Raw genomic sequence first — 72,089 nt, 5'->3', positions numbered from 1 at the left:
AAACACTTCCACTTTTTCACAAAAAAGTGGACTCGGCTTTTTGCACTGACCCATTCAGATTCAACACCCCAATTTTGCAATTATTTATGACTTTTCTCTATATAGATTGTAGACAAGATACATGAGGGGCTTCTACCTATTAAAAAGGGTGACACTAGGACCTCATTCTACTAGTATTTAATGCTTATGTACATGATCTTGTACAAAAATGTAGATTTCTTTGTAGAAGAAATGGAGTTGAGAAGGGTGGTGGATGGAGAAAAAATGGTAGTACAAGTTTGGAGAATGGATATATCATGGGACAGAAAGGGTGCAAGCTATGTAAGATTTGACAATTGCTTCCCATCGAGGCTTAGGGCTCGATTGATAGTAAATCCACCAAGGATTCAAGTAGAATTTTATGATTTTTTTAGGCCAATGGAAAGAAAGCTAGAATTGAAACTTGAGCATAATTGGGGGGATGCCATTCCTTATTCTGTTAGCACAGTTATACAAGTGTATGGTTTTCATGGACAACCACATGTGTTGCCTTTGAATGTTCTACTTAGAGTAGGATTTGTAGAAGTTATGTGGCAATTGGGCTGCATACATGAAGATGAGCTGACAAAGAGAGCTAAATGCACATTTTTCCCTGATTACACTATAGTCCCATATTTTGTAATTCTTAAATGACGATGGGTCCATTTTAAAAAACTTCATTCTCCTTATTTCTTGAGAGTTGTCGTAAAGAGGCATAGTGACCCAGAGGGGTTTTATGCAATATTTAGAAAAAGAATCAAAGGAACCCAACTACCTCATTATTTTGATTTTCCAGAAGACTTGATCAAGAATAAATTTGGTTTGGATAAATAAGAGGTCGAAAAATAAAGATGGATGGCTTATAATAATTTGCTTCATAAAGTCCATAGATTGGATCCAAAGTATGATCCGTTGAGAGAATTCAAGCCATTTTATAGGAAAATTGATTATTTGATAGAAAATTTTGATGGAGTCATGTATGACCTAATGGATGAGGTGGAGAAATTGGAGATAACAAACAACCAAGAAATAAGGGAAGAACCTCAAACATTAGCAACCCAATCAAAGCCACTGTCAAAACCTACACAACAAAGGCCCCGAGTACAAAGATTAACATCACCAGAAGAAGGGGAATCAGAGGAGGAGAGACCAATTCACATGTCGTAAGAGGGAGGGTTATTTGTAGAAGAGTAAGAGATGAAGGTCATAGTGAAGATGAAGAAGAGATAAAGAGGAAGGGGAAGGGGATAATGAAATAAGAAAAACCTCTTGAACCTTAGCATGGCCCTCTTAAGGGGGTTGTGATTATAGATGTTGAATCCCCACCTAAAAGAAACCTTTCACCTCCTCCTTCACCTCCTCCATCTAAGATGCAGGAGATTGACAAGCTTGAAGAATAGTCCGCACAAGAATAAGAGGAGGAGAATTTGATCATTCTTACTAATGAATAATTTTAGGTTGGAATCCCATCTCCACCAAGGTCATTATATTGGGACCTTTCTCCACTAGACATACAAGGAAGGACACATGCGAAAAATTCCTTGAAGATGAGACATTTTTTCAAAGTCATGAATTTTTACAGTTGGTCTGGACAACTAAAGCTGAAGAATATTAAAATAGATGTGTTGAAAAAAGGGGCCAAAAACCTAACATAATTGATAAGGAAGTTGAAGAAGAAATTAAAAGTGATATGATGAAATAATTTAAGGCTATCAATCCTATACAAGGAAGAAGAATTGTTTACCAAGTAGGGGTATTGATTCTTCTAGAATGGGATATTGCAGATGTTGTAGGTTTTGATACAATAAGTAAATATAAGAAACCTTTGTATAATTCAGAGGAAGAAGTTAGTTTGGCCTTGCAAAGGTCTACATACAACCAAGAATATGCCACTTTGGAAATTTGGTTGTTAACTAATGGGGCTGGAAAGCCTCACATAGCAAACATAAATCCCAATTTGAGGGGAGGCTTGATTACAAAAAGAGCTTTAGAGAATTTGGTGGTGGAAGCAACTAACCCAATAGTGAATGTGGCAAGGTTGACATAGGAAACATCTAAGAGGGTAAAGGAAGGTAGAGAGGAATACCAAAGAAAATATGAACATGTATTTGTAGAGTATAACAAATTTCAATAGAAGAATATTTAATTGGAAACTATAGTTCAACTATTGCAGCAAAAGCAATTAGGAACCCCTCTTGATTTTCCCTCAACATCTAAAACACCTCCAACCACCCCCATTGAGTCAGCTACTAAGTCTTTGGTTGGAATTGGACTTTTTGTTTTTGCATTAGAACCAATTATTAAGGAGACTACATATTTAGTTGACTCGACCAAGGCTCAGATGCTTGAGAAACTAAAGGAATTGGAGCACCAAATAAAAGACACATAGGAAAGAGATGTCTTAGAAAAGAAGGAGATAGTGAGTACAATTTTGAGCAATTTAAATGATAATATTAATAGTGAATTACACAGTATTCAATCATTATTTTCTTTATTGTTTGAATCCATAAAAAATTTTGACAGGGAGTAAGAGGTAGTTGCGCTATTATTTGGTAAGTGGGCGCATAGAGATAATTAACTAAAAATGATGTTCATGGCTTGCAAGTTTCATGCTAATAGACCTCAAGCACTTCAACCAACTTGTTTTTTGGTAAAGTCATTACAAGAATTTCAGACACTGATAGAGAATATAGAGAAGAAAATTAGAGAATTGATGAAGAGTTTCAATGAACTGCTAGACACTTTGTTGCCTGGGATTATGGAAGAGAGTGGAGATGTTAAATAATTGCAGTCATGGAAAGAGCAAGCGGAGAAGGTAATTAATTATAAAGTAGAATTAATATGTGATAACCTTGATACAGATATGCTTGAGGATAGTATGGATAAGATCATCAATATAGGCACAATTTTTGAAACTTTTGTGAGGGAAGCCAACCAAGTAGTCATTAAATATACTCCATATAGGACGAAGGAAGATGAGGTTATGAATTTTTAATGGCCATCAAAAGAGGAGTATAATAATTGGATGAGAATATACTTAAATGAAGAATGAGGAAGAAATAGACAATTAGCTACTTACTATCAGGAATAATAACTTGGTTCCCAATTTTGGCATCTTGCAACAGTTATTACCTCAGGAAGTGAATCCAAAGTGTCATAAGCCAACACCAGTATCATATTCAACAGTTTCTAAGAAGGCCAAGCATAAAGAATGTTTTAAGAAACAGTTAGAATATTTTGCCGCTAAGGAATATTGTTGTAACAAGAATCACAAGAAATCCAATTAGCTTGTGACGTGTTTTATAAGGCGTAAAGCTTGTTCTCTCCCTTGTTTTATAAAAGGGAATTTAGGCCTTATTCGAGGGTCTTTTTCTAGCTTCTAGAATTTTTGGTTCCAGAGGAGTCCTAGTAGAGATTCATAAGTGAAGTTCAAAGCATTTTGTTAAGTTTGATATAGAGAAAATAGATAGATATTTCAATGTAAAATTCTATGAAGTTGCTAAATCCTTGGATTGTATACTAGTTTTGGAAGAGCTAGTAATTGAATTTAAAAGGACAAAATTTAGATCTATTTCTCTCCAATGTACAATTTTATCATATTTTGAATGAAATAAATAAAGGCTTTCTTTTCATTCATCCATCCACTATTCTGGTGTGTGTAATTTTTATTTCATACTTAATTTAATCTAATAGATCAATTAAAATGCTTGAATAGAATTATAGATTGATAGGAATTTTGTAGAGATTTTGATAAAAAGTTTTTGGTTTGGTTAGAAATGAGATTTATTGTAAAGCAACAATATCTTAGATCTATATACTAGAATAAAATTCTGTCATATGTAAATATGCACTCTGTGAATCATATCTCCCAATGCGATAAGGCACTAATTTGGGCTAAAAACTACTCTTGTTATCAGTATTTTGTTTGAGTCATCTTTTGCTTGATTTTCATTTTATATGTGTTTATTGTCATCTCATGCTCCATATTGGTTGAGGATCAATGCGAATTTAGCCATTCCTGCAACATTCTCCCTTTGTGTTGAGCATTATTATATGAGACTATCTACGTTTTTATAGTGTTATTTGTAATGTTAGTGTAGAAGTTGTAAATTCGCTAAGGGATCACCCTCCTAGGTTTTGCAAAGCCCAAAGTGCAGAATGATTTGTCAAGATCCTTGTTAGTTGGTCCAAATCATGGAAATTATTGAGTATTGGAGTTGTCTTATCCATAGATAATTGAAAGAGAAATTTGGTTGCTACTTCAGATAGCGTAAATCATGTTTGGGAACCAACAAAATGGATACTTCGTCATGAGGGACATGACCTTATCAAGAGCACTGGGAAGCTTATGCTTCATTTGGTTAGGTAGATAAAATGCCTGGGTCATATGTCTGTAATGCGATTTGCAGGAGGATGTTATCTAGGACAATAGAGATAACACATTCGGAGACTAAGAATCAGATATTTCAAATAAATTTTATGTAAATATTATAAGTTGTATAATTTATCTCATTGTAAAAGACCTAAATGGTCACATGTAAAAGCTATGTAAAAGACCTATAAGGTCTATGATGTAAATTGATAGGAAGTCACCATGCAATGTAGCTAACAAAACAAAGAAGAGAAAAGCTACTAACATACTAACCCGCTAACATGCATGATTTACTTTCCTTGGATTAGTTTTATTTTCCGTATGCATGCATGTTCATGTTTAATTTTTAGTTAGTTGATTTGATTATGCATTTGCATGTTAATCTAGTTTATAATGACTCATGCACATGATTTACTTCTACACATGCATTCACTGAATTCAATATTGTAATTAATTATCATTTATGCATGTTATTTAATCTTCATGCGCACTTTACTTCTGCTACTTTTACTCTATGCATATTTAGTTATCGCATGCAAGACATGAGATGCATGGATGTTAGTTAAATTATCTATTTCTTGCATGTCAATTATCATAAACTTCGCATGTGAATTAATGGATAATTTAATTTTAATTGTAACTGTGACTTAAAAGATAGTTAGAATAGGGTTAGGACAAGTGGGTCCTTACAAGGGGTCCAACAAATTATAATATAATTGCATTACAATTGGACTCTAATTTCCATAAATTATATAATTATCATTTGAATGAAAGTTAACTAAAGTACGTAAGAAAAAGTAATAATAGCATGGTCCAAACGTTGACCGTGATTGTTGATCCTTTAGACCCCAATAGTGGTTACCATGCCACCCAATCACATGAAACCAAAAAGTTTCACTCCCCTATGCTAAGAGATATCACAAGGTGTAATTGCACACACACAAAACACATGGGTAGAGGGTAGGAATTTGCGTAATACACAAAGAATACACTAAACCCAAGTTGTAATAAAAGATAATTGCCACAACAAGGGATTAAGATAAGGCACCATTATAACATCCAATTGAATTCTAAGAGAGAATAGATCTAGAACCATTGCAATAGCCTAAAGTACCCCCCAAAATGAGTCCTACAATACCTCTCACAAGGGATGAGGTAAGCTACCAAACCAAAAAAGCTAGGTAAATCCATAACCACTTAAGAGGTCAGAAAACTATTTTATTTTCATTAGTTCACATACAAAGGACCAACTCATGGATGCATCACATTTTGAAAACTTGAAGAAAGAACAAAAAATATTGCACAATCAAAATTGACAATATTTTTTACAATATCATTCCAATGGATTTGATTCAACATTTCACGAAGTGTGTCATCATTCTTGTATTGTAAACTATCATATTTAATTAAAACATTCAAGTTTTTTAATTTTTGAAAACACCAAAAACTAGAAAATTACCCAAATCCACAATTAAAATAGCTTCAACTTTCACCATTAAAAATAAATAAATCAAAGATAGAAAAACTAAGAATATTGTTTGGTCCTAATAGTTCCCAAAATCTATTATACACTCTCAAAATCAATTTCATTCATTTCTAAAAAAATTATGCATTATAATTACATTTTGAGAAAAATCTAGAAGGTTTTACAAATTTTAAAATATAGAATGAGTATTTGAGAAACAAAAAACATTGGGAGGTTATAACATTCCTATTATTTTATTCCAACCTCCCAATAAGATTTTTAGTTAAAGGAGGGTGGGGAAAGATAAGGAGTGGGTTGGGAGGAAGGTTTAACCCAAGAGGACAAAGGTCTTGAGGCATATGGTGATGGTCGTTTCTATGGTTGGATAATATGGTTGGATAATAAAGATTGTAAAGAAATATTTATTCATAATGAAAAAAATGATCATAGATATAAATAAATGAAGATGTATAAACCATTTAGGTAGGGTCCATTTTCTTAACATCCATAAAATGAGGATGATTATATCCACACATATTGACACTCTTATCCTATGTCCATGAGAATTTTTCATAACACGAAATAGTATTTTACACATATTTTACAAACCAAAAAGTGGATTCTTTATAGTCTCACCTTTAATAAGGATGTTTTCAAAAGAATATGATCAACGATGCTAAACAATATTTAAACCCTAGTTTAAGTGTGATGTTTTCAAAAGAATATGATCAACGATGCTAAACAATATTTAAACCCTAGTTTAAGTGTGAATTACACTTTCTCATGCTTTTATGGATTTACATATTCTTGAAACAATTGTGCAAGTTCTTCGATAGTGTGATGATGATTCAAATATTCATAAAAGTATTAGAATTATTTAGAGAGCTCGTTGAATTATTGAAAGTAATAATGAATTTATAAATATGTGGGTGAAAATAGAAATAGACAAGATTGATCTAATCAATTCAAAGGAAGATAAAAACTTGATTTGGAGTTAATTATATGAACTAATTAGTTAACTAATTTGATTTATGAGTGCAATGTGAAATTAACTCATTATTTATATGTGAAATGTGGGTGAGAATAAATAAAAATGTGTATCTAGTTTAACTTGATATATGTTCATGGAATATTTATGATCCTTATTTGCACTATATGAGATTAACATAATTTATGAATCTAACTACCTTCAAATACTATAATGTTAAGCTATTTATTATATTCAATTACATTTAACATTTAAACTTTAGGAGTGAAATTTTCAATATTAATTACTATGAAACTTATCTAATATTGAAAACTTCATTGCATTTTCATTCATTTGTAAACATAAAATGTATTTATTTACTTTTTAAATAGTACATGAATCTATTTCATTAAGAAAAAAAACAGAAAAAAAGATTTTCTACTTACATGTGTTTATATCATGTCTTCTCCTCTTCTCTTTTATTTTAATTTCTTCCATGTATCATTCAAATCATTTTTATCATTTTCTTAGTATTTCTTTTTTCCAATCTAATTTACTTTGATTGTGTGCCCATTTTATAATTCAAAATTTATCCATTTTAATTTAATTAGATTTTATATGCTTAACACTTCAAAAAATCTTAGAAATTCCCAATCAATAATTATGTAAATTTGACCATTCAAAAAAATATCAATGTAATATAATTGTATTTTGATGATGCTTCTTTGGAAAAAATAAAAAAATCTCAATCAATATCAAAATAGACACTGCATCATATTTTCAAAATGCCAAATTTACTTGAAAGTTGTCGTTTTTCGATTTTTGTTCCCATTCCAAATTACAGTGTGTAAAAGTGAGCATGTTTAACAATCCAAAAGAAGAGTTAGCATGGCATTCAATGAAATATCCTCTTAAAGCAGATTAATGTTTTCAGAATCTCTGCCAATATCAAAATCGATACTCCATCAGATTTTCTATGGCTTTCCTATATTCTATGACTCTATAAATGTGAACGCGTTTGACAAGCCAAAAGTTTTACTTGACATTAAAAGAAGACTGAGTATGGCATTCGATAGATTTTGAGAGTCTTGGGCAGTGTCAATGTTTACTTGACTATCTCTTTCATTATTGAAATAGGCGTTTCCAGTGGAATATTCTCTCATATTTTATATATATTAAATTAAAATTTAAAATATATATGCTAGTTATTGCCATCTATTCCATAAAGACTATTTCTATATATTTTATTGTGAAATATATATTTGAAATATATATTGAAAATAGGTTTTCTACTTGTGTCTATTTATATCATGTCTTCTCTTCTTCCCTCTTATTATGTCCATAGGTATCTACAATGACATCAAAATGTTTGTAGATAAAAAAATATTTTTGAAACATTTTGACATGCAAATGACAAGTAAATGTATGAAATATGCCATGTTTCAGTTTTTGTGGAGGGGTTATTTTATAACTTAGAACTCTCGTCACTTGTCTCTAGCTAGATTCACAGTTTTTTGCATGCAGAATGGATTTGTATTCTTAGGTTTTAGTATTTTAGAAGAACATTTATTTTAGAAATGATTCTCTTCTATTATATGAGGTCTTTGGACATATTTTACATTTATTTTTTAAATATAGATATACTAGTATACCTACCTTGAAAAAAATCTATGTAAAATATGCCAAGAGATATCTATTTAATCTAATTGTTTTATATTATCAAAAGAATTTGAAAATCATTTTAAGATTGGGAACCTCTTTATAATAAAGGCAGACCAAATAGAACTAACAATCAATACAACTACACATAAAAAACATACATTTCATAATAAATAGGGTGTCATGGCAAAGAAAGTATGCTAATAGTAGGACTTTTAATATTGAAGAGTTTGAGTGGTTATTTTATAGTAGTTTTGGTTTGTTGTCCTTAGTACTTGTGTTTAGTTTGTTTCTAGCTGTCCTATTGGCTATTCAAGTCTTTAGGTTTCTGTTGTAATTATTTTGGTAGCAATTTTGCAACTACTGTAATGGTTAATTTTTATTCTTTAGGAACTATAAAATCTGTAAAATTTTCTTTTCAGCTTTATTTTAATATAAAAAAAAATCTACATTAAACCATTTACAATTGAAAATTAAAAATAATATTATACATTACATAAACAAAGGTGAGGGATTAAAGAGGAGGGAAGATTTAATAAATGAATATTATGTTTGGTAATAAATAACAATCTCTCAAACAATATTGCACTCCACAGATAAATATTGATATTAAAATCGTAGCCTAAAAGCATTGGTTTGGCAAGATAAAAATATATAGTTGCTAGGGAAATGAAAATGTGCATGGTACTAAAAAATTAAATTAGACACAAGATTCCAACTTTTTTTTGTTGTTGTTCATTTTCGGATAGTACCGAACTATTCAATATAGATGTATTCTACAAAAAGTTATTTATTTATTTATTTATTTATTGATAAAAGTGGATAGAACCATTGAACTATATTAAATTTTAAAAGTTTTTTTTTACAGTGTTTGGTTCAAAAATCACTGAAGGGAAAGAACCAGTAAGAAAACCCTTTAGTATTGCTTGAGTAGCACAAGCCTATTCTACCCAATACCAAATGCCCATTGGCATAGTACATCAAAAAACTCATCCCAATTACATAAGCCACATTAGATATAAAGGAAGCCGCCAACAGAAGCATATAGAAGGAAGATTAAAGTATGATCATCCAAGGATGCATATCCATTGCTACCAAAAAACACCAGTCTGAACCACCCCTGTCTATGAAACACAATTGTCCAAACCACTAGTTAGAATGATACCACATAGAAGAAATGAAACCATAATCAAAGACCCTGTCAAAATAAACATTGTGATCAAGCATAGCAGAACCCACACCAAATAAGGAGGTTGATGAAGACTACAACTATGCCCTTCTTTACTTCAAATATTCCAAAATCAAGGAAGGGATCTCATCCACACTTACCTCCTGCATATTAGCTTCACTGTCAATGGATAAGTTAGCCAAGAAATTCACAATCTTATTCACTTCCCTATAACAGTGGGAAATCAAAAAGGAATTAAAAAAATCTAATTTTTGCAGAATATGATCAAGTATATATTGTAATTGCCAACAATTCAACTTCTTTTTCTTGACACTTTGAATAATAACCATAGAATCACCCTCAATTATCAAGTCCTCAATTCCCAAAGATATAGCCATATCCAAACCAAAGGACAAAGCAAAGAATTCTACACAATTGTTAGACTTGAAACCAATCGCATGACAATGAGCCTGAACAAATCTTACCTTATGATCATAAATTACCATACCTGCCCCTGCTAGGCCAGGGTTCCCATGAGAAGCACTATCAAAATTCAATTTAAAGTGCCCTTGTGGAGGAGGTTTCTAGCAAGCAAAATTTCTCTTATTTATAGCATTAGTCTTATTTAAAATAGATCCATGAGAAGGTAAGACTGATAACATTCTCCAAACTCGAGTTACCCTACCATCCCAATGAGAAAAAGAGGTAAGGGTTTCCAGATTATTATAGATAAAAGAAAAAGCAACTTTAGAGATGGAAGATTCAATCCTCAATAAAACCTCAGCCAAGGAAGAACTTGTTTGTTTAAAAATCCTATTAGTACGCTCTAACTAGATATTCCAAATCACAATAGATGGAGAAATAATCCAAAGACATGCATAGAAAGATGAAGCAAATAGGAGAGGCCAGGATCTAAAGTGGGAAAGGAGATCCTTACCAATAACAAAGGATAGATTAAGCTTTTCAAACAACCACTGCTAATAAGCATAGGCAAAATCACAGTGAAGAAACAAGTGTTTAGAGGATTCTAAATTTTTATTACAAAAGACACAAGAAAATACTACCGTAATACCCAACCTGTCCAACCTCATTCTTGTAAGGACCCTATTCTACACTACTAACCAAGCAAAAGCACCAGCCTTTGGGAGGCAAACCATATGCCAAAACAACTTGTATGGCCAAGTAGATAAATCTTTAGCAACCATGAGAATTATAGACATCCTTAACTATGTACTTACCAGAGATATTCCTTGTCCAGATAAGCTCATCCTCAACATCAGAAAGAATTATTACTCTCTCCCGCAACATCTTTTCATATTCTAATTTCACATTTTGATCAATATCTAAAAACTCAATTGATTTCCATTTTGCCACCTTAAGATTCCCACTATACTCAATTTCAAAATAATCAGCCACAAAGACACCCCAAAGGGAAGAAAGAGTGGAAGTTAAAGGAGACCAATCCCTTGAGTTCACCAAAGGGGGATGTCCATTCCAAACTTCCTCCCAAAACCTGACCTTTCTACCATGATGAGCAATCCATGAGAGATGAGGCAAAATCACTGATCTATACTTACATAGAAAATTCCAAATAGTTGAACCAGATGATAAATTAGAAACTTGAAAAACATACTCTCTTGGTCCGTTATTTAAATATTTAGCAAACATAATTTGTGCCTAGAAGGAGAATGGTCTCTCATACAATTTCCAAACCAACTTAGCACCTAAGGCTAAATTCTGACTTTCCAGAATCCTAATGCCTGTGCCCCCAAGGTTTTCAGGCAAACAAACTTTATCCCATGCTACGAGAGGGAGTTTCTTCTTACGTTCTTCATTATTACTCCAAAGGAAGGACCTAAGAGTATCTTGCAAACTAACAAGAACCGCTTTCGGAGACTGCAAAATGGACATGAGATAAATAGGAACAACGTTTAGGATAGACTTAATAAGAACAATTTTACCAACCAAAGATAACCATCTATGATTCAAGGATAGGATCCTTCTAGAGATAACTGAAATGATCTTATCCAAAAACTCAACTCTATCCTTCTTAATGAAGAAAGGTATACCAAGATAAGAACAAGGAAGATTTCCAGATGCAAATCCCCAAAAAATCTTCAATCTATCCTTAACCAATTGTGAAGCATGAAGGAAAAAAATCTTTGACTTATCAACATTGACTCTCTGACCAGAAAATGATGCATAATTCTGTATTATCCCCTTTATCACTCTTGCCTCACCCAAAGAGGCCTGACCAAATAACAAGGTATCATCTGCAAACAAGCAATGCGAAATTCTTTGTGGAACATTATGAATCCTAATTCCCTTCTAAAGCCCTCCCAAGTTAGTGGTTCTTATAGCCCAACTAAATGTTTCATCTAGAAGAATGAACAAGAAAGGAGACAGGGGATCCCCTGCCTCAAACCCCTAGAATAGGAGAAAAAACCACAATGGGAGCCATTAATTAGAACCAAGAACCATGTAGAAGAAACACAAGCACAAATCCATCTGACCCATGCCTTGGAAAAGCCCAATTTAAGTAGAACAACACACAACACCCCCCATTCTACTCTATCATATGCTTTCATCATATCTAATTTGAGGATCATGGCCAGGATTCTCTAAGTAGAAATAGAATGTAGAACCTCATGCACCACTATAGCTCCTTTTGTTGTCTCCCTTCCTGGAACAAAACCGCCTTGTTCTAAAGAAATGATCCTAGGCAGAAGTTTAGCCAATCTTAAAGAAATAGCCTTTGTAAAAATCTTGTACAAAGTATTACATAAAGAAATAGGGTGAAAATCAGCAAATGTCTTGGTAACCTCTTTTTTAGGAATAATTGCAATCATTGTAGTATTAATCTCTTTCGAAAAGGACCTATTCCTTCTAGCTTCCTCAAGGGCCAATAAAACATCATTTCCCACAAAATCCCAACATTTCCGAAAAAATAAAGGAGTAAATCCATCCGGTCCCGGAGCCTTATCAGGGTTCACTGGAAAAACAACATTCTTAACTTCATCTAAAGAAAAATGAGACATCAACATTTTATTATCTTCCGAAGATACCAGAGAAGGAATATTAGAAGAAATGTTATAATGAAGATCTCCATGCTTTGAAGATAATAGTGACTTAAAAAACCTAACTGCCTCTAAAGCAATATCCTCCTGTTCTGTTAAAAGTCTATCATTTGGACACTCAATACAGGATATCCTATTTCTAATTCTCTTAATTTTTGTTGAAGAGTGAAAGAATTTTATATTTCTATCACCATCTGAAAGCCAGATCTCCCTTGATTTCTATCCCCAATAGATTTCTTCTCTAGACAAAACTCCTTCAAGCTCTGCTTTTAGCAATTTCAATTCATCAAAAACAAGAGGCACCATACCATGTTGAATCACATGTGAATTAAGACATTTAATCATATCTTCAATCCTCTTCTTTTCCTAAAAGATGTTCTTAAAATGCAATACATTCCATTCTCTAATATTAGATTTCAAAAATCTCAACTTCTTAGCAATTTGAAACATTTGGGATCTAGAGCAATAAGGAGCAAAAATCCACCAATTTTCGAGGAAAGGAAAAAAGGAAGAATCTCTAAACCACATAGGTTCAAATTTAAAAGGTGACTTAAAAGGAGCTTTATCTTCTAGAATTGATACAGAAATTGGAAAATGATCTGACCACGAAACTGGAAGAATAGAGGAAAAAAATTTGAACTCTGAATCAATCCAACCATCTGATAACAAAAACCGGTCTAACCTTTCCACAATCTGAGAAAAATCTCTTCACATATTTGTCCATGTGAAAATCCCATTCTGAAACTGACAATCAAAAAGATGCATGTCCTTAATGAACATCCCAAAGTCTTCCATAAATTTTTTATTAGGAAGAATACCTTCTTTCTTTTCTCCCAAGTCAGTGATAGCATTAAAATCCCCACCAAAGATTATAAAGGGACCATGCCTTAAAGGGGAGGAAATTGTCTTAAGTTCTCCCCATAATTTAGTCTTCCTTTGAATACCAGAAGGAGCATAAATATTAAAAAGACAAAACTTAACCTTTGAAAGCTTTCTTTTAACTAAGGCCAACATTCAGTTTACAGTAGAAGCAACTAGCTCAACCTCAATGTTATAGTTATTCCAAAGCAATGTCAAACCCCCTGACACACCACAAGTTGGAGAGGAGAGGAATTCCCACTTTCTCCAAGAAGAAAAAACCAAATCAATAGACTCATTTGACAAATTTGTCTCTTGCAACATGAAAATATCACACTTAACTAAGTCCATCTGGGACTTAATTAAGCGCCTCTTGTTAGGGGCATTTAATCCCCTAACATTCCAAGATATAATTCTCATTTCTCTTGAGGGGAGACCGAGGCTCCCCTTTTACCTTTAGATGGAGAGGACTTTCCTTCTCCAAAACTACTTGAGAAGACTTTCCTTCTCCAAAACTACTTTGAAGATTATGCTTCACAGCCCCCGACCTAGTCATAGGAGGACTGATAATATACCTCTTACTCCTCTTTCCCTTAGGAGTACCACTTCCTTTTATAGCATCACCAAGAGAAACCGAATGCTTCCCTTTCCCAACACCAGGAGAAAGAGACAAAGTCTGCTGAATCCCAACATCAATTTCTAATTGAGTCTTTCGATTCTTTGGAGGCCTACCCCTACCAAGAGAAACCATAGATGAAGCCCTAATTAGAGTAGTTTGAACAATTGGTAAACTCATACTTGACTTAGGAGAAGTCATGACTAAATTATCTATGATGCCCACTTCTGATGAGGCCAAAATCTCAAAAGGTTTAGCAGATGCAGAAATAGGAAGGGTCAATTTAATCCCCCCCAAGTCATTCTCAATGGAACAGATAACCCTATTCATAATTGTTACTACATCATTTATTCCTCATGACAAGAGCGAGTCATCCTATAAAAATTCCATTCAGAGTCCTTGTCTTTCTTGTAACACCTCGGTTCAAGCCCTTAGTACATTTGTAAATAATCTTTTAATCAAAAATGTCAAGTTTTAGTAATTGGTTGAACTCTGTGAACACGTTGAACCATCTTGAACCGAGTTCAATAGGTTCATTTAGGTTCCTAGGTGTTCAGGGAAGTTTTCATACTAACATTTTGTTTAAGTGTCTTGCAGTGGCTCTTTAAAGGTTTCTTGTTCGGTAATGTGTTACATCATCTCTCTCTGGGCATTGAACTCATTGAACCAAGTTCAAGAGGTTCAAACGTGTTCAAAATGTTCAACATAGCACAAATGGTCAGCAACTTGGCATAATTAATATTCTTAGCAAAGATTTTCCCTGAGCGCAGCATACACCTTGAACTACTTGAACTCTAATGAATTATGCTTAGGATGTTCATATGTGTACGAAGTTGGTGGGTCCCAGAAGTTAAATGATTTGATGGTGCATTCATTGCCAAATATGAGGAAGGTGAACCATGTCTTAAGTGACATCAATCCTTGGCTTTTCGAAGTAAGTAATCATTTTGGGAACTGGTGGTTACTTCAAAAACGTCACCATGCATTTAATGCATGCATGCTATGTCCAATCCACAAACTTAACACACTCAGACTGACAATTGGAATTATTTCATTCAATGGTTATGTATCATTGCCCTCACTATAAGGTATGAAGGATTATTAGTGCTCTGCATCTTGTTCCTCGCTGCTGCAATTTTGTTTTTCCTGGATAAGAGTCTTGTTTGCTGCTAGTCGTCGTCTGGTTGTTCAACTGTGAAGGTGAGTCCTTTTCCTATTCTCTCTAGTATTTTTTACTTGCATTATCGCTTGAATTATGAAGTCCACACTGCATTTGTTCGGGAATGTTTTTAGCCTTGCATGTACTCAACCCATAGTTAGCGATACCAACCTTAAAGCTGAAAATCTTGAGGTTTTAAAAGAGAGGGTGTTCAAGGGAATTGACAAATCTTTTGATGTGGAGATTTAGAGTAGTAGTCTCATAGAAGCGATAGCTTTTCTCCTAGCCATTCCCTACCCAAAATTGATTCGAGAATGTATTGCTAGATATGACCCAGCCTCTGAGACCATTAGGAGAGACAATGGTGAAACCCTTCTTGCCATAAATCGTGAAGTCATTTCCTCCATCTTCAAGATACCTAATTACAGTTCTCCAATTTTTCCCCTGCTTAGTCAATCACTGAGTTCAATGCGGACAGGACCAGACACCGAAATAATGTAGCAAAATTCTAGTTGAAGGTTCCAAAAAGAGGTGGTTCCAGATTACCCAAGAATCCTAATAAGAATCACATGTTGCCTCACATTCATGATGTTATGCTTTTGTTGCATCGGGACAGAGGGTCTACTGAAGCTTACAGCTTCAACGACTAGATTTATTGCTATGTGGAGCTGGTTTTAGAAGGGAAGCAGTATCTTGATTGGGTTGAATTGATTGCTGATTCAATGAGGGAAAAACTAAGTATGGCTAAACAGTTCAAAAAAAACTTCTTTATGTCTTTGTATCTCTTATATTGTTTGGCATGCGTTAAGGAGTTAGTTGGAATACCAAAACAACTCACTGAGGAGGATGTTCCTATTTATGAGTTCTATCCCATGCTGCAAAAGGATAAGGCCTTGCAGGATTTCAGAAGGGTGCACAATGCTTTTCTGGCAACTTGTGCCATGAATTGAAGAATATGAAAGCCAAAAGAATCTCTGAGGATGCACAAACATTGACAAAGAGGTTTGGCAATTTCTATATCCAGTTTCCATGCTTCTATTACATAAGGATAGGTGGCTTTGAAGAGGAGCCATTCAAGCTCCCTCATTTTTGTTCAGATTGCTTTGTTCTGGCAGAGATATGTAGGCAAGTGACCTCTATAATAAAAAAAGGCACAACCCGAGGATAAATGGGAGGGTCATTTTCCCATCCAATTGGGCATGTTGTCCTACAGTTTGATGTCTGACGCTTTGAGTATTGGAGCAGATCTTAGGAATTTTAATTTTTCCCTGTATCCTGAAAGGAAAGGTTTTGATAATAAGGGTTTTTCCAAAAGTATTGGTCTAATGCCATACCTCCCAATGCCACAATTAGAAGACTTCTGGGAAGATTGTAGCAATGAGCTCGAGGTTTTTAAAAAGGGAAATATGAGGATGGTGTTAGAACAAGTCATTTCATTACAGGTAAAGCTCGACATTAAGGGGTTCAAAGAGGACTATCTAGAGCTATTCGAACCAGGATACTTAGCTCGTGTAGAATCTGAAATGCCTCCAATCGACTGGGATGAGGAGGAGAAAGATTATATATAGTTAAGGACCAAAGGAGTTTTGGAGAGGACCGCAGTGTGGGTTGCTAGGAAGAAAGCAGCAAAATTAGGCGTTAAGTCTAATCCTGTGAGAAGTAATGAGGTCCCTCTACATTCACCGAAGCATCTTTCTAACAATACTTCTTTTCCTGTTCATGCAAGTAAAGATAAAAAGCCACCCCAGCTTAGACATAGGTCTAATTCAGCTTTGGATTTCTATACTCCTTGACATACCCAGTCCCGAAGTGCTGCTCAAAGAAAGATGGATCAAGCAAAGGATATAGGGTTGAAAGATACGATTCTTGATGCCCAAATATTTGAAGTTGAAGACTTGGATAGCAATGTTGCTAATACCCTAGATTCTCATACGGTGACTATGGCTATGACACAACCTTCCAAAGTGATCAAAGGAACAACCAATTCCAATGCAACTCCTAAGTGGTTGACCACTTTCGTCAACAAAAAGCAGAATTTTTTTCCTGTGACTATTCCAATTCAGGAAATGGTCATTAAGTACACAGAGAAGGGCCCCAAGCCGAAAAGGTTCAAAACCGCCGCGCGCCTAAACAATGATGAAGGAACTAGAAAATGGGTCGCTGAAATCACCTCATACAAACCCAAGGATGAAAACAAGGAAGCTAGCCTCGATGATTTTGAGATCATGAAGGTGGAGCTGGGAAATATGAGTAGGGACTCAGATAATCATTTCTTCTAGATATCAGCAAATAAAATGCTCACCAGATCAGAGAAGGATGGGTAGGAAAAGAGAGAGCTAAAGTGACACATAAATATTCTTGCCCAGTTCATCGACAACATTGATTGCTTTGGGGCACTCCCTATATCTCATGCTACAGAGAACTTTGACCCAACTTCACCAAAAAATAAAAAGTTAATGAGCCAAGTTCAACAGGCCAAGAGTATTGCAGAAGTCGTGGAGAAATGGATTGAGGGAATAATCAAGGATGGGGAGAAGTATATCACCGACTCCCAGAAGTTATGTGACGAGATACAAAGTCTTATCGTAGAAGTTCAAAATCAGCTTGTGCCATGGGAGAAAGAAGAACACAAATGGCAGAATATCTTGCCTTTGTTTGCCAAAATAGAAGAATATGGGGTTACCAGGTTTCTGACGGAACACTCAATCAAACTGGTAGCGGATGAATGTTAGCTCTTTGTGCTGAAGAAAACTATAATGTGGTGGGTGCTTACCTTCATGTCTATGATCTCTGATGCTAAGACCTCTGTTTATGAGCTCCAGGATCTCCAGTGCAGTATAATTAATGACAACAAGATGGTTATCCCTAACCATGATTGGTAATTAGGAATTTGTGGGTTGAACACACAGGATGCAATCAGGGCTTTCCAGATAAACATGGAGAAAATCAAAGCCAAAGGTAATTTCACTCCGGAAGATATAACAAGGGTGGCTAGGATTGAGTCCATGACCTTCATTGGAAATGATTAGTTACTGAAACATGCCGAAAAGATGGTGAAGCACTGGTGGAATAAGGAAGCGGTGAAGGCAAAGATCAATGCGATGAAGGTTCCGAACCAATCTATTATCTAGGAGCTCACAACCGCCCATGATACCCATGAAAGCAGAGAGGATGATGGTGATAAGAAAGTGACATAATGCACTGATCCAGGCCCAGTTTCCTTTATTTATGTAATTTCTCATGTTTATGCAAAGACTTCGAGACATCTGTCCCAAAATACATCTTGTTGGTTTCATAACTATTTTGGGGGAGGTTGAGTTTTCAGGGAGACCTCCCCTGTTCTAAAAACTATAAATTAAAGGAAAGTAGAGAGAATAGGGGTTAGATTTGGTGACGAATTTTAGTCAGCTTTTGTTTTCCCTTTGTTTTGGAAAGTTTTTGTTTTGTAGAAGGAAGAATCAGAATTTTAAATTTTGAATGGAAAAGGATTTATAGATGTATTATCGTGCCTTTGTTGCATAAGGATATATATATACAAAGATCATACTATTTTTGGGAGAAGGAAAATCTATGGGTTTTGAATCTGTGTAGACACATATCTTTGCATATGCTTATCTAATCAAATAACAGTAATGACCTTTCTATTGCAGAAAATTATTATTTTTCTGGTACTTCTTCCTTTGAGTGTTTCTTTTTAGGAAAAGATTTATGTTTGAGAATAGATTCAGTTTCTCTTATCTATTCATTTCTGATTGGAATTGTGGAAATGGTGCTCTGAACTTTGATTCAGTTACTTCTAGCTCTTGTATTGAAAAGATTGGAAAGATAGTTTTTTTCAAAAATACGTGTGAAATATTGGCCTCTCATCCAAGAATGAAGTAGGTAGCCTTACATGCTTTCAGGTTAAAAACTACTACTCAAATAAAATTAATTAGATTATTCCTTGAATAACTAAAATAGGGAGTTGTACCTATGGAAAATTCAAAGGGAAGTGGTTTATATAACACTTACCCAACTGTTTATTTGAACACTTGTGTTTAAAAGAAGGCGATAGAGTTTAAAATTGATCATTTTAAGAAAGGACAAATCTGTTCACTAACAGTAATGTCCTCATCCATCTAATGCTCATGATCTTTAAAAAGATCATTTACTTGGTGAACCAAATTTTCATCTGGCATAATAACAGGAATGTCCCCCAACTGAATATTATTTCCTAAGGTGGTGTTATTATCCACATCCACATCAACATGCTACGAAGAATTAGACACCAATTCTTTGACTTATTGAGCAAAGATAGCATCATCAGGAAACCCTAGAGAAGAAACCCCAACATTAGAATCTAAAACAACCCCATCATTCTTTGCAAAAATTTGATCAATACCCTGACAACTTTCTAAGTATTCTTTTGACTTCACAGGACAGACAGGATTCCCACCACAATCATTTAGTGACTTATCCAAGGAGTTCGAGGTAGTGAGATTTAGAAGCAGATCATCCACATTGTTGTCCCTCGAAACTACAATATTCTGGTGAGCTAATATCTTATCCTTACTTGTAAAAAACCTTACAAACTCTGGATCATGAGATCTCACTTCCCAAGATCCCTTATAGCCTGGTTAACCTCAAAAGTAGCGGGAGGTTCCCTAGTGGAACCATTAACTAATAGTTTATCCAGAAATGGATTATCGTTACTACCCAAGCAATGTTCTGCCTTATCCAGAACAGAGGATTTCAAAAAATCCATAAGCAAAGGAGCATCCAATTGCAAGGAAGATTTACCAAAGTCTTTCTCCAACTTATTAATTGGCTGATTCAAATACCCTCATGAGATTTAATGATACAAGTTCGAGGGCAAACATTATTAGGGTTAGTCAAGACGCAAATTTTTACCAAAACCTCCCCCTCCGAAAAATCAAATCTTGATGATAAGAAAGAACCACAAGTATTACCAATTTGTTCCAAAACCTCTAGGTCCATAAATTCAAACGGTAATTTGGGCAAGCCAAACTAGAAAGGAACTAATTTAAAGCTTGACTAAGCAAGGACATAAAATGGTTTGCAAGCCGAAACAAACACTAAATTTTTACCAAACCAGGAATGTGAAGATTTTAATACTTCATCCCTAACAGAAGAAGAGTTGAAAACAATAATAAATGTATTTGCAGAGAGTAATTGAAAATAATGCATATCAGACCACTTTTTCTGCAATTTATGATGAAATTTAGATAAACTAGTTGCATCCCGCCATATTTCCCCAGAAATAGCATGTGTATGCAAACAATGAGCTTTCAAATTCACAATAGAATCAAGTAAATCAATGCATGGAATAGGAGCCCATACTTGTGAAGACCCACCTCCTAAATCAGAGCCGGTTTGATTTTCACCTACCTTATCATATTTTCCTGATGTCGAAGATTCCCTTACCTTATCCCCCCTTTGATGTGATGAAGATAACTCAAGCAGGTCACTATTAGATTGTTTGTCCATCATCTTTTCACCAGTGTTCAATCGAGAAGCCCTAATTGCCTCATTTATAGATGAAAACTTCACAACTTTCGCATAGGATGGTTTTCCTCCAAGCTCTATAGATCATTTATCCGGAAGCCCCTTTATATGATTTGGGATAAACTTTTTCTGCGGGCCCTGACCAAAATGCCTACGATCCAAAAATCATTGATGCCCTTCACCAGATTTGTCCATACTCCGTCAATTTCCACTACTTGGACCTCTGAAAAAACCCCGAAATACTTGGAGACCAGCTTGAAATTTCGTAAGTCTGCCCTCAACCAATTCTACGCTGTCATATCTACCCATTTGCCCTTTGTGAAGACTAGCTGTGGGACATGTGGCTGATCTTGCCAGCCCACATTAGCCCACGCACCAATAACCCTAGATTCGTCCATGCAGAGCACTTTTAAAATTTGAAAGATCTAAGTTCTCCAATTGTAAATGCATGTGATGAACGATCTTCTTCGAATTGTGCCCTTCTTGCTCTTGAAACTTCTCAAAATCTTCTTTTAGTAGATAAGAAGTAGTCACAGCATATTGGCACAACTAACACTTTGTGCTACATCAAAAATATTCTGACAGTTAATCTCCTACTTAATGTTCAATAAAGTCTGCTATAGCCACCTTTATATCGACAGAGGATTTGTCGTCCATCTCCTTTTACAGAGCCCACATGCATTAGCATGCAAATCCCAATGGCCGGGTTGGTAATTTCTTGTGTGATATAATCCACAAACTTGGTAGAGACTGAAGCAACATTGAAAATATTTGTAGCCTCAAGCTGCACACCTATAGCATGTGCTTCCCCTTGCTTACATGCAAACCCCAAGCCATTCTATACCACTAATCTCAGAAGTAGGGTACCTAAAATCCTCGCCTCGCATAACATCCCACCACATGTGTAATCTAGCAAAATTCTGTATCTCAATATTTATTGTCATTCTACAAAAAATTATTAGTGAGTTCATATGTGTGTACTTTTTTGGTTCAAGTGTTTAAAATTTGATTTCATTTTTCATCCTTATTCTACATGTTGAATTGTGCGGATACCTTAAATTGAGTTAATTATTTTATTGAAACATTTTCCAATTCATATTCAACTTTAAGGCAATGTACCCTCCCAACATGTATAAACAAAATTTAAAATATAAGAAAACAAACAATGTGCGCTCTATCAATAGAACATGAAAATGTAGATCTATTTTGCATTTGCTCCAGTAAAATAGTTATGCTTTCTCTATTTCAAAGACCAACAATTTCTGGAACTAACCCAAATTTTTTCCTTCGAACTTAGCACAATTTTCTGTCAAAAAGTATGAAAAGACCTAGCAATTATAGGTGACATTAATATCACCTAACATAAGTTCTAGAGGGGTATGTGAGAGTTTAAAGATAATTTTGAATTTTCCCCTCAACTTGTAGTCAATTTCATTAACTCAGCCTCCAAAACTATTACAGGCTCAAGTGACCTACACATTATGATAGAATTTAAATGAACTAATATGTGGCTAAATTTTGGGTATATCTTGATGAAATTTTTTTTTTGAGTGCGAATTCAATTTGGTAATTTGTAAATGAACATAAGAAGAGGAATTTGTGAAGAATAAAAATAAGATTTTTCCAAAACTATTAATATATTATTGCATGACACAAAACCAATAATAAATGGCATGCTAAATTCCCATTGCATTGACAAAGTGTTTTCTATAATCAATACCGAGTCTCTTCTTCTCTTCTTGAGGTGCACGTGCTGGTTGCAGTACTTAATCTGCTCACACATAATGGTCTTCATTGTGAGTGCCAAATTACTATTGCTACCTGACATTCAAGTTTAGCATTGAAAGTCTCTAAATTCCTTGCCATCAAGCTGTATCCAACTATAGACTTTCTCCATTTTATCCATTATTTTACCCAACTAAGTCTTGCTAGTGATAGGCCTGTGCTAATTGTAATATATAATTAATAGATGTACCACAATATAGTCTCTAATTTAATTTAGAGACTTTCAATGATAAACTCGCATGTCAGGTAGCAACAATAATCATTGGTTTTTTTTACATGAAGAAGAGATTTCTAACCGCATCGTAGTCTAGCCTTTCTAGGCGGGAGTATTACAAAATGACACCACTGTAGATTACGATGGGCACTATATGGCAGTCGACTACCTCAATGAAAACCTACACCCAACTCGTCTCAAAAAATGGAGTAATCTGATATCGTCTCCTTGAAGCTCAAGAAAACAGTGTAATGCCACCTATAATAAGAACCAGCCATTAAAAATGCCTATCTATTTAAGATGGTAATTCTCTAATGAAGAAAAAACAGAGGACAAGAATCGTAATCTTTAGTGCTTGAATGAGACCTCCAGCTAATTGAATGCAACGATGATGAATATGCTGCAACGTAATCAGTTTCATACTTGAAGATTCTGCACAACGATGTCCTTCTCTCAACAATGCCAAAGAAAAAATTTGAAGAGGAAAAAAATTGAAGAGATGGATAGATTGTGCAAACGATGCTTATGCTGCAAAAGAATGGGAGAAAAATAGAGAAATGAAGAGTGCTACAAGATGTGGAGAAATGCAAAGTGCTTCAAGATGTAGAGAAAAGTTGTAAGCTGGACTCCTAGGGATGATGGAATGGTGCATTTAACTCCCTACTACTTTATGGACAACAATGATTTCATTGTAGATCGTCTTTCGGTGAAACTAGTTTTAAATTCTTCTATGTATCATTGTTATATTTCTCTTAGCATTGTGTATTCCTAACCTTATTTACTTTGATTATATGTGTGTTTGACACTTAAAAAATCCTAGAGATTCTCAATCAATATGTGTGCATTTGAAAATTTTAAAAAATCTATGTTATTTAATTGCTTTGTGTGCCTGCTTGACACTCCAAATATTTTTAAAATCCCAATCAACGTCAAAATTGACACTCTATAATATTTTTCTAAACTAGTTAATTTACTTCATTTTAAATTTCAAACCATTATTGTCTACCATTTCCCTAATTTTTAATATATTTCAGTTACATCATATGTGTGCTTCACACATAAAATTTAGAGAATATCAGTCAATTTCAAAGTTGACACTCCATTGTATTTTCTAAACCATCGAATTCACTTGGTTTCAAGTTTCAAACCATCATTTTCTTTGGCTTTTCTAATGTTGAACATAATTTAATTGCATAATGTTTGTGTTTGACACTTCAAAAACATTTAAAATCTCATTCAATATCAAAATTGACACTCCACCATATTTTGTTCAATATTAATTAACTTTATTCTAAATTTCAAACCATCATTTCATTTTCTATCACTTTATTATTTTTTTTTCGCATTCTCAAATTATGTTGTGTAAAAATGAATGTGTTGGACAATCCAAAAAACATTTGAGTAGACATTAAGACAAGACTCAAAATGTCATTCAATGAAATTTGTATGTCTTTTAGGGGAGAGGGGCCAATAGTTACACATGGTCCAATAGTTGTACACAGACTTGTGCTTATAATATTTAGTCTTACCACATATTTATACTATATATTGTAAATAAAAAATCTATATACAAATTAAAAAAATTACTAAATGTTGGTCAAAATAGACCAATACTTGAACACAAGAGAACCTATAAATGTAATATAAAAAGGCACAAATATATTCATTAAGGTTAATGAGACCATGATTGCATAGGCGACTGGTCTGCCAATGGATAGAATCAATTCTACAGGGGGTCGGAAGCTGTCAAAAGTAGCTATGAAGAAAATCACCAAGGATGAGGTGGAGAAAGGGAAACTGGTCAAGGGAAGCCACACCTACTACTCCCCTAAGGTAATCAAGAAGCTCTAGCGATGGATTTTGTTTTCTGTCATAGAATTCATAACTTTAGATGGTAGATATACCAGAGTTTATAGTTACCATTTCAAAGGTCTTCTTAATCATTTCCAGTACAAAGAGAATTTTTTTTTCCCCTACTATGTGTTCTATGCTCTATGGATGCTATCTCTAATCCCAAGACTAACCCTTCATTACATGAGGGTCTCATGGTGGCCTTATACAACCATATCAAGAACACCACTATTCTACAGGCTATATCTAAGGTATCCGAGTCAGATGATGAAGATTATGAAGGGTATGACATAGAGGTAGATGTCGAGGAGGACCCCATACCCCCAAGTTGAGAAAGCATAAAAATAAAACCAACCAAGAGGAACAGGGTAAAGCATTGATCACTCATAAACAGGAGGGGGAAGATGTTGATAGCTAGTACAGAGAAGAAGAGGAGACTGAAGAAGACATGGAGACAGATAGTGAGGAGGTTCAAATTATCTCAAGCCAGAAGAAAAAAGGGAAGATGTTGAGAGGTGAGGAGCTAGAGAGAAAGAACCACTCGCCCTTTTCTACCAGCTCCAGGGATCGCAATAAGGGCTTGGTTGGGGAGAATACCCCCAAGAAGGAAATTAAAACACCTGAGTCGAAGGAGGTGGATCTAGAGGTGAACTTGGACCATGTGGGAGATGAGGCTTAGGATGGCTCCCCTCTAGACTTTGACCTCTATATCAAAAATAGAATGGACTGCTTCAATAAGGTCTTCTCTTGGGTACATAAGGAAGTAAAAAAACATAAAAGATAAACTAGTCCAAGAAGCCAGAAAACTTTAAGCTATGGAATCTATTGGCACTAACAAATTCATCTCTCTACCTGACTGCTTAAGTGAGTTGACTAATTCTATCAGCAATGTGGAGGAAAATATAAATTCCCAATGCAATAGCTTTATAACCCTGGAAGATAGGGAAGGGGCATCTGAAAAGAAGATGGAAGGGATTGAGAAGACCCTCAAAAAGATTGGGGAGAAAAGTTACAAGATTTTAAAGGCCACTTCTAAGAGTATCAAGGTCCTAATTAGAAAGCTCAAGCAGGTCCGAGTGGATAAGGCCCCCATGGACACTACTGAGGAGAAGGACGAAACCCCTAAAAACAAGGAAGCTAGTCTCGAAAAAAGAACAAGAGAAAGTACCAGGAAGAAGAAAAACCAAAGCAGGGACATTGAAGATCTCAAGGGGACTACTGTGACAATGGAGCAATTAGAGCTAGAAGCTGTCGAACTACTAAAGAACTTCACCTAGGCCTATCTATTTTTCTCTTTTGTCTGGTATTTAGCTTCTTTGTGTCGAGTCTTTTCTACCGCTGGCTTTTTGTTTTCAACCAACTGTCCTTTTCTGTGGTTGTTGTCTTTTGTTTTTCTAGTGGACTCTGATGACTATTTTTTGAATCTCTGATGTAAAGTGTTTTAGGGGCCCTTCAAAACCTATTTTCTCCTAATAAAAAATAAGTAAAATAAATAATTTTTTTGTTTCGAATAAAATGTCGTAGCTATCGACTATAAGTGTGTCATTTATAAAATAAGATGGTCACTTAAACAAGTACTATTATCATAGTGAAAAAATATTATTCTTATGTGTACAATTATTGGGGTAGCAATGCATATGCTTGGAGTATTTCATATCAATAATTTGTCTTATCACAAATATAAAACGTGAACACAATAAATACCTTATTTTTTCCATGAAATGTAAGGGACTGTCCAAAGGTTTTAGTGTTCAACAATTGGTCCCTTTGTGTTCAATATAAGTTGTATTATATAAAATAATGTGTTGTTTTTATAACAAATATTATTTTGTGTTCAACTATTGGTCCTTTGGTGTTGGATATAAAAGTTAGAGATAATGCACATTTATGATTACTAATAGGTATTTGGTCCATTTAAGCTGCATATAAGTTATATTTAATGCGATGTTATACTAATTACAAATGATATTTTTTATTCAACTACTAGGGATTTTTAATTTAATTTTTGGTTGAGTCTTTGAAAAGTCATTTGTTGGACACCTCACACAAGATGTCATATTTTGACAAGTTGCCTGATGACTCCTACCTTTAAAACTTAGTTGTAGATAGCTAAGTATCTATTTCACATTTCTTAAAAAAAAATAAAGGTCTTACGATATTCCATGTGACAACTACTTGTTGACGAAGTTAGCCCTCATGGCTACTGATCTTATGATATTCCATGTGATGCCTATATATTGAAAAAGTTAGCCCAAACCAAAAAATATTCAATGCACATTGTTCAAAATTCACAACTGTAGAGATGATCGGTTTCCAATGCACTCTGAGATGTATTGATTGAATATGTAGCTTGCAGGTATACAAATTCACTCTACTCAAGTCAATATATCTACTTGCTCAATACGAGTCTTGCCAATTTATAGAAAAGAAAAATGAAAAGTCTATCAAGGATAGACTTCAAAGAAAGAAAAGCCATCATATATTATAAACAGTTTATTTCTGATCTTTATTGTGTGAAATCAAAAAACTTTTTAGGTTACAATACATAAAAATTTACTTCTTTTTAAATTGTTATATAAATTTATAAGTAAATTAATATGTTTTGTAATAGATAAGAATAATTATAGGATTTTTATGATAAAAAAAATTATTTACAATTATGAATTATTATTAATATAAATATCTTAATTATTTATTTAAAAATATTAAAAAATATTTATTTTTATTTATTTAAGAATTATTTTATTTTTATTTCAATATAAGATTTATTTATATATAGAATCTATATAAGATAAATAAGAATACAATTCAATATAAATATTTAATTATATCACCATAATTTTTTAACTATCTAATAAATGTAGCATATATTATGGGTTCATATGAATCTATAAAATGCTATAATTAATTTATTAAGTAAATATATTTGATTTAAAATAGATTCCAATATAAATATATCTTATATTTTAATTTTAAAATATAAAATTGTGTTGACTATATTTTTTTTACTTTACAATTTTATTATTATTTAACGATGCCTATTTAATTTCAATACACATTAGGTGGAGGACACAAAACACTAGTTATCCTATACGATAATTGTTTTCATGTGAAATTTAAAGAAATTCTTAAAAATATATATGATTTGATCTTCTCTAGAGACAAGTAAAAGAAGAAACTTGGACTACACTCATAGAAGTCATACATGCTCTCCCAAATAAGGTGATCATTATTGGGGGAGATTTAAATGTCATCCTTTGTGGAAAAGAGAGTGAGAAGTGTAATTAAAAAGAAGGGGAAATCATAAATTGAGTATTTTTGATATTGCATATAAGGGAAAAAGACTATTACAAAATGATCCAATTTTTTTACATGACATATAGAGCTTTTCTACATGGATTGTAGGTCCAGTAACAAACTACATAGGTCTAGAAGATTATTATGGACTACATACAAGAACGCACAGAGTTATGCATTTCTGACTAGAAAGCATATTTTCAATACAAATTTTACAAAATGCTCATAATCGAAGACCTGAAATGCTAGGTCCAGATTACAATAGTGTATGTTCTTGATCTACTTCCATCCATGTAGTCCACCCTAGGGGACCCTCCATCCACACAACTTATTTGCCTTTGAGTAATTGTGAGAGCATTTGAATCTGGTCTTTAATTGGGTCTCTGACTTTGACAACCTCTAGTCCAAGGCTCTCCATTGCTAGGTCAACATCTTGTTTTCCTCTTGTTGCCTGCCTGCATTTATAGCCACTCTCCGTCTCATGAAGGTACATCTTTGCATTTCCATCCTTAATGAACCTCAGGAATTTAGGATTCTCAATAGTCATTGTCACAAAAACCTGCAAAAACATGTGGTGAAGGGTGAGTCCATGAAAAGACTCAGTAAGGGCCCTACCTATACCTTGAAATTTCTCTTCATTTCTCATTTTCCATAAATACCATAAAATTTTACTGGAAAGAATATGCCAAAATAAATTAGTGTCTTTTTTCAGACCCTTAATATACCTAATTAGAACATCAAGCATAGTAAATTGGTTAGGAATAGAAATACCAAATAAAAACCATATTTCTCTAGCAATACTACATTCAAAGAAAATGTGTCTACAGATTTAGGAACCCTGCATACATTACAAATATCACTATTATTATGATATTTTCTGAAAGGTAGCCTGTTGATAATCATAAGCCATTTAAAACATTTTTTCTTGGGTGTAACAGGACTACTACATAATCCTAAAAACACCTTTTACCACTATTTCACTAAAAATTTTGCAAACCAAAGCTTGTTAATATATAGTATAATGGATTCATCATAAGTCCGAGTATTATAAATCTTGATAGATTTGATATTAGACACATGGATAGTGTTATTCCACATAAAATCCTTACAATTATCATTACTATTCTTGCAATTTTGGGGCAATTGAAGGTTTGCACATGCTTTTTTCACCATGTTATAGCTTTGCTTCTGGCAATCTTGCAAATCAAATCTACTTCTAAGGGTTTCCTAGCTAAGAAACCCGTCATCCTCAATAATATCTCTAAAGTAGAAAATGCCTTTAATGGCCCAAGCTTTAGCAGAGCACCCTTGCGTAAGGGCAAGAGGTCTAGAAGAGTGAAGGAGGTTCCACCAAATGGATCTACCCCCATGGACGAAATCATTGTTGTTGACCCTATTATTGCTGATGAAAGGCCTAATAATTTCCCAGGCCTTCCAAATAGACTTAAAGACACTTGATCCCTGCATTAATACTGCAAAGTCTCCAACCACTAGGTCACAAAAGGGTAGGGATTTCCAAGATTTGGCCTTTTTTGGGATAGCTCTCAGGATGTTATTTCTTACCACAATTTTCCAAGGTTCATTGCCATCAAATGCCTAGAAGATCCATTTTGCCACAACAGAAGTCCCTTGGATTCTCAAATCTTTTAACCCTAGTCCTCCCAGACTCTTTTCTTTGTGACACCACTCCCATTTAACATAGTGAACCTTTTTATTCCCTTTCCCATTGGACCAAAGGAAGTTTCTAATGGTTTTTTGAATTTCTAGGATTTGATAGTTGGAGAACATCCACACCGAGGAGTAATATATGTTGTAGGAAGATAAATATTTTTGACACACCTACACTCTTTTGGCGAGCGAGAGATATCTGTTATTCCACTTATTGAGCTTCTTGTCAATATTGCTTCTAACCCATAACCACATCTCCTTGAGAGATGGTGAGATGACAAAGGGAATTCCAAAATATCTGACAATCCTATTTGCCTCCCCCCATTGGACCCCAAACTGGTGCAACCACTCTGGTGGCTGATCCTCCCAACCAAGCATGGTATATTTGACCTAAGAAATTTTAGCTCTTGAAATATCCCCCAAATTTTTTATTTTGCACTCCAAAGCCTCCATATTTGGTTTGTTGAGTTCAATAAAGAGTGTCATGTCATCAACAAATTGAGCATTAATTAGCTCACCTCCATTAGGAAGTTTGACACCTTTTACTTTAGGGGAGATGGTAAAGTATCTTAGGATATAGTATAGGGCATCTAAGGGAATAAAAAAGAGGGTAGGGGCTAGAGGGAAGCCTTGTATAATAGACTTGCTAAGAGTGATAATCTGTGAGAGGGAACCATTAATTTTCACTTAGGCCAATGCATCTTTGAGGAGAATCTTCACCCATTTGTAGAATTCCCCTAGAAAACCAAATGCTACTAACATCATCAGAATGAATCCTCATTCCACCCTATCATATGCCTTCTCAAAGTCTAGAAGGAACATGGCTGCATTATGACCTGATGTCTTTACCCACTCCATGGCCTCCTAGCTAGTGATTAAATTTTTAATGATGCATCTTCCCTTGATGAACCATGTTTGCATGGGACAAATGAACTTAGGTAGTAAAGTATCTAACCTAATAGCAAGAGTTTTAGCTAGTATTGTATAGGAAACATTGAGGAGCATTATTGGTCTCCAGTTTTTAATAAGACACTTGTCTCCTTCTTTGGGTAGAAACTTAATAGTCCCTTTTTTAATACTTTCACCTAGGGAACTAGTCTCAAAGGGCTCTGAATAAAGTTCATGAAGGTCTTGACAAATACATTCCTCATTAGCTTTATATAATTCAACAGATAGACCATCTGGGCTTGGGGTTTTGTCATTGCTCAAGTTTCTAATAGCAAGTTTCAGCTCTTACACTGACATGGAACCCCTCAATGCTTGAGAATTCTTTGTGGTAATCCTAGTGGGAATAATCACTCTACACTTCTCTCTAGCTTCCCAAGAATTAATGGAGTCTTCTGAGGAGAACAGGCCTCTCTAACACTAATAAAAAGCCTCCTTAATATCATCTAGTGCCACAACTTCTTTGTTATCTATCCAAATCCTATCAATTTTCTCTCTAAACTGCTTTTGTTTCAACATATTGAAGAAGAATTTAGATCCTTTTTCACTAAATTGCATCCATTGGGCTCGATCACTGATCATGGCCCCTATAATCTTAGATTGTTTATGCTTCCTTAGAGTGTCCCTTGCTTGGGCTACATTTTTTGATAGTTCTATCTTGTTAGGACTATCTTGGATCTCTGCCTCACATTGGTATAGTTCATCAGACAGTGCTTTCTCCTTCCACCTATAGTCTTTAGCTTTCTTTTGCCCTATAGTTTGAAGAAGTGTCTGCCAACTTTTTACATTTTGGCTCCATCTACTTATGTTAGAACTCAACTCTTTATTTCCTTTGTTGAACAATCTAACAATTTTTAGTGCAATCAACACATTCGAGTCCTTTAGTAAATTGGTGTTTAGGAAGAATTTCTCTCCTTCATTTCCTTGCCACTCTAATGAGTCTCTGAATCTAATCTGAGAGATGATTGAGTGATGGTCCGAAAGTGAGGTCGGCCAAACTATCACAATGTTACCATTCTTATCTGGTTCAAATGAGAATTGTTCTTTGTCAACATAGAACCTATCCAGCCTATAGTAGATTCTATGTTTTCCTCTCTGGTAGTTACACCATGTGAACAAAACTCTTGTGGCCTCCTTCTTATTTCTTAATAGGGGGTCAAAAAAATTTTTGACTCTTCATTCTCTCCCAATGTAGTTTTTCCAATCCTTTCCACTCCATAGGAGCACCACCACATTTATCCTCATGAACTTAAATCATATTAAAGTCTCCCTCAATTATCCATGGTATATCAGGGAGGGATGCAATCCTATCCCACAAAGCAGTCCTTCCCCTATAGTCATTGGGAGCATAGATTGAGCATATGCTGATGATGGTTTTGTTAATGTCTAAAGTGACCCAAACCTCTCTATTACATGGTGAGCATCCTTGGTCCACTACATGATCCTTCCACTTGGGATTGATGAGCCCAACACCTCCTCAACCTTTATCATGATTTGAACAAACCTTAATATAGTCTTTCTATATAAACTCTAAGTTGACTTCCAACGTATACTTGACTGCTTTGAGTTCTTGAAACGTAACAATATCTGCATCCTTATGCTAATTGACAAATTTCCTGACTATATGCTTCTTGTTTGGTGACTCCAGACCCCTAATATTCCATGAGATGAACTTCATCATGACAAAATGCAAAATATTTTCTCTTTAGGGGCCTTAAACCTGTTAAAGCACCTAGGGAGCTCTTTCTTATCATCATTAATCCTTCTACTAGTTAAGCCCTTGCTTTTAGATCCCAGTGGTCTACCTCTTCTTCTTCTGGGTAGAGCCTTAGGATTCTCACTATCTGTTATCCATTCTCCTTATTCCCCTACCAAGTCATCATTCTGAGAGTCCTACTCAAGATCCACTGCCTTCTTGATGACACCCTGACTGGGGGCCTCACTGCTCTCAGAATAGGGTTCGAGTGCCTTCAAGCTACCGAAGGAGTCTAGGATTTCTACCTCACTTGCTAGGTTTTTGGCATCAAAAGCTTTAGGGTAAGTAACAATGACCACAATCACATAGTTGTCCTTGAATTCTACAAATTTCTTAGGAGGAAGTGCAACGAGCATGTTAGGGGTGAATTCTGCAAGGGAGGGAGGGTCCTTTTGAGTGTCCGAGACATAGGATGGGGAAAGATCAAAGGAGACATCCATGTCTATTGAGTTCTTGTGAGAAGCTTCCAAACTCATAACCCCAACAATACTCCCTCCCTTACCCAACTCACCACTCACACCATCTCTGAATTCAAAACTTTGAGTAATAGGTTTATCCGAACTAGACACTAAAATGGAGAATCTCAATTCTAGGGAATCTCTTGCACATCATCATCTATAGACAATATCAAGTTGTTCTCCATAGAGAGTTTATTCTTATTAGATTTCATTAGGGTTATTCACTCTGATCTTCTCCAGAGCCAACTATTGGGCGTTTTTCCTCCTTTTCATAGGGTTTTTACCCACAACTTGCAAACCATCCTACAGTTCTTCACTCATCTATTTTAGGGCATCTGATATAGAAAAATACGTTGTGGAGTCAATACTGGAGATACCAGAGTTAGCATTTTTACCAGACTTTGTGGCTTTATTATTTTCTCAATTTATTATACTATTGATTTTTTTGCGAATACAATTGAGATTTTTTATGCTTGGGATATGATTCTCGTGCACATGAGGTAAGTTTCTTGGTTCACTGCAAGGTTTCTTCATGCCCTTGAATTGATTAATGATGGGGCAATTCCTACGAATATGACCCTCTTTTCTACAAAGGAAAGAAGCATTAATTCCTTTGAGGACTTCAATCAAGAAAGAAACAATTTCAGTTCCTAAGTTAATGTTAACCGAATTGGGGAGATCATGGCTAGGGTTGATTGAAATTATAACCGTAGTGTCCAGATGAGGAATAAGAGAGGCCTAATTATCCACCTGGATAGTCTTGCCTATCGGTTCAACTATTTGCAGTATAAATCTCCATAACAATGCAGGCACTTTTTGAATCAAAATCCATCTAGGGCATGAAAGTACCAAGATTTCCTCATTGACCACTTCAGGCGACCAACCTAGGGCATGAAATGTGCATTTTCCCACAATCCAATATTTTTTATTAAGAACCTCTTTTTGCATTTTATGATATTTAAAGAAGACTACAAATAAACCTTTTTGAATAAGTCTACAAAAGTAAACAAGATATCCTAATTTAGTATTCCAAACATTTTCGAACCAATCATCAAGAAATTTACAGCAGGGCATTTATCGACATCAACAGCCACAAAGAAAATCGTAGTATCTTTTAACCTATCTTTTTCCATGTTAATTTTAATGCACATCAACTCATTGGGGGAAATGGAGATGGATTATAGTGCACAGTTAGGGCCCTTACCTTCTCCACTGGGGCTACCATTATCACTATACACAAACCTAGCACCCTTTCGAATGGAGAATGGTGATTGATGAACCACATCCTTGAAGGTTTTCTTCTTTACTTCATCTACTATCGGTTTGTCATTAGGTTTTTTGGTGCCTCGAAATGAGCTTTCCATCGAGGCACATTAACTACCCCCACAGAGAGGAATGAGGCTGATGACGGAGAAGGATGAGGAGTAATAACACCTGCACAAAGAATGAGGAAAGGAGAGAAGAAAAGAGGCCAAACAAAAACTTACCTACATGGAGGAGGACAAATGCACTCCCCCACGTCAATGGCTATGACTCCTGCAACTTCGTGGCACCCCTGACAGCGAACCCTACTTGCAGGACGAGTTGCAGAGCAACAATCCCTTCCAACTAACCTTTCTCATCCATAAATTGAGTTTGAAAAATTTGTGGAAGAAAATGGTCTCATAGATTTTTCAAACGGAAATGGAACATTGTGACATGCCATATTTTTACTTTCTTTCATAATACAATAAACTGGATTATATTATTATTAATTTTATCATTATTTGAATATGGATAAATATGCTAGAATTATTATTATTTATGTAAAATGTAAATGAAAAGATTTGGATTAAATTGTGATATTATTATGAATGTGATGTTGGAATCTGAGTTATGTTTTCATTGATGTTGAACTTGGTGTTTCAGATGGAGTCTATTCTTGATATTACCTTGTACTATTGTGGATTTCTTTGTTTGGTGTTGTTCTTGAGTTTGTGGTGTTATTGTTGAGTTTGATGCATATTTTTATATCTAGTGTTTCTATTGAATTTGTGTTGGTAGATATTATCTGTATAGTTACGGTTGTGGCAAGTTTATATTCATAAAAGAGTACTTAATTCATCAAAGGTGGAATGCTTTGCATTACTCCAAATGATCAATTTATTTTTTTCTGATTCACAAACTATAGAAGTTCATTGTTGCTAGTTTTTGACAATGAGGGTGTCTAACAGACTGCTCTAGAAAATATTTAGTGGCCTCCTAATTTATAGAATATTGTACTATGGTTTGGTGGATGTAGTACCCTTTCCCTAATCAGATTCTAATCTCGGTTTGACCTTAGTTAGTTTACCATGTTATAAAGTTATAGTCATATGTTTTAATTATTATGCATACCTATTAATGCAGTTTTCGCATCAATTCTTATGTAAGTTTATTTTTTCTCTCGATTCATTTTATTAATCTCTGGATAACACTTTCATTCAATATATATGTATGCATGTGTGACTCATGCTTGCAGGAGATTGCAGGTACAATACCACATAGGTACGAGGTTCATCCCCACCTGGATACGCAGGTTCATTGTTCCTCATTGGTCCTTAGAGATTGGATTAGGTGGTCGTAAGACCCTCATTTTACCCTTGTCATGCTCAAGTGAGCGTTGCCAGTCATTCGTTAGTTTCCCCTTTGGTTGGGTATGGGGGTCATGTATCTGGTTGGCTTTCTTGGGTTGCATGTTTTGCATGTGGTAAAATTGAGTATTTATTCCTTAGATTTAATTTGATTTAATGTGTTGTTTTACACATTAGTATTTATGGGACTAAATTAAATAGGTCCCCTTTGTGAGATTAATCATTAATTAGAATTTCTCAATTCATGTTTGTAGCTAGTTCGATTAAATGGTTAATTTTAAATGATGAATTTATTTAGTTTATTACGCATTTTGAAAGGAAAGATTAAATTTATTCATAATATAAATAATTTAACCTCTTTGGCATTTTGAAAATAGAAAGGTTAATTTCAATTATTTGAGAAAATCAATTTTATTAGAAAAGCAAGTTTAGTATATTTGATTTGTTGAAAAGAATGATTTTTGGATTTTATTTAAATAAAATATTTAAAATTTTTTTTAAAAAATTTTGGTCAACAATATTCCATTTAACCTAGGTTATGGAAAAATATTGGTTGAGGATTATTTTGGAGAGTATTTTGAAAAATATTTTTGGGATAGAGAAATTTTTGGACATTTTTGTGGAAGGATGAATTCCTGGAGCTTGCAGGTTGGGCTCTTCAGCAAATGTCTTCTAGGATTGCATATGGAGGTAGGATTTTTATTTGGATCCTTTATTACCAAAGAAATTTACTGTTTTGTTTTGAAAGAAATGTGTTTGTAGTTGAAAAATCTTTCAAATTGATTTCTAGATTGAATTTGGGTTTGGGTTTTAAATTTATGCATATTAGTTTGTGTTTTGCTAATTTGGTTGAATCATGTGTGAGAAATGATTCTTTTTGCCTAATATGATATTTGGTTGAGGAAATTTGTTTATCTAGAGCTGGTTATTCAACAAATTTTGAATATTTGTTAACCATTTAGATTCTAAAAAAAATATTTTAGTCTTTGTATGAGACTGCGAATTACATAAATCTAGGGTTTTCATTTATTTTTTAACAGTTTGTATTAAAAAAAATAAAAAAATTTCAAATCAAAATATATTATTGTGCTGATTCTAGGGTTGGAGGGTGGAGGTGCCGAGGCTCAACCCGCGCCCCCCTCCCCTTTGTGGGCTTGCAGCCTTGGAGGTCTACAACCACACTAGTAGCCGCAAAGACTTGCGACCCCACTATGGCCATAGAGTCCTACAACCTGCACCCCCCTCCCCTCCATGGGATCGCAGCCTCGGAGGTCTACGACCACACTGGTGGCCATAGAGACTTGCGACCCCACTGTGGCCACAGAGTCCTATGGCCGCGTGGTGGTTGCAGGGACCCCGCGTCCACCATGGTGCTCTCAACCTCCGCGGCCAGGGCATAACCCCCCACCCTTGTGGATGAGAGGTTGGCCCCGCAGGTTGCCCTTTGCTTGGTTTTTTTTTATTTTTTTAATATTAAAAAAAATTATAATTTTATAAATTGTATTATTTAAAATTTTTTAATATTGTTTTATTAAAAAGAATTGAATAGTTTTTTTTTAATTATTAATTATTCATTAATATATATTTTATTAATTGAGAATTAATATATATATTAATTAATATTTAATTTGTAAATTTTATTATTAATTATTAGTAAGTATATATTTTATTAATTGTAGATTAATATATATGTATGAATTAATATTTAATTTGTTTTTTCTTTATATACACAAGGAAGTATTCATTTATTTAGGAAATGATCATCATTTTTAATTATCTTTTTAATGTATATTTTCATTTTTGGAAAGTACATAATGGTGTCGCAAGAGAAGAGATTAGATTATTGTTTCGAGAAAGTATGAGAAAGATGTTTTATTTTGATAAATAAATATTGTACTTTTAGTTGATTAATAAATATTTTATTTTATATCATTGTGTATACTGCATACATTATAATTATTATCATGTGATTTTGGTTTGGAAACTCACGATGAAGTTTTTAAATTACTATATGATGCAATCGAACTTTAGTGCATTAGTAAACCATGAACTACATGTACCTAGACAAGGTAGACAAAACTATAATCTAATTAGATCTATTAGAAAACTTCATCGATTTAAATGTTTAACCTATATGGAAAAAGATTGTCTTTTCCAATCAATACCTATGCATGTTTAAGTTTTTGTATTCACATTTACTTAAATAAGGGCAAGTCCTTGATTGTGATTGTTTGGTATTGTCGCATGTTGATTTGGGTACCTGCTTATGTCCTTGATCTCGAGTTCTGACTGTTTCATGTGATGGTTTTGTATCCAGTCATGTCTTTTATGCATGTGTTGAATGTTGGTCCGTGGTTGACCATAGTTGGTCAGGTCTCTAGATAGAGTATCATCAGTCAGTGTGCCTCGTATGAAGTCTTGTTTGACCAAGTGGGTACTCCTACTGTATTGGACTCCATATGCTTGACCTTGTGTATTCCTTGGTTTAGGAGTTTGTTTGATTATGGTCTAGTGTTATGGGAAAGTGGCTTTCAATTGGGGGTCACCCCCAAAGTGGTTGCTAGGTAACCCATCGAAAGTGTGTCTAAATAAGTGATAACCTAATATCATATTAGAGAGTTTAGTTATTGAAAACACTAAGTAAGAAAATGTACCTCACACATGGGATGAGGGCTAGTACAGACTCAACATGTAGTGAGAAAGCCTGAAATGGCAAACAATCAACCTTGTCTTCATGAAAGGAAGTATTGGGTCCACATGAGGCTTAGATGGGCTGGAGGTTCGGAATAGGTTGCCAGGGTAACCCAGTGGATGGGGCCAGAACCTATGAAGACCTTCCATGGTAACCATACCATGTTATGCCATGGTAACCATACTAGGTCTTGATAGGAGCACTGTTGTGGAGTCGTCCTGTTGTCTATGCCGTTGTGAGAACTTGATATCCATGTTAGACCATGGGTTGTGAAGATTTAGTTGTGTGGATGCTCTAGTTGATCTTTTATATTTTCTTCTTATTATGTTCAGTTGGATCCTTTCCTATTCAGGGATCATTCATGTATCGATTGGACTGATGTGGTCATATGTATTATTGGTTTTTAGTATGCCTTGATTGCAGGATGTAATGATGTGAACCTTATTTATTCTTCACCCTATTATTATTTTATTAGAGGGGTCTTGCAGTTGAGCAGACCCAGAGATGCAACCCACTAGGCATGAACTCCGATATCATTTAGGTGTTATGTGGTGTTTATGTTCTTATGTTTCCTTTTAATTTAGCATGTATGGATGGAAATATGGTTAAAATGTATAATATGGATTAGATGAAGTTAATCTTAAATGCATGTTTGTGGTCATCTTATTAAATGTAGTAATTTGTATCATGAAGAGTGTAGATTTAAATAATGGAACGTATTCAGTTGTTGATAATGCAATTGAAGTATGCGCGGAAAGTATTTGCTAGTTTATTATGAAATTAAATTATGTAAGGAAAATTATAGATGCATGTCATATGTTTTGAATGTAAGTTTGAACGTAATGTATGCTTTAATTTTAATGGATGAACTCACCATGTTATCTATAAATTTTAACTTACCGAATGAATTTACCCTTTTTTCAAAGTATTATCTTGTCATTAAGTCAATCAGTTAAATTGGATTAATTAGAGTGAGTTGAGTTAAATGTTGAATTAAGTAATCACGTTGGGAAACTCTTTAGGTGTTATTTAAGTCTTCTGCTATGTAATCTGAACTTTGATAACTCATTGTATCATTGTGTTGTGTTTGATTTAAAAAAATAAAATTATTTGCACTCTATTCTTGTGTTTTATCTTAATCACTTTGGGGTTTCCTTGTGGGGCATTATATTTAGTATTAGAGCCCATGTTGCAAACACTGGGATCTCTAGTGCCATGTGTTCCCTTAGTTGGTGTGAGGTGTATCAACCTTATGTTGTATGCTTGTTCCTCCTTTTTTATGTGTGTGATTGAGGCATAGGATCTTGGAAATCTTAAGGAATCATGTTTTGTTCTTTTGCGTATTCTTTTGAACAAACCTAAATTGTGTGTAACATGTGTGTTCACACCTTGCTTTCACCTTCTTAATGTTGGTGCTTTTGATTGATTATTTGTGCATTGTTTGCTTATTGATATCTTGGTCTATGATTACTCTTACTCTAAAAAAGAGTCGTATGTACCTTCCTTATTGATTGTTGTACTCTATTGACTAATCCATTGGATTGGTCAGTGCTTGTCTTCAATCTGAAATTATGAAATGTGCTTGTTTTAAGATTATGACCTAGCCTAGTATTGTCCACTTGAAGGACTTGTATGGTAGATATTTATTGCTTATTATGTAGTAAATTGAATGATTATCACCCTTTCTCCTCTTTCTCTCTAGAAATTAAAATGTTTGTGATATGTGTAATTATCTCTTATTGGAGTTCTCCATGTGTATTATAGGAGTAACATAATTAAATCTTATCTTAAGTAATGCACAATAATGTGCAAATAGTTGTAATGAGAAGCTACCTTGTATGTAAAAGCTGTATAAAAACGAACATGTTATAGTGGCTAAGAGTGTGTTAATGTGTTCCATGAAAGATTGTTTTTTGTGTTTCATAGTACCAACTCAATTGAGAACCTATTTGATCAATGTTGCATTGAAATTGCTTTTGGATATATATAATTTTCTTAGCATGAATAGAAAGTTCAAATGAAAAGCTTATTTGATGTGAATGCATTATTATGTATTATTTAGTTGATAGTTCTTCATTTACCTCCTTATCGTACTTTGATTTTCAATGAAAGGTTGAAAAATATTATATGTTTCATAATGAACTAAGAGTAGTGAGTGTTCACAAGAGGTCTTGCATTATCAAAAAGATTGTCTGGCTTGATCTCTGTTGTTTGGAAAATTAGAACATTATGTTGCAAGCTTAATATTTAGAGATGTCATGTAGACCAATTGGCATTCTTCTAAATGGTAGTGAAATGAAAACCGTTCAATTAAGATGATAGGCTTATAGTGTGAATTTTAGCATGTTGTGTGATCTTGTTAATCTTGTGCTTACATAAGAAATGGGATTGGCTATCAAACTCTCTTTCCCTTCTCTTTACCTAGATTATAAGATTTTTAGAAATGCTACTAAAGGATGCATTGATTTAAATAGAATGTATATAGAGCATGTGAAATTTTATTTTTGCATTTTGGGTTCATATTGAAAGTTGAAAGTCTTATACTTTGGCAAGAAATTTGCATAGTTAGTAATGTGGTTATGAATGCTTAGTGCAATTTGTGAAAGATATAGGAATGTCGTTACTTCCTTATGTAGTTTTGAATTGTGAAGAGTTTAAGTACTTGTATCTAGAATAATTTTATTCAGTTATTCATGTGGGAAGCATAATTAAAACCTTCCGTGAGTAGATGATAGTGTACTAAAAATTACTCCCCATAAATGTCGATAAACTAGTACTGGTGCTTTCTAGTGTATTGTAAGAAACCTGTTCTTGATATATGTGCCCATGGGATGGTGAAGTAATCAACCATGGAGGGTATGTTTACTTATGAGTATGTGAAAGCATATTGTTTATGTGATGTTGCTTAATTGTTACCATACTGAGTACCAAACCTTGGGTTGTTGGTAATTCAGTATGTTAAGGGGTAGTATTAGAAGTCACCATTCCTTGAATAGTATGGATCGATGTACGAGTAATATCGGCACGAAGCGACTTTAACTTCTCTATTTTGAGGAAAAATATAGTTATCTAATGAAATTGTATTAAGGGTGTACTCAATACTTTCCCTTTTGATGAACCAATTTATAAAGTTAATGTGTGCTAGCCTATTCCTCTCTTTTATTTGAGCATTTTGATGGTAGTTTTTGAGCATAGTGATGATTTATTTTGGAGGGTCTTTTTGCCTTGTCTTCATGGAAGGTAGGTTTTATCCACGTGAGCTACCAGTTAGTAGGTGTTGGTAGACATGTTGGTGGACCTTAGCCATGTATATCGCTGGCTTACAACGAGTATCCTGAGAGATACATCACTATGCGGGACGTGACATGTGCATGCCTTTTTCTGTGAGGTACACTACCATGCGGGATATGTCCATTGCATGTCTTGTCCGCTTGGAGTATTACCATGTCACATGATGTAGTGATGCAGGGTGATTTTGAGGTGCACGCTGTCATGTTGTTTGGATATGTGACTAGGCCGCACCACATGATGAGCTACATAAATAGCTAGACGGTTGTTCCTTCCTTCCTCGTTGGTGGCTAGAAGCTAGTCACATAGTGATGTTATGTGCAATTATGATATTCTTATTTATTTCTTTGTGGACCAGGAACTTATTCTATTTTGACTTTGAAGGTTTAGCCACGATCTTGCAATCTTTTCCTTACTTGATTTGGTGTTGCAAATTCTGGATTATTTTCTTGCCTTACTATTGGAATTGATGATTTAATATATTTATTCATCTGGACTTTGGTGGCTAAACTAGTTTATCCTTATTGTTTTTGTATTTTGTTCTTGTGTTGAAAGGTGAATTCCTCTCCAAGGACGTATGAGACAGTCTTGGTGGAGTGTATACGAGGAAGTAGATGTAGGGAGCCTTGAGGATGGGGGTATGTGAGGCTGTGATGCAGCTAGGATCCACTACCTACCTAGTTGTGGTGACTATCTCTTGGAGGCTAACCACCTTACTCAACAAGGGATGTTCATAAATGTCTTGTATGGGAGGTAGCACCGCTATGGTGTGCCCTAGCACCATCAAGCCCTTGAGTGAGATGTTGGATATTTATGATCATATTATTTGTTCTAGGATGAGACATAGAGGTGTTGACTATGCATGTTATCTTCGATCAAGAATTAGACATGCTCACATGTGGCCTTTTGAGTTGTGCATTCTAGTTTTGTGGATGGTTATTATGTGTAATCATGGAGTATATTGTGTTATCTTGCCACTATGTTATGGGACAGTCATTGGAAAGGTTTTTCTATGCCTGGAAAGTGTTAACAATTGTGTACTATATGTTGCTCTTATTTTTGAAAGTTAACTTGGTTGTAGAATTTGATATTTGAAGCTAGTTCTATGTGATAAAATTTTATGAAGAGGATGGATTGGTAAAATAAATTAATCATGATGACTTGTTTTCTTGTCATATTTGGTAGATGAGCATGCTAATTTTTGTTTACCTTTTTAATGCTTTAACTTGGTGAGATAAAAGGAAGGAAATTCTTGTTTCTCTATTATGATTATTGATAATACTTAGAATGTTATAAGAAATGTATGGATTTAGATGTAACTTACTGATGTATAATGGCATTCGTAGAGGATTTAGCAATAATGTTTCATTTATTTGTGAAAAGATTTATATGTGAAATTTGATATTTGTTAAATGAGTTTCAAGGCTAATGCGTGTTGCATGCTTTCCATCTATCCTTATGCCTTCCAAGAGTAAGTCGTAACCTTGGGGGGGAGAATGTAGTACCCCTGCCCTAATCAGATTCTAATATCGGTTTGACCTTGGTTATTTTACCATGTTATAATGTTATAGTCAGTTGTTTTGATTATTGTGTGTACCTATTAATGTGGTTTTCACATCAATTCTTATGTAAGTTTATTTGTTGTCTTGATTCATCTTATTAATCTTCATCTAACACTTTCATTCAATATATATGTATGCATGTGTGGCTCATGGTTGCAAGAGATTGCAGGTACACTACCACATAGGTACGAGGTTCATCACCACCTAGATACGTAGGCTCAAGTGTTCCTCATTGGTCCTTAGAAATTGGATTAGGTGGTCATAAGACCCTCATTTTATCCTGGGTGTGCTCAAGTGAGCATCGTTAGTCGTCTGTCAGTTTCCCCTTTGGTTGGGTATGTCGGTCATGTATCTGCTTGGCTTTCTTGGGTTGCGCATTTTGCGTGTGGTAAAATTGAGTATTTAATCCTTAGTATTTAATTTGATTTAATGTGTTCTTTTGCATTAGTATTTAAGGGACTAAATTAAATAGGTCCCCTTTGTGAGATTAATCATTAATTAGAATTGTTGAATTCATGTTTGTAGCTAGTTTGATTAAATGGTTAATTTTAAATGATGAATTTATTTAGTTTATTATGCATTTTGAAAGGAAATATTAAATTTATTTGAAATAGAAATAATTTAACCTCTTTGGCATTTTGGAAATAGAAACGTTAATTTTAATTATTTGAGAAAATCAATTTTATTAGAAAAGCAAGTTAAGTATATTTGATTTGTTGAAAAGAATGATTTTTGGATTTTATTTAAAAGAAAATATTTTAAATTTAGAAAAATGAATTTTGGTCAGCAGTCTTCCATTTAACCTAGGTTTTTGAAAAATATTGGGGGAGGATTATTTTGGAAAGTATTTTGAAAAATATTTTTGGGATGGAGAAATTTTGGACATTTTTGTGGAAGGAAGAATTCCTGGAGCATGTAGGTTGGGCTCCTCAGCAAATGTCTTCTAGGATTGCATATGGAGGTAGGATTTTTATTTGGTTCCTTTGTTACAAAAGAAATTTACTGTTTGGTTTTGAAAGAAATGTGTTTGTTGTTGAAAAATTTTTCAAATTAATTTCTAGATTGAATTTAGGTTTCAGTTATAAATCTATGCATATCAGTTTGTGTTTTGCAAATTTGGTTGAATGATGTGTGAGAAATGATTCTTTTTGCCTAATATGATATTTGGTTGAGGAAATTTGTTTATCTAGGTCTTGTTATTGAACAAATTTTGAATATTTGTTAACCATTTACATTCTAGAAAAAAAAATTAGACTCTATATGAAACAGTGAATTAAAGAAATCTGGAGTTTTCATTTTTTTTTAACAGTTTGTATAAAATATAAAAAATAAAAATTTAAATTGAAATATATTATTGGGTGGATTTTAGGATTGGAGGGTGGAGGAGCCAAGGCTCAACCCATGCCCCTCTCTCCTCCGCAAGCTCTTAGCCTCAAAGGTCTGTGACCATACTGGTGGCTGTAGAGCTCTGCGACCACAATGTGGCTATAGAGACCTACGACCCCATTGTGGTTGTAGAGTCCTGCGACATCATGGTGGCCACAGGGACCCCGCGTCCACTATGTGAACGTCGCAAGCCTAGGTCCAGCACGGTGGCCACAACCTCTACAGCTAGGGCATAACCACCACCCCCGTGGATGGGAGGTGGGCCCTGTGGGTTGCACTTTGCTTTGTTTTTTTTCAATATTTAAAAAAAAAATTCATCGCATTTTATAAATTGTGTTATTTAGAAAGTTTTACTATCGTTTTAGCTAAAAGTTTTAAATAGTTTTTATTTTTAATTATTAATTATTAACTAATATATATTTTATTAATTGAGAATTAATATATATATTAATTAATATTTAATTTGTAAATTTTATTATTAATTATTAATTAGTATATATTTTATTAATGGTGGATTAATATATATGTATTAATTAATATTTAATTTGTTTTTTTCTTTATATACGCAAGGAAGTATCAGTTTATTTGGGAAATGACCATCGTTTTTAATTTCCTTTTTAATTTATATTTCTATTTTTGGAAAGTATGTAATGGTGTCGCAAGAGAAGAGATTAGATTATTGTTTCGAGCAAGTATGAGAAAGATATTTTATTTTGATAAATGAATATCATATTTTTAGCTGATTAATAAATATTTAATTTTATATCGTTGTGTATACTACATACATTATAATTATTATCATGTGATTATGGTTTGGAAATTCATGATGAAGTATTTAAATTATTATATGATGAAATCAAACTTTAGTGAGTTAGTAAATCATGAATGACATGTACCTAGACAAGGTAGAGAAAATTGCAAGCTAATTAGATCTATTAGAAAACTGGATCGATTTATATTTTTAATCAATATAGAAAAAATTATCTTTTTTGATCTATGCCTATGCATGTTTAATTTTTTGTATTCACATTTACTTAAAAAAAGGCAAGTCCTTGATTGCGATTGTTGGGTACCTTCTTATGTCCCTGATCTCGAGTTTTGACTGTTTTCATGTGATGGTATTGTATCCGGTCATGTCCTTTATGCAAGTGTTGAAAGTTGGTTCGTGGTTGACCATAGATGGTCAGGTCTCTAGTTAGAGTATCATTAGTCAGTGCACCTCATATGAAGTCTTGTTTGACCAAGTGGGTATTTCTACCATATTGGACTCTGTATGCTTGACCTTGTGTATTCTTTTGTTTAGGAATTTGTTTAATTATGCTCTAGTGTCATATGGGCAAGTGGCTTTTGATTGGGACCATGCCCAAAGTGGTTGCTAGGTAACCCATCGAAAGTGTGTCTAAATAAGTGATAAACTAATATCATATTAGAGAGTTTAGTTATTGAAAACATTAAGTGTCATGAATATGAAGTGCGTACCTGTTATACCTACAGCTTCAAGACAAAAACACTCAATAGATCATTACAAGCATGGTTAATGAATTTAAAGCAAAGAAAGATAACCATAGCTAAGCGATCTATCACCTCCTAGTAAATGCGAGTATGCATTTTGCTCTCAGATATGATTAGGCAAATTCCATTGACTTGACTACATCTAGATGGAGGATTTAAATGATATAGATGCATTTGAGCTAGCAATGATAATGATTAAGCTACATGATTCTATGATTATGCTAGAAAACATGCTAAAATGATGTAATTAAGCTATGATAACAATGCTTAGATGATAAACGAAGATTGCATATGCCTATAATAACAATGCTTGAAAGGCAAATGAGATGGGATGAATTGGAATCATTTGTGCTCCAAAATGGGGTCTATTTATAGGATTTCCAAGGCTAGGAGTGAGGTGGCAGGAATCAACAATCAAGATTAAGTTTGAAGATATCAATGGTTAAATTGGAGAAGGTTGGCAAAGAGGTTGGATTAAAGGGAACATCGGTCATCTCTATGGTGACAAGTGTCAAGAGGCTTCTAGAAGAGGTTGGATGAAAGGGAACACTTAGGGACAAGTGTCACAAAGATTTTCTCATGAGAGGGTAAAGTATTCAAGAAAAGGGGACATGTGGTTAAATGGAATGGGTTAGGATAATTTGAATTTAAAAATTCAAATAATAGAAAAAGGCTAATTAATTTCAACAAGTCATAATTTATTTGTTTTAATTAATTAGGAGATTATAAGAAATGATTTTGATGGGGAAGAATTAATTAATCAAAGGGGATTATTGAAATGAACCTATTAAATAAATCCTTAGATTTATTAATAAGTAGATGAAAAGGGAGGATTTTAATCAAATTGTTGATAAATTTAATTAAATTGGGGAGGGAGATTAATTAAATAATTGCTTATTCAATTGATTATCTTCATACCATTTTTAGGTGTATACATTTTGCCCTTCTTTGAAGCGAGGAGTGATGACGCATTGATTCAAAGAGTAATCCTATTTTGATGATGATATTGGTTCGATAGGATACCCCAGCTCTTGATTGCTAAATTCTAGTATGATGAGTCCCCCTCGGGAGATCAATTGAGATAATTGATCTTTGGAGTGTTTTGTAAATTTTTACAAAATTGATATCCTAATAGATTTGATTTGATTTCTACAACTGTGTTTGATGAAAATGCGAGTTATTTGATTATCTTGATTGATTAGATTGATAAGATCAAGATTCAGTCTGGTTTCAGGAATGACACCTCCTATATAAGACAAAGATGATCAAAGCGTCTGGTTTTAGGAAAAATATATCCTGTATAAGACATGATCAGAACATTTGGTTTTAGGAAAGATACATCCTGTATAAGACATGATATCATAGATCAGAATGTCTGGTTTCACAAAGGATACATCTTGTGTAAGACATGATAGAGTTGATTGAGTTTGATTGATTGATTGAATTGATAAGTTTGATTAGATAAAGAAATGGCAATTTGTTGATATCAAGTTGCAGAAAGATTTGGATATGCTAATGTTGATTCTGTTGAGAGAGATAGCAAAATATTTTTGTTGGGTCAACAATATCTAAAGAGATGTGAGTCATTCGTCTTATTGCGTATACACTTGTGATGATACTTTGATGATTCCTATGATATATTTAACCTTGGCTGAAAGGAGCATGCGAGATCCCATGCAAGAATTAAATGCAAGCTAAATGCAAATGAAATGCAAAGCTATGACCAGACCAGTCATTGGATTATTGCATTTTGTCATCATTGAGCTTTCGAAATGTGGGAAGTGAGTGCAAACATCGATGGTATAATTAAACCATGATAACCTGAGCACTTCTTTCCTGAATTTTTATATAGAAAGTTAGCACAAGCATTGAGGTATAATTGAACCGAGATGACTAGAGTGTTGCTTGCATAAAATAGGTAGACTTAATCATTTTAATATGTAAATCGAAAATATCTTCAATGATACTCCGATGATCATGTCCCAAGACAAATTTGCACATGTTAATGATTAATTTTTTTATAGTAGACAAGAAAAATATCATGTTCCTTCCTTGTTCCTCTAGTCAAAGACATCCTGGAGTTACTCAGAAATCATGATAGCAAAAATCAATATAGAAAATTTAAACAATCATGTTAAAATCATTATCCAAAAAGATATCATCCACTGAAAAGTGTGTGATGTGCTTAGATTGACTTTGTGATAGCTTGATAATTGATAGTTTGATCTTGTGTTCAACATTGGATGTATCTCAGTTTTCACTTGATAAGAGTTGTCTAATTGTTGTTCTCCCTATTTGGTTAAGCTAAAAAAAAATCAAGAGTTTTTCCCCCAGCTAGGTGTAGAATTTTTCCCCAAGCCTAGAAACAAAGTTGTTATGATATATCCAATGATCCAAACTATGAGAAGAAGCCACCTGGGATGTCTCTGTATGTACAAAGGCTTCATTATGGTTAGCGCTGATAAAAAATGAATGAATGCAAGTGAAAATATGCATGAACTAATAGATGAAAGAGCTAGTAGATAGATAGTGCCTATTTGCTAGGTTTTCACCATCTGTTGTTATTGCACTTTTTCTCTTTTTTTATTTATTTATTTCACTGCTTTTTGATTTTTCTATTTTTTCACGATTTTTAACTTTTTTGATTTTTCAGACATAAAATTTTTTCAGATGCATGCTATTGATAGGTTCCTAAAGCTAATCTTTGTCCTATGTCCTAGCCCAAATACTATTGTGATCACAAATGGACCTAACCAGTTTGGTTCAAAGTTTCCTTTCTTTTCTCAATTTGCCTAGTTACATGGATTTTCCTTTAGCACTAGTTCTCCAACTTGCAAGACTCATGGTTTAACCTTATGATTATAACTCTGGCACATTCTTTGTTGATATACCTTTAAATGATCAAAGGTATTTTTTCTTCATTCATGGATCAAGTTCTAACTCTTACAGTCTAGATACTCATTGTTCTTCATCTGGGATGAGACCTTTAAGTGATACACGTAGAGAGAGTATCTCTACTTCAATTGGCAATATGGCTTCGGATCCATATATAAGAGAGAAAGGTGTGGCACCTGTTGGTGTACCAATACTGGTACAGTAGGCCCATAGAGCAGGGTTCAGTTGAATATGTCAATCTCTCCCAGCATCGTTCACTGTCTATTTGAGAATTTTTAGAATAGTTTTGTTAGATGCTTATGCTTGTCCATTCCCTTGTGGATAATAGGGTGTGGAGAATCTATGCTAGATTTTGAACTTCTCACATAGCTCTTGTACATCCTAATTTTTAATGGTCGCCCATTACTAGTGAAAATGGTCATTGGTATTCCATAGCGACAAATGATATAATTTAAGATAAATGCAGTAGTTTGTTTTCCTATGATGTTTGTGAGAGGTATGACATCAATCCATTTTGTAAAATATTCTGTAGCTACCAAGATGAATTTGTGACCATTAGATGAAGAAGGATTTATCTTTCCTACTAGATCAAGACCCCATTGACAAAAAGGCCAAGATATTGCTAAACCATGAAGTTCTTGTGCTGATGCATGAATCAAATTCCCATGGATCTAACATTGTTTGCATGTTCTAGCTATCTGAAAAGAATCTTGTTCCATAGTCGGCCAATAATAGCCCAAGCGCATGCGTTTTTTCTAAAGGGTAAGACCACTTGAATGAGTGCCACAAATGTCATTATGGACTTCATGTAAGGCATTCTCAGATTTTTCTTATTCGAGATATCTATAGAGAGTACCATCTAGACCTCATTTAAATAGAGTATCTGCGACGAGAGTAAAATGGGAGGATTGGCGAATAAAGTTTCTCTTTTGGTTTTTTGATAAATCGAGAGGTAGGGTGTTATCTTTCAAGTATGTGTAAGTTTGGACATAGCGGGAGGAATCATGCCAATCAAGGTGATAGATAGTTTTGGAATCAGGACAATTATGAGCTGGGTAAAACAATTCTTCGGCCAGGAATTCATAACGTTGTTGATTTTCCTATGTTTGAAGGAGAGAAGCAAGTGTAGCCATGGCATCTACTGCTTTGTTGTCATTTCTTGGAATTGTTAGGAATCCCATAGATATTGAGATGGGGGGGGTGAATCAGTATCTGACCGATGTATAAAATTTCTTAACTTAAAACATGCAGAACATATTATAACAGTGTACCGGTAAGCAAGAAATAATGCAATAGACAGAATCAAGAACATCCACATGAAAAGCACACCATAACACAAGGATTTAACGAGGAAACCTGGTGTGGGAAAAACCTCAGTGGGATTTGTGACCCAAAATATTCACTCACTGGCCAATAAGAGAATATTACTTACAATAGGGGCCTGCACATGCAAGAAGGCCAACTGCCTAGAGCTCACTACTCAATGGGAAGTCTCACTGACTTACAATGAGGATTATACAAATCTAATATCTTGTACTTCTTTACAATAGCATCTATAATGCCTGATCCAGTACCAGTTGTTGCTCTACTTCTTACATAAACCCTTAGCCTATATTTCGCATAATAGGTCTGCATAATATTTTTCCTCATTCCTTACTCATTAACAAATGTCTACTATGATCTCTTTTACATATAAGAGTCATTTTACAATTTTCCAAGTCAGCTTACAAAGTTTTTACAATAATAAACAAAATATAATATAATAAAATCCTGTCGGCCTCTATGCCGGTATACTTCTTTTCTTTGTGCCGATGCCGGTGTCCTGAGTGTCGATGTCGAGTGTGATCTGCTTGATGCTGATATAATGCCTTTGCCAATATCATAGGATTGCAAGGTTGCCATCAATGAAAAAACCTTCAATCACATACAATGTCTCATTGGAGTGTGCATATGCCAACAGGAATTTGCAATTTATTTCTACAAAGTACTTCTTGATATCATCCACCATCTTTTTGTAAGGCATCAATTTTTTGTCCTTTGTTTGATAATCATCATTCATTTGATTGATGATGAGTTGAGAGTCTCCAAAGACTTGAAGTTGTGTAATGGTCCATTCTATAGCCATTTTGATACCTGTAACCAAAGCTTCATATTCTCTTGTATTATTGATGCATGAAAAGCTTAATTTGTATGCTTTTGGGATTGTATGACCTTGTGGTGTGATGAATAGAATACCTACTCCTGATCCATGATGTGTATATGAACCATCAAAGTATAATTACCATGTTTTTGTGGTGACTGTTAGGATATCATCATCGAGAAACTCAATGTGTAAAGGATGATCATCTTGAAGTGGTGTCTCTGCTAGTTGGTCTGCAATGACTTGTCCCTTGATATATTTTTTGTCAACATATCCAATATCAAACTCACTTAGAATCATGATCCATTTCACTAGTCATCCTGTCAATGTGGCTTTGCTGAGCAAATACTTTAGAGGATAGATTTTAGCTATTAACTGTTGGCAAATGCACACTCCAATGAGACATTGTAGGTGATTGAAGGTTTTGTCATTGATGGCAACCTTTCAATCCTATTACACCGGTAGGACAATCCATTGGCACCAGAAAAGTTAGATTCTACACCGGCACACAGACCACCAGCACCGGCAGTGAAAGTAAGCATACCGACACAAAAGCCGACAGGAATTTTGATTGTAATATATTTTATTTATTATTGTAAAATCATTGTAAGCTGACTTGGCAAATTGTAAAATAACTCAATTATATAAGAGATCATTGTAGAACAATTAGGTATGCATGGAGGACTGTGATTAGGCAAAATAAGGCAGACCTATTATGCGAATTATAGGTTAAGATTTTATGTAAGAAGCAGAGCTATAAACTGGTACTGGATCTGGCATAGTAGATGTTATTTTGAAGCAGTACAAGACATTGGATTTATATAATCCATTTTGTAAGTCAGTGAGACTTCCCATTTTATAATTGAGCAGTGAGCTCTAGGCACTTGGCCTTCCTGCATGTGCAGGCCCCTCTTGTAGCAACAATATTCTCTTATTGGCTAGTAAGTGAATATTGTGGGTCACAAATCCCACCGAGGTTTTTCCCACACCAAGTTTCCTCATTAAACTACTATGTTATGGTGTGTTTTTCATGTGGTTTCTGTTATCTTTGTTCATTGCATTATTTCTTGTTTACCAGTATATAGTATTAATATGCTTTACATGTTTTAAGTTAAGAAAATCAATACACTGGTTAGATATTGATTCACCCCCCCCCTCTCAGTATCTGTGGGAATCCTAACATTAACTTGATGGAGTGAGATAGTAGATAGTGTCGTAACTTTTGAGAAGCAAAAACTACTGCCAAGCATTCTTTTTTTGTTGGTGAATAGTTGATCTTGTATCCCACTAGTGTTATGCTGATGTAGTAGATGGCTCGCTCTTTTCCTTTATTGTCCTGTTGTGCAAACAAAACTCCTAATGATTCTTTGGTAGTTGATACATAGAGTAATAATGGTTTTCCTAGAATTGGTGATATTAGAACAGGTGGTTGTATGAGATATGCCTTGATCTTGTTGAATGCTTCCTCACATTGATGGTCCCATTTGAAATTAACATGTTTGTGCAATAGATGAGTAAATGGTTGACATTTATCTACTAGTTGAGCCACAAATATTTTGATTCACTAAAGTCTTCCTTGGAGTGATTTAGTTGAATGATATTCTTGGGAGATGCCATTTCTATGATTTCTTTAACCTTAGTTGGATCTACTTCGATACCTCTAGCTGAAACATTGTATCCTAATAGCTTTCCTGAAGTTATACCAAAAGCACATTTCTTAGAGATAGTCGTAGCTTGTATTGTTCTAACCAGTCAAAGATATTTTCCAATATCTCTATATGTTCTTCTCTATTGTATGATTTAGCCAAGATATCACCCACATAGTCTTCCATGAATATATGCATCATGTCATGAAATATAGTTGTCATAGCTCTTTGATATGTAGCACCGACATTCTTTAGTCCAAAAGGCATGATGGTCCAGCAGAAAGTACCCCATGGACATGTGAAAGCTAGCTTTTCTTGATCTTCAGGTGCTATTTTGATCTGATTGTATCCAAAGAAACCATCCATTAGAGAAAACATGGAGTGTCCAGCAGTTAAATCTATAATGATGTCGATGTTAGGCAAAGGAAAGTCATCCTTTGGACATGCATTATTAAGATATCTAAAGTCTATGCATATTCTGATGCATTTATATGGTTTTGAAACATGAACGATGTTGGATACCCATTGATGATAAGCTACATGTCTGATGAATCTAACATCCAATAATTTCTTTAGTTATGCCTTGACTAGAATAGCAATATGAGGATGCATCTTTCGTAACTTTTGTTTAACTGGTTTGGCTCCTGGATTAACATTTAAGTGATGCATAATAAGTTCTGGATCTAACCCTGGCACATCTACATATGACCAGGCAAAATTGATTTGTCATCATTTGAAGAATTCCACATATTGTTGCATTTCTTTCTCAGACAAAGAATTTGCTGGATGAAGAATCTTTGGTTGCTCTGTTATGCCAATGTTAACTGCCATTTTTGGTTCGATCAAAATGAATGACCTTTCTTGATAGTGCTCAAGTAATGTGTCAAATCTCCCATCTTCTGACTCCTCGAGGAGGTTTTCACCATTATATGCGTCCTTTGTTTTTACTTTTTCTTGATCTAATGTTGCCAAGAAATGGTTTTTCAGCATTAGACCTGATATTGTTTTCTTTATTTTCACTTTTGCGACTAGGAGATTTGGCACCCACTTTAGTGGAAGATGCGTTGCTAAAATTCCTGGTGGAATTTGTAACAGGTTCAATTGTGTTAAGATATACAGATATGGCATGTTCATTTGGAAAGGTATCATTGGCAATATGTCCTTTATTTTCCCAATCAATAAGCTCAGGGTGGAAGAGGTAAGGGATCTTCAGGTTGGGATGTTTTGAGGATATTTAGGATCATGATAGATGTATCAAATTTTTCAATATGTATATCGATGTCTTAAATGATGCTCTCATTAGAATGACCTCATATAAGAAGCTCATGATTGTCCTCAATTAAGTCCAAGTTAACCGAATGTGAGTCTAATTCAAGTGAACTAGTTCTTGACATTTTTCCTACATATGTGTGAACTATATCAACTCCTACATCTTCTTCAAAGCAATTTTCTTCAGTTGATTCTTCAAAGTGATAGGAATCCCATTCCCATTCATTACAATCTATATTACTTGCACCCTGCAATCTATAGATTTGGTCATATAGCATTTCTTCTGCTTTTCTGGCTACATTTTTCTTTCTTTCATATTCAACTTCTTCCAAACTAAGATTGAGTTTTGTCAATCTTTCTATGAGCTTTCCTTGATTAATATTAGGTTCATGTTTTTTTTTACTGATATTTAATGTTTCTTGAGAGATATCATTAGTTTGCTTCTCTTGTTGATTTCGAACTTGCTTCTTTTGCCATTTCGTGTTTGCTTGTGCTTGTTGCTTAGCTAATTTTTCTTCCCTTTCCATTGCCAGTTGTTCTTGTTTGTTTTCATATTGCTCTTGTTGTTGACTAAAAGATGCTTTTTCTAGTAGAGTAACTTGTCCATACCCGAATCCTATTTTGTCAGTAGTCTACTGAGTATGAGGCTAAATAGGTTATGAGATACCTTCTTTTATTTTTCCTATAGGACCTGTTCCGGTGTATCCCATCTTTTTAAGAATGTTGAATCCTTTTCCATATTTTTCGATAGGCATTTGGACATTGTTGACCTTTTGTTTAATTTATTCATCTTTGTATAGCCACTATAGCACATCTTTGTCTTTTGTCTCCTCTGATAAGGTTCTAGCACTAATGAATGCTCCATCAAATATCAGAAGATGTTTCAAAATTGGTTGTTGTTTAGAGTTTGATGGTTTTCCAAAGGATTTAGGAGAGAGTGGTAATTGTGATATTGAATATTCTTCGTTCCCTTGATCTCTTAGCTGCATTTTTTTTCCATACTTGATAAAATAGATGCAAATGATTGTTCCTTGGATTGTGTGTTCGAAGATGTTGCCTCCCTATTATGAGGAACAATTACTTCTTGAGCCTTTTTTAGATTGCTATAGTATTGAAATGGATTTGAATCTGCAGAGATTATGATTTCTTGTCCCTCATAGGGAAATTTGACACACTGATGATATGTTGATGGGACAGCTTGCAATCATGTATCCATGGTCTCCCCAGGACTACATTATATGATAAGTCCAAGTCTAGAACTTGGCATGCTATGTCTTTCAATGAAGGTCCCACTCTGATCGGTAGTATCACAATTCCCTTGGAGGAACATTCTTCTTCATCATAGGCTTTTATGGTGATCCTTTTCTAGACATCAATTGCATTTTTTGAATATCCTAAGGCATGAACAAGACTTATTGAACAAATATTTAGGCTAGCTCCACCGTCTATTAGAACACGTTTAACTAGCGTTTTGTGAATGAGGGTTTCAATATGAAAAGGAGTGTTATGGGGATGTTGTAAGGACATGTCATCTTCTTTAGTAAATGATAAGAAATGAGGGGATGTGAGGTGTCCCACCATGGTTTGGAATTGATCAATATCAAGATCTTTAGATACTGTTGTATCTACTAATGCTCGTTCAAGAATTTCTTTGTGTGCAGGTGAAAGCTTTAAAAGTTCTAAGATGGATATTTCTGCGAGTGTTTTCTGCAATTGCTCAACTAGATTGTATTTTTTTGTTATAGTGGATGATGCATTTGTTGTAGAACCTGGAAAAACAACTTTATTTTTGCTTCTTGTGATAGCATGAGCAGGTTCTTGATTTTGTTTTTCTTTAACTACAATCACATTTACCACATTGTCATATGTATGAATAGATTTTACTTTCGCTTTACCCTTACCATTTTTTGTTGTTGATGATTCACCTTTCTCATAGTTTAGAAGTGGAGTCTTAAAAGTTGTATGAGATTCATTTGTTGTATGTGCATCCACAATTTTTACTCCATTATCAATCAAATCTTGTATGACATGTTTCAACTTCTGATAATTATTTGTGTGATGTCCCTTGTTTCGATGGAAATCGCAATACTGATTATCATTCCACCAGGGTGGTTTTATTAAAGGTTCATAGTTCCTTTCTTCTAGTAAAGAAATAAATTTGTTTGCGATAAGCATCTTTAATGTTGACCCTAGGGGTTCACCAATGTTTGTAAATTATCTTCGAAAGAAAGTTTTGATAGTTGCTCTTTGATGATTGTTGTTTTCTTGAGCCGCTATTGAGTGAGTAGATAAATTAAAACCTAGTTTCTTTGGTTTCACATTGTTGTTATCTACTATTCCATCATTGACTATATTTCAGTTTCTATTCCAAAACTTTGGCTTATCATTGTGATTGTTGTTATTGTTGTTGTTAGGGGGTTGGACTCCTTCTTTGTATATTTTCAACTCACCTTTCTTTATCGTGGCTTCTTCCATTTTGATTCCATTATCAATCATTTTTTTGAAACTTTGATTTTCGATGAATATGTCCATTTTTTCGTACTCTGACACTGTACGAGTATATCCCAAAGGTAACCGTCTCCATCTCTATAAAAATGTCATGAAAGGTTCTCTAATCTTTTGTTTAGGTCTAGCATTGTTACTTCATGTTGTATGTTGTAAGAGTATTCTGAAACAAACTTATCCACCAACTCTAAAAATGATATGATTCCAGGTGGACGTATGGAGAACCATTCCATAGCTAGTCCAGTTAAGCTTTTCGGAAATAGTCTCATTAACTATGTATCCTCATCTGCAAACTCCATACGCATTGTGCAAAATTCTCATATATGATCTTGAGGGTCGGTGCTTCCATCATATTTTTCGTATCTAGAAGTTTCAAAACCTATAGGAAATGGTATTGTAGTCACATAAATTTGTCCACTTAATTAAATGAATATTTAGTATTTATTGGATTATTTAACCATCAATCAGTAATTAATTAAATTAATATTTAATTAATTCATCTTAACCCTCTTCTCCTATTAATTAAATAAATTATTTGATTTATTTGATTTAATTCACTTAACCAAATTTAGACCATTAATTAAATAAATAAATCATATTTGTTTAATTAAATCTTCTCTCACATATAAATAAATTAATATTTATTTTAAAACCCCAAAATCGCATCTCTCACATTTAAATACATTAACATTTATTTAAATGACCTTTATCCTCCACCCACTTGCATTTTCCTACAAATGCAAGTTGCACAACTATTTTAAATAAATTATTTATTTAAAATCCTATTTATCCTCACTCACTTTAAACATTTAATGGTTTCCCTTAAAGTCTTCAAACTTAATAGCTTCCCTTAAAGTCTTCTTAAGACTTTAATGGTTTCCCTTAAAGTCTTCAAACTTAATAGCTTCCTTCTAGAGTCTTCTTAAGCCTTTAAAGGTTTCCCTTAAATTCTTGAAGCATTTAATGCTTTATCTTCCTTTTTCTTATTTAAATAAATTAATATTTATTTGAAATGCAAATTACACCATTTAATTGAAATAAATGATTTTATTTCAATTGAAAATCCGAAAATTCCTCCCACTTGCATTCTCCTACAAAATTCACTTGCATGCCTAAATCCCTTCTAGATTCTTCTAACTTCTTCTAATTAGCCTAATCCTATTCTAATCATTGTCACATTCCTAAATAAAAGGAAGTCACTTCTCAAAAACCTCCAAAGTCTTCAATAACCATTAAAGGCTTTATGTCTTCAAATGGTTAACCTCTAAAGTCTTCCAAACCATTAAAGGCTCTTACATAACCATTTATGGTTAACTCACCTTTTACCTTTGGTTAGAGACTTTCTTCTAACTTAATCATCCTTTTGACTCATGGGTCTCTTCAAAGAATTTATTTCTTTGACTAAGGTAACCATTTAACCCTTGCACATTCATTTATCCCTTGGATAAAAGGAATATCCATTAACCTAACCCTAACCCAACCCCCTAGGGTACCATCATGTCCCCTCAGGAATTCAATTCTCCTTATCTCTCCTCTCAAGACTCCTCATGGTGACACTTGTCAACATGCAATTAGATTGAAAGTCTCACATGGATTGAATATCTTTCAATCCTAACCCTTATTAAGATTGCTCAATCTTAACCATTCATTTCCCCATTTCTTCTATAAATAGAACCCTTCTCCTCAAGAAAAGAAGGAAGAATTGGAGTATTGTTGTTATACTGGTATTAGCATAGAGCTTTTTCATAGCATCACTATCTACACTTGCATAGCATTTGTTTATCATTTTCAACCATCTTGAATCTCCATATGGCATCCATGGCTAGTGCTAAAAGTTGAGAGCTACACTTATGTGGAACTTGGAGAGGAGAGGAACAAGGGAGGAACAACTATGAGCATCTTGATTAGAATTTGGAGGAATATAGTTTATCTATTCTATGTTTTTATGCTTTCTATTTCATGCTTAATATCTCTCTTGATATGCCTGTTTAGGATAATCTTTTGTTGCTAACACTAACATTTGTTTCTTGTGTTCTTGTGTGTGTGTTGCCATCAAACAGATTTTCTAATCTTTTTTGCAGAGCAACCTGGCGTGAGTCCAACACAAGATTTCTCTATAAAACTACTAATTTTTTTTGTTTAAATTGCCACATAGGTTGCACTTTAGCGCTTTCATGTTGAATAGCGCTTCTTTGTTTACATAGAGTGACGCTATTGTAACAGAGAGTTGTAATTTTTTTTTATTGTAACCGAAAATCAAAACCTAGGCTTGTAGAAGCCCACCAATACCTCATTTTAATTTATTTTTTGGACTAACTGTTTGTTTGTTTATGTAGGATTGGAGTTAGATTAGAAAGCATTGAATTCTTTCTTTCACTTTTTTTTCAAAGTTGGATTAAAACAAATTCATTGTCTCTTTTGGCTTAAAAATTAAACCTCACATTTTCATTTTGGATCATAAAAAGAATCACATCTTTACTTTTGGTTTGTAAAAATAACCCCACTTGCAAATTAAAAAGAACCACAAACTTCAAATTTTATTTGCAAGTTAGGAACAATCTTTATTTTGGTGCTTAAAATCAACAACACAACTTTCATTTCTTGCATCAACTTAAGGAAATTCACAATTGACATTTCATTTTTGGGCCAGCTAAAAAGAACATGCCATTTTTTTTTTTCTTCAAAGTTCAAAAGCAATTTTACTTCAAGCAAAAACATGTTTTTCAATTCAGTTGACCAGGATTTCAAGTTCCTAGTTTACAACACATTTTTCCTTTGAAAGTTAAAAAGAACACCATGATTGTTGGAGCAACATCTCCAAATAGGTAGATCACATTGCAATGAAAATCAGTTAAAAAAAATAAGTGCTTTTCGTGATTGGCACACTTTTGCAAAGTTTGTCAAGTGGTCCTACTTCTAACACACACTATCCTCTCCCTTAGCTTTCGTGGTCCTAGGTGCAAGAGAAAAGTGTTAGTAACACTCATATTTTATAATTTTAAAAGAGGCCTGCCAAGAGACACATCACTCTTGGGAATGACCTTGCGCGGTAAATCCTTCGAACTACTATAGAAATCAGGTGTGAGCAAAAGCTGTAGCCTTGGGTATAGCTATTCCTACAATGTAACTTTCTGAAAGGACAAATGGGACCCACCACAAGTTACAAGGCTCTTAAGTGAGTCACTGCAGAATGAACTTATGTCCAAAAACATCAAAAATTACTAAACACTTTTATGTAGTAGCCCACCCATTCTATTGATTGAGGATATTTGTGATAAATTCAATGCAAGAACATAGATGGTTTTACTCCCAAGATACTCACCATACATATTTCCTTGAGTAGAAACATAGCTTTTTGAAAGGTTACTTGTAGCCCGATAAAAGTGGTGACCCCCCCATCATAGGGATCATCTATTTGTCATGCTCATGCAAGACTTAGTATATCACATCCTTACCTGCCATGATGGGATTCATAAGGTATGTAGTACCAAAGTTGAATAAATATCTAGATGTGGGTTGAACTTATTGTAACTGGCCATTTGACCTTAGGGATAAAAAGTGTTTGAAGTGTTTTTGTTTTGAGTCAAGACCAGTGCAAATTGAGCCAACTTTAGGCTTTGGAAAACACCTAAAATATATTTGAAGGAAAGGGTCATAAAAGTCCAAGGATTGGGTTGATCTAGACCCACACTTATTTGTGCCTTTTTTAAGGTGAAATTCTTTTGTTTGTGTGCTTGCTTTGTTTTCTTGTCAAAGAAAAATAAAAAAATCAATTCCAAAACAAGTATTCATCCAACACAAACATTTTCCATAAACCAACAAAGGATCAAAATAAAACAACAAAAGTATCAAACTATATGACCATTCTTCACATCTTGAGAAAGAAGAATCTTCATCAACACATCAACTTGAAGAAAAGACCATTGAGCTCAAAGGCTCTTATCAAAAGGAGGAAATTCTTCTATCTTAATAGACATATCTTTGTCTCTAATAGAGCTTTTCTACGTAACATGTGTCTCTATCTTCAAGGGAAATCAAACGAGTTTGATCAAGAGTCATTAAACCACCGAGCTTTTATGCAATACCGCGCTTTGAGTTATCACAAGAACAAAGGAGGCAAGATCAACCCTGACTTCTTTCCAGACATTTGCATCACATATAACGTAGCTCGGGAAGAACCACCAACTCCCGAAATAGAAGAAGAAGAATTTGTCCCCTATGTGACTCATAGTTTTTATTGAAGCTAGCATCTCATCCATTCTCACATTCACATCATCAATCCATTTCAACTCTCAAAAAATTAAGAGGTTCTTGTCCTAAGTTCTATTTCAATATTGCTTGAATCAAACACAAAAAAATCACTTTTAGAGTGTCTCTGCATCTAGGATAAACTCATCCTAAGAGACATTTCTACGCATGTTAAAACTAGTCTCTAAGTATATCCTCTCATTACTAGGTAGTTGAGTCTATAATACATCTCAGATTTCTCTACACCTTATCACATCAAACTTTGTCAATCCAACACAACAAGAAATTCAAGAAAGAACTTTGGTAACATTTACCTTTAGTGCTAGGGATCCATATGCAAAACACTTCACCAAACATCAATCTTTCATTTCATCACCAACTCATCATCATTTTCATCGAACTTCAACAAAAACTTGTAAACAAAATGGCTCATACTAGATCCAGGTCTAGACAACAAGAAATTGAAGAGGAAGAGGAGGAAAATCTTAATGAATTCCGAGAAGCTCTTGGAGGAAACACAAATGATGAAAATCCAAGTACTCCTACTCCTGCAGCAATAGAAAGGGCACAACACAACCCTCTCTTTAATAGACTTTTTGACAAAATGCTCAGGAGTAATGCTGATGCTCACTTTTTAAGACTTGCTCAAGAGGGGGCTAAGATACCCTCTGACTTTGACGTTGCACAACTAAGACAAGCATCAGAATGCAAAAGTCATAATGAGGATGAAAGAGGTCAAGATCACATCAGATATAACCCTCATTGAGGTAATCCCCCACCTCCTCCTCCTCCAAATGAAATAGACATGTTGAGGCAACAAGTCGATAATCTCGCCCAATAACTTCATAGTGGTGTAAAAACTAATCAATTTTCACTCAATGACATTTGTCCCTATCCCTTTGATAGGAATATTCATATGCCACCTTTTCCGTGAGGGTTTGAAACACCCAAGATTGAAAAGTATAGAGAGAAAGGAGATCCTCATGATCATGTTAGAGAATTCCATTCAGCTTGCCTCGCAGTGGCATACGAGGACACATACCTAATGCGACTTTTTCCTCAAAACTTGGGAGGAACAACCACATCATGGTTTTCCCGATTACCAGGTGGCATTAGGACATTTGAAGAACTCATCCAGAAATTCCTAGCATATTTCTCACACAATACTGAACGTGATATCACAATGGCTAATCTATGTAATACTAAACAAAAACCAGGTGAGCTATTTTCAGTCTTTCTGTAACGATGGTGTCAAATGTCTAGCAGTCGTTCTCTTCAGTTACCTAAACAAGAACTAGTGGAAATATTTATTTCCAACTTAAATGACAAAATGGAATTTCACCTAGATGTAAAAGACACAAACTCTTTCAATGACATAATCACCAAAGGCTTAAAAGGTGAGCAGTCTCTAATAAAAAAAGGGCTTATCAAGATATATAAGGAGCCAAAGGATGGCCCTCACCCACGCTTCAATAGTCACAAGCCTAACTTTTGGAACAAAACCAAAAACATCGTCAATGACGGGGTTGTGGATGCAAGAACTATCAAAAGTGCACAACCTGTGGTATGATTTGCAGGACATAACCCCCCACCCAAGAATAACACAATTGCTCCTCCAAGTCAAAGATGCAATACATCTCAAGAGGAACCCAGACAACATCAACAAAATTTTAAACCTAAACAAACATACACTCCCTTAGGGGAACCCATTGAAACGGTGTTACGTTAGTTGGGTTCTCAAAATTTGGTGACCTTACCCAAAACATCAAATTATGAACCTCAAGTCAAACCTTCATGGTGGAGGGATACTAAGTAGTGTGACTTCCATCAAGGGAAAGGACATAAGACAAGCAATTATCACAGATTGAAATATCTTATTCAGGATCTTATTGATCAAGGTGAAATCGAAATCGAAGGACATGACCCAAAGACAACAAACAATGATCATCTCATTTTTAAAAATCCACTTCCATCAGAAGATCAAAGGGGTCCTTCCACTTCAGAGCGAAACACAAATACCACTGATTATACGCAAGCCATGTATAATTACACTATGAATCACCTATATGATGCCATTGAACAAATTGCAACTATTACCATAAAAAATCCTAGCTCCACTTGCAATGTTGTTACACGTCGTGGCAAGATTACCATAAAAGTAGCTCCACAAGGCACCCCATCTATCCCAAAGTAGTATAACCTTGTGGACCAGTTAGACAAAATGCATGCACTAATATCTATGTTAGAGCTATTGCGCCTATCTCCATTCCCTAAAACAATCTTGGATCAAGCTCTCCAAGAGGCATCAATCCCTGCAAACCTAAATACAGATCAGTTCCAAGCCATGGTTGGAAATCTAAGATCATCACCTTGTCTCACTTTCTCTGAAAGTGACAACTCATCCTTCCAACAACCTCACAATGCTTCACTCCACATTGAAGGGTTTATCAACCAACATAGGATCAAGTGAGTCTTGATCGATAATGGAGCAGGCCTGAATATCTGTACACTACAATTAGTCATAGCTTTGGAATATGAAATTGAATCAGTGGATCCCCACAAGAAGATCACAATCAAAGCTTATGATGATGCAGAGCGTTCATCCAAAGGAGCTATTGTACTACCAATCCGAGTGGGCCCTATGGTGAAACACATCATCTGTCAAGTCCTAGACCTTTGCCTGCCGTATAATTTGTTGTTGGGAAGACCTTGGATATACACCATGCAAGCCGTTCCATCCACTTACCATCAGTGTATCAAGTTCTTGCATAATGGTGTAGAAATCACAATTCTGGGAGATGCAAATCTCTTTGCATATTGTCATAATATACATCATCAACCAGAGATTACCATTCCAAACAATAGAGAATCCATCTCCTCCACCTCATACAAAATTCCAGCCTCTCTTTCCAGTTTAAACACCACTATACCCAAGCAAGAGAAGCTCAAGATGAAAATAACAGAAGAAGGTCCTGGAGAGTATAATTTAAGCCAACTCTTTTGTGTTGGACAAATGCCCACTTCTCCTAGAACACATGAAAAACCTCAATAGGTACTTCAATCAGCACTGGTCAAACCAACATGTACTTTGACAGCTTTTATCCTTGGAAAGAGTCAAGAAGAGGAAACCAGAGATGAGGACTTAGCAGAATGGATCTATAAAGATCCTATCACCACGAACATCACACAAGCTAAGCTTCCCATAGATCAATATGGAAAGGGCCTTCTCATTATGCAAAGGATGGGTTATGATGGTTAGAGTGCGTTGGGACCTTACAAGTAAGGACGACATGAGCCTGTACAGCCAGAATTAAAGCCTAAGGATAACACAGGACTAGGCTTTCAAAAGGAGATCCTTCCTAAGCTCTAATTCAAAGGGAAACCCAGCAAACCTCTATATCAACCTACTACAAAGAGGCCACCTTTGATCGTATCAGCAGCACCATACACCATCACAACTGCCCCATTGAGGCTAAAAATCCAAGCAAGATCATCCCGAGCACCCATCATTCCACCAATCAAACTAGCAACCCTATCAGCAATAGCAATAACATCAAAAGCACCATTAGTAGTAGCAACTATATCAGAATTCCTAGCAATATCAACAATGCTGGCAATTCCAGCAGAAGCAGCAGAGTCACCAACACCGATGCTCCCTGTATCGGATTCACTGATCCCCATAATCCTTCCTACAACACCAATCATTTCATCTACAATGGTACATCAGTCGATCACACCTGCAGTTTTTAACTCCATATATCTTTCCCTAAGGTAGTGGGCCTTATTCTATAAAGTCCATCAAGTGCATGATGCTCCTTCGTAGTGAGCCTAAAATATTGTAATTAATTTTATCTATATTGTAAGAATGATTCTCACCATGTTTTTTTCTTATTGGGTTTTCTATGTAAATTTGGTGTTCATTTGTTGATGGTTGATGCTTTTTAATGTTGGTGTAGAATGGTTAAATGTTGTTTATAATTTGATTGATCTATTTTTAATAGGATCCAAACCAATTCAGTGCTCCCCTCTAAGTCTTGTCATGGGTTTAACAATTGGTATCAGAGAAAGTTTCCTCTTAGAAGAGTTTAACAGGTAGATATAGAATGGCATAGGAACTTAATTTCAAAGAATATACATTTCATGCTACAAAATTTTCTTATTGAAAGGAGATGATGGAATCTTATTTGGAAAATTTGCCTAGTAGAATCTAGGATATTGTTAAATCTGGCTATATGACTCCACCGAATGGACCTTAGAATTTGGATGAGATTGAGAATCGTGAGTGCATGCAGTGAAAAGTGATGATGATAAACTATTGTAAAACCTCAAAGATCTAACCACAAACAATCTAAGTCCTACAATGAAACATTCACCAATACCAATAGAGATACCTAAGATCATGTAAATCAACAAAATAAAACAATATTACCATTCACATTTATTTTCTTCAAAAAATTTTGAATAAAATTTTATTGATTTTCCATCTCCCTCAAAAAGAAGTTTTTTTTACAGAAAACAACATTTTTTAAGAGTGATATGCATCCTAAAACACATAATTTCTGTTCTATAAATGATAAAAACTGAATTCTTTTGAATTTCGGTTTGTAACATCAATACCCAAGGCATGTAGTTGGTTTGATAATGCTAAGTTGAATATTTTTCATTTTATTAAGCTTTGAAATGTAACTAATTATAGTTCATATATAGGTGTACGTTTGAACACATACCTTTTTATATATATATCAAAATTCAATTTAATATTTTTTTTTAGAAAGAAGCATCAACACCTAGTACATAGATATTTTTCACAATTTTTTTGAATTAGTTTACTATTTTTCTCGGTGCATTGAACAAAGAATTTCATGTTTGGTGAAAAACCTACATTCATAATAAATTAAATATATAAAAAATTATACTATTTGGAAAGCTTATAATAAGGACTAAACACATAAAAAAAGAAAAACTTCTTAATGAATTCATTTGATCTCCCAAAACCTAATGTAAAATTAGATTTTTACTAAAGCATTTGATAGATGCAAAGGAGACTCTATTGAAAGTATGATTTAGAAGTAGAGAGGTTCTATCCAAGAAATTTTGATCTAAGAGCCTTGGATCTAACTCTCTTCAATTAATTACTTCAAATGGAACCTCTTAAAGCTTAATTTATTATATTTTTAAAAAATGTATGATTTCAGCAAAATCAGGATGTACCAAAAAATGGGAACCAATATTATGAGTTCACCCATTAATCTTCCTCCAACAAATATATTAAAAAAATATCCATCCATCCACATTAATCCTAGTCCATCTAGCCTTAAATACTCTAAACTATTAAAATATCTATATATTCTCCTCCATACCTATAGATCCTATTCCATCTAAACCTATAAACCTTGAGATCCCTTAATCCACCCATCCTAAACCATCAAATACCCCATCCATATACATTTATCACAATCCTACTCTATCAAACCTAATAGATCCTAAATCATTGACCTATGAAGATCCTAATCTAGTTAAATAAATTTTTAAACTATACCAAGAGTAAATAATTGTAGCACAAGATAGTCCCCCATATGAAAACTAAATCCAAATCCAAGATTTCATTGATCGATTGTATACTTTAAACAAGTAGTTGTAAATCTTGTCCCCTTGCATAGGCCCTACATATCCCAAATATTCATAGCCTATGATAAAATATGATCAATACAATCAAACTCATCAACCTAATCACACCAACCTTGCTATAAAGGATGTTTTCCAATTTCTACTAGTAGGGAATCACATTCAAGAACATGAATTTAAGGAGTTGTATAGTAACCCTAGAAAGTGTTAAGATAATCGATGGACAACTGGGAGGGGGGGGGTGAATCAATTGTCAAGACATTATGAAACTTTAAGCACACAAAACTTTTTACCAGAATGCATAAAGCAAATACTGAAATAATAGATATATCGATTAAGAAAAAACATAAATCATAATCCAAATGCCATGTATCCACAACACATAACACCAAGATTTGCACATGGAAAACCCGGTAAAGGGAAAAACCATGGTGGGAATCCTACCCATAGCCAGATGATACTTCTGCAATAAGTATGTGATTACAATAAGGGGGCCTACACATGCAAGAACGCACACCTGCTAGAGCGCACTGCTCATCACAAAAGAGCCTTAGTGACTATAAAAGATCTCCAGACTATAATCCAGAAAGAAGATTAAACTACAGGAATAGCATCTCCTATGCTTGAGTACAGTTCTGGTTAAGATCGATATCAAAGGTCTCAAACATATGATTGACCAAAACCTCTGCATATGATTACAACTTTATTCAGACACAAATTATCACGTAACCCATGACCATCCTATGATCTACAAAGAGATCTTACATCATATATATACAAACCAAAGACCTAAATAATTAGGTCGGTCACCTAAAAGATAATACAATAAATCCATTACATAAACTTGCAAACCAATGATAACCCAAGTCGGCCTAAGGCCAAAAAAAAATTATTAAATGAATAAATCCAACTGATAATGCATCGGGAGCATCCACCAACACGTTACACAAACTAGACCGTAACCTAACAAAATAAAATCGGACCTAAAATAGGTCCATAAGCCAAAAGAAATACCACCAATCAACTGGAACGCGAACACGATAACCATCAACATCTTGAAAACCTTCTAGAAGATCTTTAATAAAGATCTACCGGTAAAACCCTTACCGGTAACGAAAAGGCTTACTAGAACAAATGATAGCTTCCGGATCACCAAATCCTGAACCAACTGAATGAGACACACACCACAACCACATTAATAACCGATCCAAACCATTACCAACAACCAGAATATACCGAAGACAAATCTCCTAATCATCATCAAAGTCCAACCACTCTACTGAAACCCAGTAGACAACCAAATAAACTAGTGTTGACATCAATGACAAACATCAATGCAACACATAGTCAATTCGTCCAAATTGCCAACAGAAAGCAAGACCAAGTTGAGATTATCCAAAATCCCCTAGCATTATCATTCCCCAAAATTAAACTACATGAGAAACTAAGAATATATAATTCACCCCTTTCATGTGATCCATAAGCTCTAAAATTTATATGTTGATAAAATAAAAAATTCAATATTTGCCTTGCTACCATCTTACACACATGGACGAAATGATTATCAAGTATGTCTGTTAAAATGGAACACACAATGACCTTACACACTACCATCTCATAATTTTTAACCAAATAAATAAGTGTTTAGTGGTATGAAATTATTCAAGCCAAACATCTTATAATTACATGTCAACTATCAAACATTGTTGAACATTTGTTAACTATTCTAAAACACCAAGAAGTAGTAAATATTACCTCTTATCAAACACACAAATATATAATTATGTGTTCTTTAATCTTTCTACTTATTATTTTATTGCTAATATAGCCCAAAATTCCTATTTAAATATTAGTAAACAAAATAATAACCAACTTATGTGTAAAAAAATGAAAAGAAAATTGAATAACACATCAAATTATTAATTAATATTTTATTTATTTATTCTTATTTTTAATATAAGTTCAAATACATATTATTTTCATTATATAACTTGCGTTAAACACCAAGGTGTGGCAAAGACGTTGTGACCAAGAACAAATTCTAGTTGCATATGGTACATTGAATCCTTCATGAAGGACAATAATTTTTAGAAAATTTTCCTTTAGAGAAAAGAGAAATATATGACAATTGGAGTCAAATTACATAGGCGTCAAGTAGCCTAAACAAGCTTAAACATCACAACATCATTACCTAATTATTTCTCTATAGACAAAGATTACCACAAACCACGGTAACAATCAATTCTAAGTTGATCACTTATATTATAAGTTCCTGCCTGCAAGAAACTATAGCGGAGGCATGGCTTTTTAAACAGTGATTAATATTTCTTTCTACAACGAATCAAATTGCGATAAATTTATGCATAGGTTTATTTTCTGCTATATGATATAAGAAGTTAAATTTTTTTAAGCTAAATTTTTATGTAATTTATTTTGGCTGCCTCTGATTCTTAATGCAAATGGCTGGCAGTTGCTTTCTCATATATCAAGAAGAGAGAATGCACTCTTCCCTAGGACAGGGCTTGCAAAACTTCTGAAGATCACTGTAGGAGCAGTGAGAGATAATAATTAGGATAGACACTTGGCGATTGGGGCTAAATTTCTTTTGCATGCTATACCAGGGAGCACGTATTTTTCGGAAGTGATCTGTAAATTTGTTAGGGTATATTAGGCACAAAACTTTGTAAACTGCAAATACAATCGACAAACGATTTGGTGTTCTTCAATTTTTTTTAATGAAATTGTTTGGAAAGAATTTTCATGGCCGGTTTGTGCAAAGGTTTTAGACAGGCTTTGAGAAGTAGAGCATCGATTCTTCATTGTGGTGATTTTGCTATGGGTGTGTCGAGCCTTGCTCATAGACACACTGCACATTTGGAATTAACTGTTCGAAAGCCAAGATTTGAATCCCCATCGACCTTGGAGAGCTATCTTCAGTGGAAGAACAATAGTGATCAAATTCCCTTAGGGAATGCCCATCCTTCTTTTCAAAAGGAAAATTTTTCCACCCAAGACATGGCTGCAGTATCGAGATTTGTAAATTTAAATGTTATGAAAAGAAAGTTGTCCTGCATTTCATACAAGCAATTGGTCAAGTTGTTCTTGGATTTCATAAAGAGCTTGCCTAAAGATGAGGGAAGAGCAATCGAGAGAAATCCTCAGGATTGGCTAGAATGTGTATCCTCATTATCAGTAGGTACCCATTTCAATTCAAATCAATTTACTGTTATAGTGTTGCAGATAGGTTGGAATAATGCTATGCTCTAAAAAGAGATAATATTTGGAGTTGCTAAATTTGAGCCCCATTCATATAGAGGAAATTATTGTGATTGTTTAGATGTCAACACTTCAACATTCAGGTCAATTTGAATTGGGTTGTGATTCCATTTTAATGGCCTTTCAAATCCTGGGGAGATTTCTACGCCATACACTATACACCTTTTATTTACCATTTTGTTTATATCCATTCTAAACTTGTGCAGTCCAGAACCGATTCCTATTTTTGTTTTGAAGCGTATTTTGGGCAAGCCATAATGAGGAGATGATGACAACCAAAATAATCACAAGGTGCGATAGCTCCTTCAAACTTATTATTAAGTTTGAATTCTGAAAAATTAGTTTGTTCATTTTTATTTTTCATCACATTATTTTTCCATGTTTCAGCAAAGCAATGTCTCTTAACCATGCATTGATTTTATTGGCGGCTTTGGTGAAATTTTACATTTAAGTGAATCTCATTTTTGAAATAGGCCTACTTATTAGGGTTTTATTTATGAACAGTGACATATGTCCTCGGATATTTTTTGTTTTTGGGGGAATTTATCATCAGTAACTGCTCTAGTTGAAAGCTAGAGATTTGTGCCATCGGAATAGAGCAGAAATGAATTTTTTCCCTTTCCTGTGTGTAGATACGACGGTCCTCCTACCACAATGTTATTCGCGTTTCAGAGATGCAAAAGGTTTCGGACATAAGCGGCCTGCAGACATATATCATCAACAGTGCAAGGATTGTGTTTCTCAATGGGAGGCCTCAATCGTGGCTTGAAAAATACATGACAAATATTTCTGAAATATGTGCTCGAAGTCTTCTGGATTCCTTTCGGTTTTGCTTGCTGGGGTGCAAGGTAAGTTCACTCATAGTCGCTTTCTCTATTTAGTACCCCATTACATTTCTCGTTTATTAAAGGTAATTTCACAGTTAATGTCATCTTAAATTTTGCAGTTCGCAGTTATTGAGCGAAGCAGGGACGTGACATTTCTTCTATAGGCAAAGCATCCGGGAGACAGCAGAGAAGCCTCTTCAAACCACAAGCGACCCAGATTATCGAAGAGCCTCTTCCACCATTTTACAGAGAACAACACCATGAATGCAGAGATTACATCAACTTACACATCATATTAATCACAATTGATTTTTATTTTTTTCTTTTCTTTTATATAAAAAAGCAAGTTAGACCTCCTTAGTTTGATGGTTATCAATCTCATTTTATCCGCTTCACTATTTCCACTAACTTAAAATAATTTATTTAAAGTTTAGGTTGCATCCTTTCAATAGCTATATTTCTATTGAATTCTTGCTTATATATTACAGAAGATGATATCCATAATTTCAAGCATAGTTGCAACTAGAATGGAGATTGCTTCCAGGTCAAACTATTTAGAAATCGAGATTTCTAATTTCCTTATTTAAGAGAGCTGTACAATTATATCAACTATATGGAACTACTGTAAAGATATTAGGGGTCATTGATGATCTAAAATTGACTATCAATTTATATGTTGCTTTTGATATTCAAAATTTTGTTCTTGGGCTATCTTTTAATATTCTGAAAGCTGGTTGTTTTATGCACAATAGAAAATAATTAAAAAATGGAAATTAGACTAGGCATAACTTTTAATTGAAATTAACCTTCAATTAATATTTCACTTGTAACAGAGCAAGACTCTTTTCATACTCTTTTCATCCAATGCGCTAGATGGCATTCTTTTAGTATAGTTTCTTGCAGTGGTTCTTGTTTCACAGCGATCTATTGATTGGTGTCCTTGAATTGCCACAAAATATGTTCCTTTCTTTATCCCAAATAAAAGTAGGGCTCTTTGGAAGTTTTAAACAAACTTGAAGTTTCCAACTACTTGGACCATTCTATTCAAATTTTTAAATGTTAGAATTACATCATCTTAGCTGTTTGTGGCATTTTACCCATTTGACCAACTTGTGCAGGGCAGGAACTACGCTGCCATGCAGCTCTTGTTTATTTTAGGCCATTGTGCATTTTTGTAACCCATCTATGAAATGACAAAACTGTTCTAAATAGTGGTCATGAAAAGCTTCATTCTAGTTATTAGTCTCTAAGATGTCTTCCTGAATTGCCATAAATAACATTGCTGCATAGGTAAACGACTTTATAATATTGAACACATTTGTTTATTTTTTTGTAAAACCAATGCATCACATTTCATCCATATCATTTGCCAAAATCCACATTCAAAACAACTAGATGTGATCTTTTTCTGCATGTATTAACTCTTTCATTACTTGTTCCGCTCAAACATCGAATTCTGTACTTCCTTCCGCAGGCAGCCTGGTTTTCCAAAATCGCGTCATTGGCCGCTCCAAAAAGATTGCCTGCTGGAAATTGCCTCTGATTGTATCCATAGCATGAAGTTTCTGCAAAATCCAAATATAAAATCAATGCAGAAGAATTAGGGTTATCACAGTTGATATCAGTAATTTGCAACAAGATTAATAGTAATACGCCCTTGTTCATCTTCCTCCTCCCTATCATATAACCCTTACTGTATCGGTAAAATACTTTATTATGCTAATAATACCACATCTGCCCCACAAAAATCAAGGAGAATCAACAAACT

This window comes from Cryptomeria japonica, chromosome 3 (assembly GCF_030272615.1).
Source record: "Cryptomeria japonica chromosome 3, Sugi_1.0, whole genome shotgun sequence".
Classification (NCBI taxonomy): Eukaryota; Viridiplantae; Streptophyta; class Pinopsida; order Cupressales; family Cupressaceae; genus Cryptomeria; species Cryptomeria japonica.
Note: the sequence above shows the minus strand (reverse complement) of the source record.